A 61,432-nucleotide genomic window follows, 5' to 3' on the forward strand; every position below is an offset into this window, starting at 1 on the left:
CCATCTAACTAGCCTAACTTAACCTAATTAATCAGTATTTGTCTATTAGAATGCTTAGTAAAATTCTAGTTGATTGACTTCTTGCTATCTCAGGAAGGGGTTAGGTTAGAAAAATAAAACTTTCAGGGATTGGTCTACAGGCTTAATTATGTCCCAGGAAGGTATTTTGAAGTACCTATCTCCACTCCTCCTTCTAGAGGGCCCTGACCTTTGATGACTTTCAAAAATATGTGTGTTAGAAAAGTGAAACCTTGCAAAATAGATCTTCTGCTTGAATGAAGTACAACAAAATTATTTTCAGCTTCACTACTTTGCTCAATCCCAATTTATATGGTTTCAATGATATGCAAATACATTTCCGAATTTTGAAAAAAAAAACATTGATATGGCTCAGATTTCTACTCAAATAACAGGAATTGCATTTTCAGAACTAAAGGCAGAGAAAAAGCAACTAATAACTGAAAATTAAGGTAAAATGTTGTTTTGTCAAATTTCAATAGGTATAAACCTGTCATGTAGGTCAATTGCAGGGCTCTCTAGAGGGAGAATGAGTGGAGGTAGGTACTTTAAAATACCTTCCCAGAATATACTTTTGCCTGTAGATCAATCCCTGAAAGTTTCGTTTTCCTAACCTAACCTCTTTCTGAGATAGCAAGAAGTCACTCAATCAGAATTTTACCAAATGTTCTTGTGAAAAATTACTAGATGTCAGTGATAGTATTTAATTACACTTATAGATTATTTGAAAATGGAAAAATGCAGTTGAATCCATGTATATTGTTCAGAATTTGCTAAAAAAAAAAAAAAAAAAAAAAAAAATGCACAGCAGTGAAAATAAAAGTTCTACCCTGCAAAATATGTTGACAATATATTATGTTGCAATAAAAGATCTAAAGCCCAACTGGTCAGCCATGACATAAAGAAATATGACATAAAGAAATATGGCCTTTAAATGAAAGTGAAGTGGAACAACAAAATACAACAACTGTTTGTCCCATATGTAACCAGGCATCTTCAGCTTAAAAATAAAGAAACTAAAAAATATTTATAAAACTAAAATAGATTAAAATAAAATATTTTAGCATGTATACAATTACTTACATTTACAATTTGTATCTACCTTTGTCAGACCATTAAAGTAACTGAATTGGTTTGATCAAGATAACTGCAAATTGTAAATGTAAGTAATTGTATATTATTTATTTTATTTTATTTTTTTTCAGTTTTATATACATTTTTTAGTTATTACCTTAAATTGCAACTTGGAGCACTTGAAGGATTTTCCATCCTGTAGCATTGCTCAGCATTTCTTCAAAAATTGCCATGTGGATTGATTTGCAATTGTTTTGAATATTGAGTTGGTTTTATTGACTAGGGTATATGTTCTGGTCTGGGACTCAAAGGTGTCCCATTCCAGCCTCCATTCCTTATTGCTCTACTCCTTGTCAAGTGAGACTTTGAATTCTTTGATGGTCTAACTGGATACAGTATGATTGCTCAGGGAGTTCCACTGGTCTACTACCAGGTTGGTTAGGAAGTGATGGTGTTCCCTCCTCTGAGCGTTGGCCTTTATGAGCTCCTTAGGATGACCCCTTGTCCTCTGTGCTGAATTGATGAAGAAGAGACCATGAATTGGATTGTTTGTGAATCAATTTGTAAGTGTTATTTTTGTCACCCCTTTTTCTTTGATAAGTCATACTGCATAAGTTCAGAGTTTCCAGTCTCATTGGGTAAGGAAGATGTTGGCACCCATCTAATATCTTTGTTGCTCTCCTCTGTACTTTCTCCATCATGTCCTTGTCCACTTTGTAGAAGGGAGATGCAATGGACATGCCAGTTTCTAGCCTTGGTCTGACAAGACTATTGTATAGCTTGGTGATTTGTTTGTAGAGATTGTGTTGTGAATGTTTGTTTAATTGTCCCTAAAGTGCAGTTCACACTAGCTACAATCTTTTCAGTATGACTTTGAAATTATAACTGGCATTCAACTATGACACCCAAGTCTATTTCCTCTGTAACTGCAACTAGGGGTTCTCTTTGACCAGTTATTTGGTTTTGCATGGTGTAAATATGTTTTTGATTTTTATTGCCAAAATGTAAAACTTTACATTTACTTGAATTAAATTCAAGTAGCCATTGTCTAGCCCAGTCATCCAGCTTGTTAAGATTGGCTTGGATTGAGGCAGCCTCCGCCCAAGATGATGCTGCCCTGATGAGCTTAGAATCATCTGTGTAGAGTGTGAGAAGGTTTTGGAGTATTTCAGGAGCATCATTGATATATATGTTGAAAAGTGATGGCCCAAGCATGGTTCCTTTGGGAACTCCACTAAGAACAGGTATAGGTGATGATAGTACATGTACTCCTTTATCATCAATAACAGCAACTCTTTGTGTTTGTTCTCCCAGGAAGTCTATAATCCATTCAATAATGTCCGAGTGGATGCAACAAGCTTGAAGCTTTCTTTTCAGTCTTAGGTGTGCGACTTTGTCAAATGCTTTTGCTTGATCCAACAAAATCATGTCCATGGGTGTCCCTTTTTCCAGTAGTTTGGTGACTTCATTGTATGACTGTATTAGGTTTGTGTCCATGGAATGGCCATTTTGGAAACCTGATTTGGAGACAAGATGTTGTTGTATGTCAAGTGCTTAGTGACAGCATCATTTATGATTCCCTTGAGAATCTTTGAAGTTACTGATGTTAGACTTATTGGCCTATAATTTCCAGCTTGGTCTTTGGAGCCTTTCTTGTGTAATGGTATAACAGTAGCTTTTTTCCAGTCAGAGGGGACAACTTTTTCCTTCAGTGATTTCGTGAAGGTTTTTGCTAAAGGTGAGGATATTAGTTCAGCAGTCTCTTTGAGTAGTCTTGGGTGTATACTGTCTGGTCCTTTCAACTTTGATGTGTCAAGCTTTTTCAGTTGTTTTTGGACATCTGACTCAAAAATGACAGCCATTGGCTGTCAAATGCTTTGTTAAATGCTTTTGCTTGATCCAACAAAATCGTGTCCATGGGTGTCCCTTTTTCCAGTAGTTTGGTGACTTCATTGTATGACTGTATTAGGTTTGTGTCCATGGAATGGCCATTTTGGAAACCATGCTGATTTGGAGACATGATGTTGTTGTATGTCAAGTGCTTAGTGACAGCATCATTTATGATTCCCTTGAGAATCTTTGAAGTTACTGATGTTAGACTTATTGGCCTATAATTTTCAGCTTTGTCTTTGGAGCCTTTCTTGTGTAATGGTATAACAGTAGCTTTTTTCCAGTCAGAGGGGACAGCTTTTTCCTTCAGTGATTTCTTGAAGGTTTTTGCTAAAGGTGAGGATATTAGTTCAGCAGTCTCTTTGAGTAGCCTTGGGTGTATACTGTCTGGTCCTTTCAACTTTGATGCGTCAAGCTTTTTCAGTTGTTTTTGGACATCTGACTAAAAAATGACAGCCATTGGCATTGTTACATTGACAGGATATTTCTGGGTATCGGGGATGTTTCTAGAGTTTTCCACTGTGTAGACTGAGGAATATTGTTTGTTTACAGTTTCTTCTATCTCTGCATGATTTGTGAGTTTGCCAGATGGCATGGTTAGGTAGGGAATGGAATTTCGTCTTGGCTTTGCTGATGATACATAGTTCCAGAACTTCTATGGATTAGTTTTAGTTACTGTAGCAATGATATCTTCATGTTTTTTATAGAGTATTGTGTAATCTTTCTCAGTCTATTCCTTGCTTTTTTGAATTTATCATATTGTTCTCAAGAATTGGTTCACCTGTATTTTGCCCAGTATCTGTTCTTTCTGTTCATTTCCGTTTTATGGACCTTGTCAAGTAAGGTAGGGTGCATGGCCTCTTGATATATGAGACAGTGGCACATGTCTCCTCATGCTTTAGCATTATTTCCTTCAAGAGATTCCAGCTGTCATTACTTGACTTGTGCTCAAACAGTGCTTCCCAGTTGCCATTTTGCATTCTCCTTAGTTCCTTGCGGATTTTCTCATAATTGATATATCTTTTGCAAATATGGTCAGAAGAGGGTGGTGACAGTTGGAGAGTTGTTAAGAGACATACATGATCACTTGCACCAATCAGTGGTAAATGATCAATAGTTAAAATTTGATATGGGTCATCTGTGATTACTAGGTCAAGTAATGACCTAGTTACTTTGATGCAGGGCCTTACAAAGTGCCAGTTCAGTTTCTATTAGGTTTGGGAAACTTGGGCTCCAGTAAAAAGTGGCTAAAACTAGACTTTCTTGGGGTAGTACAATCTCTATAGCTAAATATTCAACCCAATCCAAAACTTTATTAAGAGAGATTCTGCTTACCGATAAGGTTGCCTTCAAATAGACCGTGATTCCTCTTCTTTGGTCATGTTGTAAGTTTGTAAACAGAAAATATCCAGCAATTCCAATATGGGCATCATCCAAGGGGTTATTTGTATTCTTTGGCTTAATTTCAGCTACACAAATCACATCATAATCATTTTTTTTCTGCTAAGATCTGTAACTCCATTAGTCTACATTTGTGCTCAGCACTTGGAGAAACTTAGAGTGATGAATTTTAATGTTTTGCACTAGATCACTTGGGCTACTATCACTTATTTCACTAGCTGTTTTGGCATCTTCATAACTTGTGGATACCATATCCCTTTACAAATCCGTACATCTATTGTCATTACAGTCTCAATATTTTGAACTCTCGGATCTATTTACACTACTGAGGAAGGGAAAGTTCCCAACCCCGCTCACTGCTGGTTTTTTGGGACAATGCAACTCTTATGGATAACAAGGTCTTTTTCACCTTTTTTTCATCTTTTTTGCAGCCAGTCCTTTAATTCTTTCACAAGCTTTGCTTGCTTCTCTCTGTCCTCCCTGCTTATATCACTTTGGTACTGAATTGTCTCTTTTTTCAGAAAGGAGATTCTAGTGATTTCCTTTTTTATCATCATTTTGGGGATGGTAAATATCACTGGAGCTATTCTTTGTGTCTATTGTCCGGCAATGATCTGGTTATTCTTAGATATCAAGCGCTTTAAATTTGTGAGATGAAATTCTGGAAGTTTATAGCAGGTTTTTAAGTGCTCACTGATGAACATTATATCATCCTGTTCCTTCTCCTGGCTTGTACCCTGCTCTAGCTCATGAATTCCCTGAGCTATGATATTTAGCCTTTGGTGCTGCCTATCATGGTCTCTTCTTATTTCGTCTCTCACTTCTTTGCGGGCTTCCGATTTGTGAGCCTTAGCAATGGCTGCAAGTTCAGCATGGAATTCCTTTGTTAGGGTTTCCTTCAATACTTCTAGTTCTTCTCCAATGAGGTATTTGACTTGTGTTTCCATGCCAGCTTTGTTGCACTTTTTTAACAGTTCTATTTCAATTTCTGAAACTCTTTCAGCAACTGAATCAACCATTATAGTCATTTCTGTGAGCAGTTCAGTTTTTAGGCAATTAATTTGTTCTTTCACAATTGTGTTTACATCCTCAGCCGTAGCACTTTTTCTTGTGGAGTTGGCTAAACAAAGGGGGCAATAGCAGGAGAATGATGATCCAGCACTTAATTTGTCTATAAGGTTGTACCTAGATTCCGTCATTTACAGAATCCATGTTTTTATGTTTTTAGCTTCTAGTTTCTTTTTTTTACACAAAAGATGCTTTGTTATATATAGACTTGCAAAATAATTGTTGGATTTTTGTTGTTTCTCTTCACCTTCATTTACTGGCCATGGACTCATTTGTGGTATTTATATTTATTTCTTTGTTTTCAATAAGTACAATGAATGGTATCAGTATGAAATTATATGGTTTAATCCTACTTTCTGATGCTATAGTAAGAGAAAGGTTGAGATTATGAGGACACACCCTACAGATCAAGTATGAGAGATTTCCAAAGATAATCCTTGTTAGCCGTCTACTTAGGGCCAAGCAAAAGTGGCTTGTCCCAAAATGGAGTGTGAGAATGTCATAATGAGAGATTTTGAGGGAAATTAAACTTCTTGGGAGAGTATATAGAGAGAAGCTCTAAATATATTCTACTAATATATTCTGCAAGATTGAAAGGATGCTTACATCTCACCTGTACATAAAGGGGGCAATAGAGATGAAGCAAACAATTGTCAAATAATTAGTCTTGCATCAATAATTGGGAAACTGCTCAAAGGTATAGTCCAATCAGCCATTACAGTTAATTTAAATACTAACAGTCTAGTATCACCTAACCAACACAGGTTGTGTCCTAATCAATCAGTTGTCATTAACGTTACTGATGCATACAAGTATGTCACAAAGCTTATGGATAAGGGATCTCCTGTTGATTGGGTCTAGTCAAAGCATTGGAAAAAGTATGGCATAGTAGATTCAATTCTAAACATTGTGCAATGGGTATCCACAATACTGTTGTCAACTAATAAACAAAATTTTTTACCAATAGAAAGCAGGTGGTCTGGGTATTCAGAGACAGCAGATTGATTTTCTTCTCAGAATCAGCAGATGTAAAAAGTGGAGTGCCTCCAGGAATGGATTTAGGTCCAGCTGTTTTTGATATATTCATCAGCAGTGCACCTTCAATCATAGAGATTCAAGCTGATCTTGATGCACTCTCAAAGTGGGTAGCTTAAAGTCTCAGTTTTATGAAAAGAATGTTTTGTAGGAGATCTCCAGCTGTGATCATCAAGCTTTTAAAGGACCTGTTCAGACCTAAATAAGGATTTGAGATGTGTATTGCTACTCCAGTCAATGAGGTTGAGATATCAATTCTGGAATCAGTACAGCAACATGCAACTAAATCCATAAAGGGATTTCAACATCTCCCATATCCTACCTGATTACATAAGCTCAAAATACCCTCACATGTAGACATGGGCACGTAGGTGTATTAATGGCTGACCACTTAGTCTGTGACCAGAGTGTTATCCCTAACTGCGTTCCAGATAGTCATTTTGCCAAGTACTAGAAGTAATTCCTTGAAGCTTTACCAAAAGCACACAAACACCAGGCTGCAAAACAAATTATTGTCTAATCATGTAGTCAGTCTATGAAACTCTCTTAGCTAGAATGCTGTTATGTCTCCCAGTGTTGAAGCTTTCAAGTCTTCTGTTGACAAAGACCAGAGCAGGAAGTCTTGGATCACAGTATAGGATGCACATGTCAAGTCATCATCATCGTTGACCAGTGTTTTTAGGACTTGACCTTATTGCTGGCTAGTGTCATTTGAGGTATATATTGGGATGGAAGAGGAGTGTTTGTAGCAGCCTTGGGCTCAGGTGGCTTGGTGCTGCAATGAGCAATTAGTAGTAGTAGTTTACATAATGCATTAGTAAAGTGTATATAGCAATCACTTGGTAATAGACACTGGATCAAATTATTCTTACCATCAAATACAAAGGAAGCAAATACTAGATGTCATGTTTTTAGGGAAACTAATGTAGTCTATGCTATAAATTTTCAAACAAATCATTTTTATGTTTGGAGCAAAGTAATATAGCATGGAATTTTTGGGTTGAATAATAAAGCATAAGCTTGCATCATTTCAAAAGTGACAACATTGATTGGGTTTCAGGTATTGGAGAATAATGCTGGTTTAAGCAGATAATAGCTTTTTTGGAATTTCTTTAGGAATGTGTCTTTTTTTCTTTTTTTTTAATATTTGTTTGCCATAGGTCCTTTTAAAGTTTTGATGACTGCTGGCAAAGAAATAGAACCAAAATGCTGCTTTCACAACATTTATATCAAGACAGCCAACCAAAGATTTTCCTCAATTTTTATTGCTAAAGCAGTAATAAGAAATGAGCAATGAGAAAAGTAAAATGCAGCCTGTATGAAAATAATTTTTATTGCACATTTTTATTTTAGTTATTAATTATGGTTGTTATTATATTAATAGTTACTAACTATAAATATTATATTTTTATTTTTTATTTATAACTTGACTGCTATGCATTTTTATTATAGTTCTTTCTTGGATGGTGGCTAGTCTTAGATGTTGATATTTATATATATTTTTATATATTTATTTTTATATATATTTATTTTTTATATTATTTATATGTATTTTATTTTATATATTTTGGTTTAGAAATGTTTATAGCAAGTAACTGCAACTCTCTTGTACATAAAATAAAAATCCCTTTTGTTTAATTTTCGTCTTTCATATGGACCTATCTCTTTATCTAATAAAGATTCATTGCAGTGACAAATTGTCATAATGCTTTTGCCTTTGAGAACTCTGCATCTTCAAGTGTAATGTCAATATTAAGAGACATTCTGTACAAAAATGAAAAACTAGGCTTTAAAGGATTTTATAAATATCATACATATTCTTTAGTATCTTTGAGTCAGATTTTTTTCAAAATTTCAGGTTCCAGTCCCTCTAGAACAATGTGAATCTGGCACACATGCTAGGAGTGGTATACATTTCCAGTCTGGGATAGTCATATTTCCTTGAACAAATGTTTTTTAGAAGATTTGTAAAATTTGAGTACCACCAATTTAGGCTTTGTACCATATCACTATTATTTATTACCCACTATACAAGATACTAAACTACAGAGTACAAAATTGGAGAGAAAAATCATAGTCTTTGTAGTAGTATGACACTCTAGCCTTTATATTCTTATATATATTTTTATGTATATGTATATATGTATACTCTTGTATATTCTTGTGTGTGCATAATATGTATTAAATAAAAAAAAAACAAGTTTTGTAAATGAAAGTAAGGAGCGACATTAAAAATTAAAACGAACAGAAATATTCTCCGTATATAAAAGGGGCTTTTCCTTCTCAACGCCCCGCTCTCTACGCTAAAGTTTGACTCTTTCTCTCAACTCTACATTTTAAAGCAGTAAAAAAAGCAATAAAAATCAACAATATGCTTATATGGAACTTCTTTAGAACTCAAGAAATATTAACCAGAGGAGTGTTTTATACTAACCTTGATAGCGTTTTCTGGTAACTTTTTTTGATAGCTTATGTTGTATTAATTGCTTTCCAATATAACAGTCGGTCAGAAATAGAAACAGGTGTGAATCCAAATCTTACACCTTGTTTCAAGACACAAAGGAGATTACAATGCATGAAGGATTCATCACTTTAACTTTCTTTGGTCAATAGAATATAGAAACCTTTCCAGTAAATTGGCCTAAACTGAGTTTTTGATTCAGTCTGTTTCAGGCAGGATATAGTGGACGTAAATACCATGAAATTAGCGACATCATACCAGGATTCTTTGAAACACCCTGCGTTTTCATTTTCGTACTCATTTATTTAAATAGCTATCATAACATTCAAAAATGAACGCTAAATTATGCTACTTTTACAATCACGAAGAAAACGAACACAGTAACAAAGAATGTCTACAAAATATGGCACAAAAGAGTTTGTAAATCTGTTCATACAGCACTTAACGGGCTGTAGGATAAGGTAATGTGTAGTCGTTCTGCTGTTCATGGCGGAAAAATAGATCGGTGTCTCTCGTTTTCTTATAGCTTTTTTTCCAAATTTCATCATTAAATCAAGTCTTTGAGTGAATAATGTAGGCAAGTTCAAGAGTAATTTCATAGTTGCTGAAGCAATGTCCAAGTGTTATTTTAGTTGCTCGTTTTTGGACATCTTCTAGTTTTGCCAACATGTAAGCAGTGTTTTGAGTTTGTGGACCCCAAAGGGGACAGTTGATGTAGGTTGTATACGCCAGAAGGAGTATATAGAACACTTACAAAATGTGACACAATGAAGTTTACAAATCTGTTTGTACGCCACTTAACGGGTTGTAGTTTGTTGTGTATCCTAGTAGTTTTGCTGACTGTGTTTTCCAAATTTAATTTTTAAAGCACGTCTTCTTGCGATACTTACTTGGGAAAAGAGGAAGAAAAGAAGAAATCAATTGATGAAAAATTTATATTAATGATTTCATTTATTTTCTGAGTGAAAGGAACTAAAGCTTTTGCTACTCCTTTTGTTTTGAGAAGTATTATTTTGCCTTTTCATATAAATCTATTGCGTGGTTAGAGTTTCTGGAATTTCCCTTTCCTGAACCCAATGTTTCCTAACACTTCTAGCCCCCTCAAGGAAGGGGGCCAAGCATCTAATTGGTTATCAGAAGCTGATATTCCTATTATTGTATCTCCAATATCCAATGATGATAGCCTGAATGAAACCATGATTACTGTCTCTGAGCCACTAATCTCTGAAACTGACAATCTGCTAAATGAGGATTTTCAGACAGTAGGCAGAAAACAGAAACGAAAAAAACCTTCTATGAGTCCTCCTGAAATAATGGGACTCTCAAACCCAAATCCAGCTGTGGAGATAAAGGACAAATCAATTATCCTTTTTACTCCAACAGTAAAAGATCAATCTTTCTCTATCAAAAATATTACTAACATTAGAATGAATCTTTTCAAAACTTTTAGATGCAGCTTCTCTGTGAATGTGAACAGAGATGGTTCACTAATGGTTATGTTTCTAGACAGAAATGAAGCCTACAAAGCCCTTAGCCTAAATAAAATTGGCAATATCCCTGTTACACCTGAATGGTGGAAACCAATCCTGAAAAATTCTCAGAAAATAGTACTGTACAACATACCATTGGAACTGTCAAATGACGACTTGAAAGATGGCCTTATGAACAATAAGGGGGAAATGCTGGAGGTTCTGGATGTTCATCGTATGGGCAAACTAGATTCTAAGGGAACAAGAATCAGTAAGAGTTTCCTCTTTATCTTACCTGCTAGTTCCCAATTTGACTCGGTATTCCTTTTTGGTCAGCAAAAAGCTCATAAAATATACCAAGAAAAACCTCTTCAATGCTAAAAATGTTTTAAGCTTGGTCACTCATCTAAGTATTGTTCTTCTTCTGTGCCAGGGTGCCCTAATTGCCTTGGTAATCACTCCTTGTCTACAGAAAGTAGATGCACTGAAGTGCCTAAATGTACAAACTGTGATGGTAGACATCAATCAACAGATCTCAATTCATGTCCTAAATATGTTCAACGAGCTAAAGTTTTAAAGATTGCTCTTCAAGAAAATGTTCCTTTCCCAATAGCTGCAATGGAGCTGGCCAAGCGGTCCAAAGTACCATCAGGTCCAAGAGTTAATGAGGCCAAAGAAGGGAATTTAGCCCTTCCTCAAAAACCCTGGCTACAGGTACACAAGAACCACCCAAATCAGGCACTCATACCTCCTACTGAGACTTCTTACCCTCCATTGGCTAAGGAGCATCCCAAGGTGGCTGAAGCTAGTCCATCCCTCAACAATCCTAAAACTAATCCTAAATCTTGGTCTGAAAGAGTGGCAGCTTTTCCTAATACTTCTACTCAAGCCATAACTATGCAAGATAGAGTTGGACCTCATATTACTAATTTAATTAAATATGTTGCATCAGTGGACCTAATATTACAATCAAATATGGCTAAAGATAAAAAAGCCAGTATAACAAAAGAAATTGCAGAATACTACTTTTCCAATTCTATTTTCAATGAAATAGGAACAGAATTATCATCCATTCTCTCAAAATACCATGCATGTCACCTATTCAACCCTTCCTATGTTAACTAAGCTGCAGATCCTACAATGGAATTGCGTCTCTTTAAATTCAACTAAACTTGCTGATCTTATCCAATGTGCAAATGATAAGAGAATTGGAATTATTTGTCTACAAGAGACTAATCTTCATCAGTACAAGAAAATCAAAATGCCTGGGTACAAGTGCTACAGGAAGGATAGATCAACTAACAGAAAGGGAGAGGGTGTGGCAATTTTTGTTCATATTTCAATCCAACACTCCCCTCAACCCTTAACTATCTACAGGGATGAAATAGATGTTGTAGGCATATTAATTACCTTAGCTAATGGTAACCATCTTGCCATAAAATCCTTTTATAATCCATGTGGGAGTAAGGACATCCAAAGTATCTTGGAAACAGAATTATCAGGTAATAGTACCTTTATTTTTGGTGATTTTAATGCCCACAGTCCTCTCTGGGAACAATCAGCAGGTAGCAACAAAGTAGGAAGAGGAATTGAGTACATATTGTCCAATTTTCCTGACACCTTGATTTTCACTCCATTTGACTTTCAGACCAGGTATAATATTTCTTCTAACTCTTTCTCAACTATAGATTTGCTTCTAGGTCCTTCTTCATATTATGATTTAGTTCAGATGGTAAAGGTGTCGTCTCTTCAATCTGATCATTGTGCAATCCTTACATCATTTCAAGATTTATGCTACACTCCCAATCCCCACGTCCCTACATTTATCAACTCCAAAGGTAATTGGTCCCTTTTTCGTGAGATATTAAATGAAGTAGATTTTTTCTTTGTTTCTCCTAATTATGATATTAATCCCATTGAGTCTAATTTGAGATCAATCCTGCTGGAGTCAGCAAAATCGGAAATTCCAATGACTAGGGTACGTTTTTACAATGGCTCCAAAAGACCCAAGAATTGGTGGAATGATGAGTGTAGGGTTGCAGTTCTGGCAAAAAGAAATGCTCGTAAAATGTTTCAAAAGCACCCATCTCAGTCAACAGCAATCTTTTATAAGCAGTCATGTGCTAAGGTGAAAGTAATTTATAGGAGAGCTAAACAGAGTACATGGCTGAATTTCAGCTCAAGTATCAGTTTTAGAACCCCAATTTCAAAGGTCCATAATTTCATTAGCCAACTAAATAGTGGAAAGCAGCCTAATGATGACCGTAGATATGATATCATTCAGGATGGATATCCAATTGTATCAGATAAAAAGAAGGCAGATCTGTTTACCAATGTTTTTAAAAACGATTGCTCAGATTTTCATCCCAGCCGACCTCCTTTTTGTAATCTCCCTCTTACCTGTTCTTATAAGGGTACTCTGATGAAACCTTTTTCCCAAGATGAATTTTGTGTAGCACTTAATTCTCTTAACATCAAGTCTTCCCCAGGTTATGATGGTATTTATATGAAGTGGATTCTTGAGTCCCCAAAGGTGTTTCATACAGCCCTCTTAAGTCTTTATAATCTTATTTGGTCAAGTGAAAAGTTCCCAGATGCCTGGAAGATTGCTCAGGTATTCCCAGCTTTAAAACCTTCTTATTCATCTAATGATCTCAAGGCTTACCGTCCTATATCAGTATTACCTTCCTTAAGTAAAGTTCTGGAAAGGCTTGTCTTATCAAGAATTGAGTGGTTTTCTGAAGTGAACAATCTCTTTCCTAGTGAACAAACAGGTTTCAGAAAAGGACACAGCTCTTTAGATAGCATTACCCGGCTAGAAATTGATGTTTGTAACTCTCTCAAAAAAAGACATGTCGCAATGGCTGTTCTGTTTGACTGGTCGAATGCCTATGGAAATGTAGTCCACAATAAATTATTGGAAATCCTAATAAATCTTGACTTCCCGTATCCTTTTATAAGTTTTATAAAGTCTTTTCTAACTGATAGATATTTTTACTTTCAAGTAAATCAGTCTAGAAGTGAGCAATGCCCCATTACGAGAGGACTTCCTCAAGGTGCAATATTGAGTCCTCTTCTATTCAACTTGTATGTTTCTGAATTTCATGTATCTCATGCATCATTTGGCCTTTATGCAGATGATTTGATCATTTGGAAGTCAGGAAGGGATATTAGCCTTCTTCAAAGCCTTATTCAACAGGATATAAGTCTAGTCCAGAGATTCTCTTTAGCATTTGGCTTCCCAATATCAATCAGTAAAACTAAAGCCATTATATTTACTAATGGTCTAGATCCTCCTAATCCACTGACAATTTTCTCAAGGGAGATCCCATATTGCAATTCAGTGAAGTTACTTGGTTTATTAATGGATTCTAAAATGCAGTGGCATGAACATATTAATTCTTTGAAATCTCTGATTATTCAGAGACTTTGTATTCTAAAAAGACTTGCTGGAAGTAAGTGGGGATGTCACCCAAAAATTATTTTGGATTTTTACAAATTGTATATTCGTTCAAATATAGAAAATGGGATTCAAATATTTTCAGCTCGTCCCCCATCCTCATTCAAAATCCTTGAATCTTTACAAAATTCTGCTATTCGAATAGCTTTGGGTGTGCATAAGCATACTCCTCTGTCAAAGTTAAGAACACTGTCGGGATTGGTGTCCCTAAGTGAAAGAGCATCTAGTCTAAGGATAAAGTATTTCTCGCAAATCCAGGCTTATGGAGCCAAGCATGCTGTATATGCACATACCTTTGCTGAGAAGTCAGCCTGTCCCAATGCCCATTCATCATGGAATCAGTTTCAACTGGAGGTCCCAAACTGGAATCAACATTCGCTTTATGCATATCCCTTTACTGAGTCCCCCCCCCCCATGGGAAATGAGTCCTCCAAGCTGTCAAGTAGAACTTATCCATATTAGTAAAGATTTGATTCCTAATTATGAGATCCAGACTATTTTGGCTGAACACGTCTCAAAGGCTTACCCCAACTATAGAAAAATATATACTGATGGATCCGTCCAGAGGGAAAGAGCTGGAGCAGGAGCATGTATCCCATCCCTGAATTTGAATATTTATTCTCCTCTCCCATTGGGATCTTCTATCTTGTCTGCTGAATTATGTGCCATCCGCCTGGCCTTGAATGCTCTTATAAATTATAACATCGAATCTGAAAATATACTCTGTCTCTCCGACTCTAAATCAGCATTACTACTGATCCAAAATATTAATAGAATTGCTAATGACAAAGATTTATATAATATTAGAAGACAGCTTCTTAATCTTAAGATCAAGGAAAATGAAGTTTATTTTCAACATGTTCCTAGTCATAAAGGTATAAAATATAGTGATATGGCTGATTCTCTAGCAGCAAAGGCTTCCATGTTATCTCCTAGTCCTTCCTCTGACCCCAATTCACGAGATATTATCAGGCAAAGATCCAAAGTTAATCACAGTACATTAATGTTATCTCCATTTCATACAAGATTAAATACAGTGCTATATTACCGGCTGAAATCAGGTACCCTACTTCTAAATAGCTTGTTATTTAATTGGAAGCTACATCATTCCCCTTTATGCCGAATCTGCTTTTCAACAGAGGAAACAATCCAGCATATTTTATTTGATTGCCACTCTCAGAGTGAGGAGACTGTTGCTCTTAAGCATTTCTGCTCCTTGGCTAAGATTCCAAATACTTATACAGCTATCCTGGATTCTAACCTGCCATGGGAAATTGATCGTAAGATATTTAAGGCAGCAATTGATACCTTAAAGAAGAGAAATATTGTTTAATAGGGATTAAAGCTTGAAGAAGTCAATTTTTAAAGGGACGCGATTTATCCATAGTTTTTGATAGTGCAGAAGAGAGCGGGAATGAGTAGGAAGAGCCGTATTGGTACCGGCCGGCCTAGTGCCTTAAACTGCTGGGGACAGGTAGCTCAGGTACTCGCACTTCCCACAATCAATAACAGTTTATTATTGTTCATAATCGTATATATCAATTGTTCGCAGAATGGAGGAGAATAGCGCTTCCAGTAGCTAGTTTTTCTGAAGAAGAAGTCAAAGAGGTGAAAGGACTTGTTGTTAGTCCATATACCTCCCTACAATTTTTGGAACTGGAACTTACTTAGTTCTTCAATCAACACTTACATTCCATTTAGACTTGAGTAGAATTAACTTGATTTGATTTACAACTGCTCTTTGGCATAATCTTTCATTGGCAAACTTCTGTAATTATGTGTGATTTTTTCCATGAGATTGAATGTACTTTTAGACTATATTTGATATATAGTTATATAGAGCATAAAAAAATAGAAAATGATACAATAGAAATACAATAGAAACAATAGAAAAATAGAAATTGATACAATAAGTGGTCAAGAAGAATCAGCCCAAGTAGGAAAGAAACTAATTTTATAAATAAAAATAAATCAATTTTCTCATGAGCTAAGATAACGTCGATGACTTCTTAAATTATCGTTTTCAAATTCAAAATTAATGCTACCAATTTAACCATTGTATGAAATCGTGTTCTAGTTTGTTGTGATACTGTTATTAATAGCATTTATTTTTTAATCATTTTAGGATCAATTCGGTGAGTTTTAGTCAAATCAGAGGCGATGCTGTAACGTTTGGCTTTTTACGCCAAATTGGTGCACAGATAATATTTTTGGTCGGCCTCTTGTTGGGCTTTCTTGCTTTCATTGCGTCCCTCTGGATTCTAATGGCACACTTTGTTATTCCAGGTAAACTTTGTGACATTTTCTGTTCTTAAAAACGACGTCCTAACAAAAAATGCTTGCTTACAATTTTTCCAACAATTATGTTTCCTGTCCAAACCAAAACTGTTAACTAACACCGCTAGAGAATTTCTTTAAAAAATAGGATCATTGTTGGAGAATTTGAAGTGCAAAATTCAAGCACCAGATAATTAGGCAAAGCAAGATGACTTGTTTTTATTCTTACAACATTGTTTTTATTCTTTGTTTGTTTCGTTTTTTTTATTATTTTATTTAGTTTATTATTTATTTTATTATTTTTTATTGTTTTATTTTTTTTATTATTTTATTTTTTCCATTATTTTTTTATTTTGTTTTTATATTATAACTTGTTTTTATTCTTACAACATTCATAGAGAATTCAGGACTGCTAATATTTCGTGGCTAAACTTTTCGACAAATTGAAGACAAAAATTTCTCCAATGATTCTATGGCTATTCTGACTTGACCAATGTCGAGTCTGAGTAGTCATCCTTTTTTCTTTGTGGCACTTGGTATTAACCAAGTGACGTATAGCAATCGCCAATTCTGTCAGTCTGTCTGTCTGTCGGTCCCGGTTTTGCTACTTTAGGCTCTTCCAGGTAAGCTAGGACGATGAAATTTGGCAGGCGTATCAGGGACGGGACCAGCTTAAATTAGAAATAGTCGTTTTCCCAATTTGACCATCTGGGGGGAGTGGGGGGGCTGGTTAATTCGGAAAAAATAGGAAAAATTAAGTATTTTTAACTTATGAATGGGTGAAGGAATCTTAATGAAATTTGATGTTTGGAATGATATTGTGTCTCAGAGCTCTTATTTTAAATTCCGACCGGATCTGATGACCTTGGGGGGAGTTGGAGGGGGGAAACCTAAAATCTCGGAAAACACTTAGAGTGGAGGGATCAGGATGAAACTTGATGGGAAAAACAAGCACAAGTCCCAGATTCATGATTGACATAATCAGAACGGATCCGCTCTCTTTGGGGTAGTTGGGGGGGGGGGGGGTAATTCTGAAAAAATAGAAAAAATTAGGTATTTTTAACTTACGAACGGGTGATCGAATCTCAATGAAATTTGATGTTAAGAAGGATATCGTGTCTTAGAACTCTTATTTTAAATTCCGACCGGATCTGGTGACATTGGGGCGGAAGTTGGGAGGGGGAAACCTAAAACTTGGAAAACACTTAGAGTGGAGGGATCAGGATGAAACTTGGTGGGAAAAATAAACACAAGTGCTTGATACATGATTGACATAAATGGAACGGATCCGCTCTCTTTGGAATAGTTGGGGGGGGGGGGTTATTTCTGAAAATCTAGAAAAAATGAGGCATTTTTAACTTACGAACAGGTGATCGGATCTCAATGAAATTTGATATTTAGAAGGATATCGTGCTCAGAGCTCTTATTTTAAACCCGACCAGATCTGGTGACATTGGGGGGGGGGGAGAGTTGGGAGGGGGAAACCTAAAACTTGAAAAACACTTAGACTGGAGGGAACGGGATGAAACTTGGTGGAAAAAATAATCACGAGTCCTAGATACATGATTGACATAACCGGAACGGATCCGCTCTCTTTGAGGTAGTTGGGGGAGGGGTTAATTCTGAAAAATTAGAGAAAATGAGGTATTTTTAACTTACGAACGGGTTATCGGATCTCAATGAAATTTGATGTTTAGAAGGATATTGTGTCTCAAGCTCTTATTTTAAATCCTGACTGGATCTGGTGACGTTGGGGGAAGTCTGGGGTGAGGGGAACCTAAAATCATGGAAAAGGCTTAGATTGGAGGGATCGGGATGAAACTTGGTGGGAAAAATAAGCAGAAGTCTTACATACGTGATTTACATAATTGGAACGAATCCGATCTATTGGGGGGGGGGGGGGGGGTAATTCTGAAAAATAAGAAAAAATGACATATTTTTAACTTACGAAGGAGTGATCGGATCTTCATGAAACTTCATATTTAGAAGGACCTCGTAACTCAGATCTCTTATTTTAAATCTCAACCGGATCAAGCGTAATTGGGGGGGGGGCGGAAATCTTAGAAAATATTTAAAGTGGTGAGATCAGGATGAAACTGGATGGGAAGAATAAAAACCTGTCTAAGATACGTGACTGACATAACCGGACCAGATCTGCTCTCTTCGGTTGAATTGGAGGGGGGGGGGTAATTTTGAAAATTGAGGTATTTGTAACTTACGAAAGGGTGACCAGATCTTAATGAAATTTGATATTTAGAAGGATCTTGTGAATTAAAGTTCTTATGTAAATTTCGACCAGATCCTGTGACGTTGGGGGGAGCTGGAGGTGGAAACCAGAATTCTTGGAAAACGTGAAAATTGGGGTATTTTTATCTTACGAATAGATGATCGGATCTTAATGAAATTTGATTTTTAGAAAGAATTCATGTCTCAGAGCTCTTATTTCAAAACCCGACCAGATCGTTTGACACTGGGGGGAGTTGGAGGGGGAAATCTTGGAAAAACACTTGGAGTGTAGGAATCGGGATGAAGTTTGGTGGATAGAATAAACAAATGCCCTTGATACGTGATTGACAGAATCGTACTGGATTCGCTCTCTTTGGGGGGGTTGGGTGGAGGGGTTCAATGATTTGGCGAGTTTGGTGCTTCTGGATGTGCTAGGACGATGAAAATTGATAGGCGTGTCAGGGAGCTGCACAATTTGACTTGATGAAGTCGTTTTCCCAGATTCGACCATCTGGGGGGCTAAAGGGAGAGGAAAAATTAGAAAAAATCAGGTATTTATAACTTACGAGTGGGTGATCGGATCTTAATGAATTTTGAAATCAATCTATTAATTTCCTTTTTAAATCAATCTATTGATTCACAGAATTTTGTTAGAGCTCATACCATATGATCTGTTTGCTCTTAGCTCTTCTCGCCTCGTCACAAGTGCCATATGAGGTCTTAGCTCTTGTTTTTTTTTTTTTTTTTTTTTTTTTTTTTTTTTTTTTTTTTTTTTTTTTTTTTTTTTTTTTTTTTTTTTTTTTTAATGCCTTGATGTCCTCTTCGATCCACAAAATAATCTTCAAAAGTTCCAACCCTTATTTCCGAAGTTACATTTTCTGGATTTCCCGCCTAAATATTACGTTTCTTTGAAATGTTATCTAGCAAATAGTTGGCAAGAATAGGCTTTAAATGGTGTTGTCAACTGACCATTGCTGGCTTATGACGACGACAATGCTGGCTTGCTTTTTTCAAGTGGATTTTTTGTCATATCAAGCGATATGTTTTAACTCAGGAATGTAAGCCCCCTCTTCTAATTGATACCACTGCGTCAAGAAGAATTCCTTGGGCTATTTTATTTTACCATACACAAAACAAAACTTATTGGAAACGTATCAATCTTAAGCATGTAATGTTGATTAAAATGAACAAAAACACCATATAAATTTTATACATAGACACTGGGAATAATTTTTATATATAAATGTATATTAATAGCAGCTACAAAGGGGCATGTACACTGGTGCTCATTTCTGGGTGTCTGTGCGTGGGGGGGGGGGGGAATTGAAACTAAATTGACAGCAAATTTCATAAAAATTAAATAATAAAAATGATTTACAAACATGATTCTTTGGTCTTTTTTTTATGTATAGGCAAAAAATCGTGCTTTTCTTTGTTTTTCTTTATGTATAAGTTCTTCTTTTCTTGTTATTCTTCTTTCCTCTTTTTCTTTGTTATTCTTTGTTCTTTTCTTTATGCATAGGCAGAAAAATCGTGAAAAAACCAATTTAATTCAATGTTTTGGAAATCTACCATTTCTAAAAGCTGTCTCTCTTTAATACAGAGGGAAGAAAAAATATTAATCTAGGGAGAAAAATACAAAATAAAGATAGACATGACAAATACAGGATTAACAAACAAAAGACAAAACAAGTAAGCAAAAAAAAAACTGAAAAGGTTTGCAATCTTATCCAACAAGAAAAGATCCACCTCATTCAAGGTCAACAGCCTTGTGTTTGAACGGCATTTATTAAAGAAGTATGACAAAAGTCAAATCTTAGGGTAAAGAGCGAGAAAGGGGGAAGCTGCAGCTCCCTTATAAACAAAGTAATATCCGTTACTTTCCGTACTTAGCATTCAGTTGACAAAACTTTTTTTGTCATTTAATTTCTTACTCATTTTCAAATCATGCCAGGAAACCTCCCATCTAAAATTTCTCAAGAAAATTCCCCCAGAAAATTTCTTCTCCAAGTACAATTTTCCATTATTTAATAATAATGCGAAGCAGCGTAGTTTCCATAGTATAGCATAGCATATGTATTGTCACAAATACAGCGTTATTGGATATGCTATACAGCTAGTATATGTAATACAATATATATGTAATTATGTAAATACATACATATGTAAATACAATATATATGTAAATACAGCTAGTATAGCATGTATAGTATTGTCACAAATACAGCGTTGAAAAAACTCCGTTTTAATAAGACAGACACTCACAACAGATTCAACTACTCAACTGAGCACGCTCTATTAAAGAGGAGGATGGACTGCAAAATTAAGTTTGACTAAAGTGACACATGTCCTTTTGTATTACAATATCCAAAAGGGAATAGTATAACATCTGAACACGGGATAAAGAGGCGCAATACCCCCAAGAGCGTAAGGCGTAGCACAATCTGTCTACACTCTTCCTCCTGATCTGTAACTTGAGGAGAATAATTACATTCTAGAAGACAACCTTATAAGCCGCTTGAGGCCGCTATAAGCCGCTAAGCGTTTTCCAAGATTTTCGGTTCTCAGGATTTCTGTTTCACCCCTCCAATCCCTTGGGTGCTCTGAGTTTTCATTGGAAGGGTGGTCGTATACACTTTGTAGGGGGTTCAATCATTTGAATTCAAAAGTTCCTTGTAAAGAGCACTAAAGTAAATATAAAGTATGTATTGTTTACAAAACTCTTCAACATAACATATACCCTTTCCTTACATGGCTTATAGGGGAATTTCAGGGACCCTTGGCTCCGACAAAGGATGGTCTACTCAGCGATTGACCTTCTTTTCTCCTTTTAGAGACTATCAGTTTTCTCTGTCTCTATTCTTTTCTTCTCTGAGAACTAATCAATGAGCTTGACTCTCTACCAGATTAAATAAAAAACAAGTTTTTTTTAACTGAAAGTAAGGAGCGACATTAAAACTTAAAACGAACAGAAATTACCCCGTATATGAAAGGGGCTGCTCCCTCTTCAACGCTTGCTCTTTGTACTAAAGTTTGACTCTTTCTCTAAACTCTACTTTTTAAAACAGTAAAAACTTTAGCGTAAAGAGCAGGGCGTGTTCAACGCCTTGCTCTTTGCACTAAAGTTTGACTCTTTCTCTCAACTCTACTTTTTAAAACAGTAAAACTTTAGCGTAAAGAGCAGGGCGTTGAAGAAGGAGCAGCCCCTTTCATATACGGTGTAATTTCTGTTCGTTTTAAGTTATAATGTCGCTCCTTACTTTCAGTTAAAAAAACTTGTTTTTTTTTATTTAATTTCTGAACGTTTTTAAGTTAATCCATGTTTTGATTTCGGCTCTCCGCAGATGAATAATTAACGCGAAATTTGCATATTTATTTATTTGGCTAAATGGCTTTCCCATAGTTTTGATCGAATGATTTTGCGAAAAAAGGAGGGGAAGGAGGCCCAGTTGCTCTCCAATTTTTTGGGTACTTAAAAAGGCAACTAGAACTTTTAGTTTTTACGAACGTTTTAATTAGTAAAAGATACACGTAACTGACGAATCAGCTTACATAACAAACTTCTATGTTCGTTTGTTTTTATCACGTATATAAGAAGGTTCGTCCACTCGTCAATAACTCTTTGCATTAAAGCTTAAATTTTGTCCCCTGAATCACAAAGGCCGTAGAATAAATAGTTGAAATTATTAAAAATCCTTTTGCGTAAAGAGTTAGGTATTAGGAGGAGGTGAACCCTTCTATGCGTAATATTTTCTGTTTGTTTTAAGTTTTAATGCTATTCCATACTTCCAGTTGAAAAAAAAACTTTTTCATATTTATTTTCTCATTTTTTTTAAATAATGCTAGAAAATGCTGCCCCCCCCCTTTATGGAAATCTTCTTCCCCCCATGACAAATTCCTCCATGGAAAATTTTCCCCTTTTAGCCACCTCTTCTCAACCCCCTCCCCCCTCCCAACCAAAAAATCCCCCTGAAAACGTCTCTACAATTCCCATAAACCATTAATATATGCAAACACTGGTCAAAATTTGCAACTTGCAGCCCCTCCCACGGGGACTGTGGGGGAGTTAGTCGTCCCCAAAGACATAGTTAAAAGGTTTTTCGACTATGCTGAATAAAATGGCTATCTTAGAATTTTGATTTGACTACTTTGGGGAAAAAAATGAGCGTGGGAGGGGGCCTAGGTGCCCTCCCATTTTTTTGGTCACTTAAAAAGGGCACTAGAACTTTTCTTATCCGTTTGAATGAGCCCTCTTGCAAAATTCTAGGACCACTGGGTCGATACGATCACCCCTGAAAAAAAAAAAACAAATAAACACGCATCCGTGATTTGTCTTCTGGTTAAAAATACAAAATTCCACATTTTTGTAGATAGGATCTTGGAACAGGTACATTAGGGTTCTCTGATACGCTGAATCTGATGGTGTGATTTTCATTAAGATTCTATGACTTTTAGGGGGTGTTTCGCCCTATTTTCTAAAATAGGCAGATTTTCTCAGGCTTGTAACTTTTGATGCGTAAGACTAAACTTGATGAAACTGATATATTTAAAATCAGCATTAAAATGCGATTCTTTTGATGTAATTATTGGTATCAAAATTCCGTTTTTTAGAGTTTTGGTTACTATTGAGCCGGGTCGCTCCTTACTACAGTTCGTTACCACGAACTGTTTGATATTTGTAAATATTTATTAAGTAATAATATATAAATCTGATATAGCTTGAACCAGAACACTGTCTGCGTGCATTGCTTCTAAGTACGTTCAAATCTAATATTTAACATGCCCATATATTCCTGTGTGGAAAAGTATTTAATATAGTTTATAAGGAAAGGGACGTCTAGGACTTTCCAGTCTTAAGTTTTTTTTTAGCATAATCATAGGTCAATAGAAAAGATTGCCTAAAGATGACCAGTTATAGATGACCAGGTTGTACTCTTTCTTACACCCGGGTCAGAATCTTGATCTTAACTTGAGGACCCATTCACTTTTTATTTTTAATTAATTCATTCATTAATTTTTAATTAATTTAATTAATTCATTTAACCCATTCATTTTTAATTCTGTAGGATCGGAAAAAAAATTCTAGAACTTAAAATTGTTTTACATGAATGAACTAGTGTAAAAAGAAAAGCTTTTTCGCTGGCTCTGGAAATACCGGTTTTAATAAGTTCTAAGTTATAATAAGAACTGAACACAAGTAGGGAAGAATAATAAAGGCATGTACAAACCATTAGCTGATTTTTACATGTTCAACAACTTCCACAGAATTCGCTCTAATTGTTGGGTCTCATTTATCATCTGTGGTAAATTATTCAAATGAGGAGAGAGAAACAGAAGAAAGGAAGAAGACCAGTGCCACTGCAGACCTAGAAAAGTTTCAGTGCGTTTCGAGGATTATTTAACTGCCTGAAACTTCAAAAGTGAAGAAAATCATCTTGTTGTTTGTCGTAAAATAAGAATCACTAAATTTCTTTGGGGGTTTGAGGTGATAATGGGAAACTTGCAAAAGTAAGTTTTTGCAAGTTTTATCTCGCAATAGTAAAATTTTTCGCAAAATTTTATTTTGCAATAAATAAAATTTATTTATCTGGCATATTTTCAACTTATTTTTCAATCTTCAAAAAACCAATTTTATAAGGAAATTTGGTGGATAGGTAGAGCTGAAGCTTAGATGTGTAAGGATAATGGAAATGTCGAATTACGTTGAAGGGTTAAAACCACAGGACTTCAGAAAAATAGCATGCCAAAAACTTGCATAGGAAAAAAATTGATTCCTTTGTTTGACAACACTCCAAATTCTGTCAAAGAAAAACAACGAATGCAATAGGGTTTGAATCTTGATACTTGATACAATGACAGTTTTATGAGCATAATAATAGGTTAAATGAAAAGAATGCCTAAAAATCACTAGTGGCGGTTGTAGTCTTTCTTACACCCGGGTCAGAATCTTGATCTCAACTTGAGGACCCATTCACATTGCTCCTTTAAGGAGCCGGGTCGCTCCTTACTACAGTTCGTTACCACGAACTGTTTGATATTTGTAAATATTTATTAAGTAATAATATATAAATCTGATATAGCTTGAACCAGAACACTGTCTGCGTGCATTGCTTGTAAGTACGTTCAAATCTAATATTAACATGCCCATACATTCCTGTGTGGAAAGGTATTTAAGATAGTTTATAAGGAAAGGGACCTCTAGGACTTTCCAGTCTTAAGTTTTTTTTTTTAGCATAATCATAGGTCAATAGAAAAGATTCCCTAAAGATGACCAGGTTGTACTCTTTCTTACACCCGGGTCAGAATCTTGATCTTAACTTGAGGACCCATTCACATTGCTCCTTTAAAGTAACGATCTATTCTTTGTTTATTTATTTATTTCATCACTTCTTTACATGTCTTTTATCTCTAATCGATTAACGTCCTTTTTCTTTTCTAGGCCAAGCAGTAGCTGAGCATTAAATTTTGCAGTAAAACTGTGTAAGCCTGTACACTGTTACCGTCTTTTTGTGTGATAGCCTTAATTTTCACAGAGAAAGGCGTTGCAACAGACCAGGCTTCTTGTAATGTTAAAGTTAAAATAAAAATCAAGGGCTTTCAACCTTAAATTCGTTTCATTCTCTGTAAAATTCTTGTTTATGCCTTTTTTCTTCTTCTTTTTCACATTTTAAAAGAAATAGAGCCCTTAACATTTTTGAACTAATTTTATTTTTTGCTCATCCTTTGTTAGACGAATTTACTGCTCATCCCAGCTCTTCTGCTCTTCCTGAAGTCTACTCAACTAAGAAATTGCATCCTGAGTCAAGAAAATAAATTGAAAAATTTAAAATATACTGATTTTGCTGATTTAAAATATATAAGTTTCATCTTTTATGTATTTATTATTGTTTTAAAAAGTAGAGTTGTAACAAAGAGTCAAACTTTAGCGTAAAGAGCAGGGTGTTGAGGAGGGAACCACCCTTTTAATATACGGAATAATTTCTGTTCATTTTAAGTTTTAATGTCGCTCCTTACTTGCTGTTAAAAAAAACTTGTTTTTTTTTATTTGTAATTACTTAAGGAACCCTGATTAAAAGGTTGAAGCTCATGTAGTAATTAACGTGTATATGCCAACAAATTATAAAAAGAACAATCTGATTCACGATTTGCGTCTGTCTGCAAGCTTTTAGTCAGGTTTCTTAAAAAAGTGGCCTAAGAAGGATAACTTCAGATTCTGAGCTAATTTCCTCAACTTTAACTTAAATTATGTTGTTGCTTCGTTTGTCAGTCACAAGATCAAAGTTTTTAAAGAAGGATTCTACTCGGACCTCCTTCCTATCTCTACTTTCTTTTACTCATCCCCACCTATTACTCAAAATGTAGAATCGAGTTGGTTTTCCTACCCAAGTTTTTAATTTGAAGACTGTTCTTTATTACTACAGCTCCAGCAAGCAGTACAGGAAAATCAATCCTCTTATGATTTTTCTAGGTATCCAGGAGTTTCCAGGGGGGAGGGGGAATTTTCTACTTGGGGTTTTTCTATGGGGTTGAAGTTTCCAGGGAGTGAACTTGTCAGGGGAAGTTATAGACTGTGGAAATTTGCCAGAATTCTCGTACAAAATTTTTTTTATATGTATTGCTTTCTTTTTCCCGTCTCAATCCTAAGCGTAGAGTGGTTAAGAGTAATTGTTTGGGGTAAATTTATCCGGGATTGAATTATATAGAAGATATTTCTATGGTAAGGGGGGTTCCGTCCGTTGAGGTTGGTTCAGATTTCCTGGAATAATTTAAAAATAACCAAAACTCAATAAAAAAAAAAAAGTTTTTTTTTCTATTGAAAGTAAGGAACAACATTAAAGCTTAAAACAAGCAGTAATAATTTCTAATATGATGGGGGTCGCCCTCTCCTCAGGAAATCCATCTGTTCGGTAAAGTTTGAATTGTGTCCCAATTCTTTAAGAATGATTCCTGAAACACAAAAACATTGATTAGAACAAAATGGCTTTTTAAAAGTACTGAAAAACTTTAGCGTAAAGACCGAGGTTTTGAGGAGGGGGCAACCCCCTTCATTTACGCAATAATTTCTGTTAGTTTTAATGCCGTTCCTTACTTTCAGTTTTTGTGAAGAAGAAAATTGTATTTATTTAATTTTTACCATAAAATACACTTCATTTTAAACAAATCGTACTTAAAAATAAGTTTATTGGTCCTTAATTTAGGGACCTGGCTATTTCTTAATGGCTAAGGACGGCTAAAAATATTTATTTTTTACCTTAAATATGCTTTACTGTAAATAAATCATACTTACGAATAAGTTTATAGGCCTTTAACTAATGGGCCTGGCTATCTCGTGTTAGCTAAGGACTGCTAAAAAATTGTTATTTCTACCAGAATAAAACACTTCAATTATACAATTGTAGTTACAAATAAGTTTATAGGCCCGTAATTTAGGGGTATTTCTATATAGCAATAGCCAAGGACATCTAAGTTTTTTTTATTTCTTTCATAAAATATACTTTCTTCTGCATGAATCAAATCTACAAATAGGTTTATAAGCCCTTAATTATGGGACCTGGCTATCTCATAAAAGCTAAGAACAGTTAAAAATCATTTTTTCTACCATAAATTACACTTCATCTTAAACAAATAGTATTTACAAATAAGTTAATTTGCCATTAATTTTGGGGTCTGGCTATTTCATAATGGCTAAGTACTGCTTAAAAAAAGCTTCATTTTTAACATAAAATGCAATTCATTCTTAACAAATCGTACTTACGTAAAATTCTTAATAAAATTCAAAACTTAAATAAAATTCTTTTATATTTGGCTTGCTTTCTCTTTTCCGTCTCAATTTTACACGAGGAGTGGTTAAAATAATCCGGGGTATTGAATTATCTAAAGGATACTTTTATAGTAAGGGGGCTCCTCCGTGGAGATGGGGTCATATTTTCTGAAATTATTCAAAAAAAGATCAAAAATATAGTAAAAAGACAAGTTTTTTTTCAACTGAAAGTAAGAAGTGACATTAAAAATTTAAACGAACCAAATTATTCTGTCTGTGAATGGGGTTGCCACCTCCTCAAAACCTCTCTTTACTCTTAAGTTTGAATTTTGTTGCAATTTTTTAAGAATGACTCCTGAAACACTAGGGTCGTTTAATTAAAACAGCAAGACGCTTTTTCCAAGAACTAAAAAACTTTAGCGTATAGAGCGAGGCGTTGAGGAGGGGACAATCCCCTTCATTTAGGTATTAATTTCTGTTCGTTTTAATTTTTAATGTTGCTATTTACTTTCAGTTGAAAAAACTTGTCAGTCTGAATACAAGACGCTTTTAAATGTTGGACCATTACCTTCTGGTTTTTTGTAATTTTATTTTATTTTTTAATTTTCAAATACACAAAAAAAAATGATTTTTCAGAATAGGACTGGCGTCATAAGACTACTATTGCCCCAAGTCTAGCTAAATTAGCAGCAAACAAGTTTCATCTTCCTCAATGAGATGATTTTGCATATTTGAACTGTTTTGTATTACTTTTCTATTCTAAGTTCGACAGCTAGTTTAAAGATTTTGTTAAAAAACAAATAATTATCTAATATTAATAATATATAATAAATAATAATATCTACAAATGTAGATAATTTTGTTACTTTGTTATACTTTATAATAAAAATTGTTTTAGTAATAGCATCGATTTTTCTAATTCTCTGCTTTCTTTAGTTTGATTTACGGAAAAAGTAGATACATTATGTTTTTACTGTTTTCTGTTTATTTGGTATTGAAATTTGAAAGTAAATAATCCGCAGGGGGATCTGAGGTATATTTTTTCATGAAAAGAGGCGGTTGAAGAAGTAAGTTTGGGAAGGACTATGTTAGTTAAAGAACAAACGCGACACAGATGGGCCTATTTTTGGGGGAGAAATACCTCAATCATCTCTGATCAAGGTTAAGGCAAAAGGAAAAGACAACATTTAAAAAAATAAGTATTTTGATGAAACATGTATGATGTTGATTTTTTTAGCTAGATGGCGTTGGCTATTGTTCTCATTTTCTCTTATCATTTCCTCTTTTGGTCACAGAGAGACGTCTGAACTATTTAGACCCGGGAAGGTCTAACTTGATAATTTGAGCCGTTTTTTAGATATTAATTTGTCACCCTTTTGATAATATTCATGATAAATGTTCGTTTTGATTTAGTTCAACGTCCGTCTAAATGCTCCTTGAAAGCTTCAGTGTAATACCCTCTGTTTATTATGTAGCAACAGTTGTAGTATGAGTAGTAAACATTTTTAAAATGAAATAATAAATATCCTTCCGTGATCTTTCTTTCGGGAAAAAATCACATTTTTGTTTATAAGAGTTTGAAACCTTTACAAGAGGGTTCTCTTATGCCCTGGGTCTGATGGTGAGATTTTTATATGGATCGCTTGATGCTTTAGGGTTATTTCCCACCTTTTTCAAAATCAGGCAAATTTTTTGAGGTTCCAAGTAGGCATCCTTTCCATTTTAGTTGTGGTTGAAATTCTATGTGGTTGATTGAAATTGTATCTGTAGTTGCTAATCAATCTGGCTAAGGCTTGTAAGGCGTTTTTTCAGTTAAAACTACATTTTTAGTACAACAAAATAAAACACATAAGCATATAAGCATAAAAGCGAGGACATCTTTGAAGAACTAAAATCGAAGGATGGTGAAAACGAGCTTTTTTTAGGTTGAATTTTAGAGCTGAGAAGTAATTCCTAACGAACTCTGTGGAATCGAGATAATTATTGACCCTGCTTTGCAAAAATTCTTTTCTATTCTTTCACCGTCCAAGCGCATGACTAACGACATTATTTTTTTTTTTTTTTGCAGATCAAATGAACTCATGCTTTTACTTAATGGTTGTTTTTTGTTCTATTTTGAAAATGTGCTAATTAATATTTAGTGTCTCATAGATTAAGTTTTGTTTGTGTTAAATGTCTCGACGATGTAAAATTCTTACCTACTTTTTAACTATGCGGTTGCCGTTCCCTATCTGATGAGTTCTTCTAGCTATTTGTTTGTTCTGTAGCTCCCTTTTTGACATTTTGTATCTTTTCCAAGCTTTTTGACCTGACCGGAATTCCTTAGCCTTATCTGTCTTAAATACAGATTATACTGTACTTTTCTAGGGCTTTTCGGTTTCATCTACCAGTTACTTAACTCAGTAAAGTTCTGTTTGCTGCCCAATGCTTTGTTCTTGCCTAGCAAAAGACAATAAGATCTTTTTGATGATTTTATTGTCCTCCATTCTTGTTTAGTATCAACCAATGATCCTCTTGTGATGACATCTTAGTAGAACTAAAAACGAAGGATGGCTAAAACAAACGCAGATTTTAATTTTGTCCTCTATATATAGGGTCGGTTTTAAGTTTTAGAGCTGTTCTTTTTTTCTTTTTATCACTTTTTTCCTTGTCTTGTATCTCCAATCGATTGACGTCCTTTTCCTTTTCTATTTTGAATTTTAGAGCTGAGCAGTAATTTCATAACGAACTCTGTGGAAGACTGTTTGCTGTTGCCGTCTTTTTGTGTAATGGCGTTTATTTTTACATAAAAAGTCGTTGCAACATAGCAGGCATCAAGTAATTGTAAAATTCAAATAAAAATCAAGGGTTTTCAATCTTAAATTCATTAAATTATCCGTAAAATTCTTGCTTTTGCTCCTTTCTCTCCCCTTCTCAAATTTTAAAAGAAACAGAACTCTTTACATTTTTGGAATAAATTATCTTTTTTGCTCTCCCCTCACTAAAAGAATTTACTGCTCATCCAAGTTCTTTTACTCCTGTATGACCTGTATGCTCCTTTTGATTCTTATTTGGCCTGTATGTTCCTTTTGCTCCTTGTATGGCCTGTATGCTCCTTTTGTTCATTGTATGGCCTTCCTAAGCTAAGAAAACGCTTTTGGATTCAAAAAACAGTAAAAATAAAGAATCCAGGACATTTTATTTTTCCTTTATTTTAATAATAATTGAAAAACTTGTTGAAGTAGAACATTATTATATCGTTTTCTTATAGCTTATCATATACTTACTCCTTCATGTTCTTAGAGTTAGGTTTTATAGAAGAGACCCAGATAAAAAGATTGAATAAATTGGAAAGACAATCTTACTCATAATCCTAATTCTAGAATTCGTCATTGTTTTTTATCTTAGAAAAAGAAGTGCAGTATCTTTGCGCTCTTTAATCTATACTGCTAAATTAATAGATTAATAAATATAAAATAAATAAAATAGTCTCTTATTTCAAATATAATTATAGTGCAGTTAATTGGAAAAGCGATTCTTTCAGTTTGATCACTTACAGGATTGCATTTATTCTCGTAATTTTTAAAATTGTGTCTTCTTTATGCTGAAAAGAAAGCATAATTTTAATTTGATTGATTTTTTTTGAAATAGCATCGTATTTGTGTAAACGATGCTTTTATGTTGGTGATAGAATCGGGTAGACGGAGAAGTGTTCAAAGCTGGAATACTTGTTGTTTTTTGATGGGTATCTCTAAGTTCTGTTTTGAAGGCCAGAGCAAATTTCCAAGATAGAAACGCTAACGAAAATATGATTGTTCTATTCTGAGATAATCTAAATGTAAATCCCTTCCATGTTTCCTCTTTCTTTTCTTTAATGGAAAATAAATTTGTTGCCATCATATATTTCTTACAGTTATCCTACATTTTGTTCACTATTATGACTTTTCTAACCTATATATACTCAAAAAATTCCAATAAATAAAATCAGATGTGGCAACAATAAATCCATTGCCAGGATATTTCAGATTGTAATTTCAATGATTTTTTTCAATTTATTTATGGTACCCATAATTGCAATGATTTTCACTTACAGACAAAAATTTTTTGACTTTCACACCATCTCTTAGTAACAGCCCCAGCGATTGAGCATTAGCAAAACTTTGTTTTACAGCACAAGAGCTCCTGAACCTCACAGTCTCTTTGACTCATGGGCACTCTTTAAAAAGCAAAACATCAAAGTAAGTGTCGAAATAGACAGCAAGCTAAGGTACTTACAAGCGATGACTTTTGCAGTAATATTTTCGAATATGTTTGGTATGGTATTACAGAAATCTTTGGAGACGGTTTTATCCAGCTTAATCACTAATTTTTCCCGATTTGCCTAGACACTAGTCATTGAATCATGACCAGAAAGGCTATCAAGTAATTTTTTACACCTTGCTGGATTTTTCACTTCAGCAGGTAACTTGTTTATTGCAACAGTAACGTCATCAGAGATTATAGAATTCACCATCGCACCTGATGAAAGCTTAGGAAAGTATTCAATGTAACCAGCCAACTGAGTCGAAACATCATAAAGGAGTTGCTCACACGTATTACCTTTAGATGAGGGGTGAGAGTAAATCACTTCTGGAATATAGGGTACATCGGCTGGGCGGTGAACTACGAAATTGGGAACATAGGTAGTATTAGCATGACATTTGCTGAAAGGGTCAAAAATGTTTTCAGATTATTCAGTTTTGCATTAGTTCTAAATCACTTAAAGACCCAGTCATTTGCTAAATTCTTATTTCAAAGATTATGCTTAACTTTGAAAATTTCAGTGCTATCAAAAGAGGCCAAACCATAACGGATAATTTCATCTTTATTAATTCTCGTGTTAAAACTCCTTTGAACAAAATTCTGCATTGGGGAAATTATTAGTTTATCTTGATTGTCCGCTTCTCGCATAGCTGAGCTCATCGGTTATTATTGGCTGCAAGGCATCGTATCTATTTATTCTTTATACAAGTGTTTGGAGAACTAGGTAAGCTAGTCTTCAAGGGTAAAAAAGATTCCACCTCCTGGATATAAGTTTGGTGGGACGTCTTTGAAAACTGTTCTATACTTTTTTTTTAATATAAAGAGGATATAGAAATTATAGCTTCAAGCTTAAAATCAACAGGTCCATCACACGGAAATCTTATGGCTTTAGGAGATCGATTGGAAAGGTTATACTTATCTAGCCACAGATTTCTTAGCATGGGTGCTGAAATTTAGTTCACTGTAAATAAAAAATCTCACTCGTTATTTACAAAGAGGATTGGATGGCTTCAAAGAAAATAGAATTGACAAGGATTCATTTTGCTGATATTAATAAATTGACAATTCTTTATATTTAAGTCAAAAAGCCACGGCTTATTTAATCTACCAATTAAAGGCAAGCCGACACATCAATTAAGACTGGGCTTAAGTATGACATTTACGATACTCAGGGAACATATTCGTAGACAGAAAACGTTGCAACTCTGGTCGGATATTCCCTCCATCACCATCATCAAGCTTTCCGACATTTTGTCTTAGCACTTGGGCTGCCGTTTCAGCCAGCCCTTTGGCTGGCTGAGAACTAATAAAATAAATAAAACTGGTAAGTATAAAGCTCTTTGTACCTTCTATAGATGTATAGTTGACTTGTTGCAAGCTGCAGGACTTTGGTGTGTATGATTAGCCTATATTAACTGAGGTCAGACTCCACCCCATTAATGTGCAAATATATACCCTGCATTGCGTACTGAATCCAAATTCATTGTTCTCGATAAAGTAAAACAGAAGGCTTTTTGGTAAATATGGGATAGTCTATATTTCTTACTTTAAAATAAAGAGTATAGGTTACCACTTCATGCTTTTTTTTGTTATTTACAAATTTGGCTGTTTAGTTTACATTTTGTTTTAAGCACTTTATATATCCTTGAAAATAATAAATTTCTCTTCAGTTTTTTGGTCCCTAAATGGGTTAAATCATTGGCATCAAACTTTCAAACTTATTGTTTTATTATTCATTTTTATGGTGTAATAAGCTTTAAGGTAAAATTCTAGTTTATTGACTTCTTGCTACCTCAAAAAGGGTTTAGGTTAAGAAAATGAAACTTTCAGGGATGAATCTACAGATCAAAGTATATCCTGGAAAGGTATTTTGAGGCAACTACCTCCACTCCTCCCTTTAGAGGGCCCTGACCTTTGAAAATATGTGTGTTATAAAATTAAAACCCTGCAAATTATATCTTCTGCTTAATTGAAGTACAACAAAATAATTTTCAGGTTCATGACTTTGCTCAATTTCTTTTTATAAGGTCTTAAAGATATGCAAATAAATTTCCTAAATTTTGAAAAAAAAAACATTGATATGGCTCCAAATTCTACTCAAATAACAGGAATTGCATTTTCATAACTAAAGGCAGAGAAAAAGCAACTAGTAACTGAAAATTAAGGCAAAATGTTGGTTTGTCAAAATTAAGGCAAAAATTCTTAATTTGTTTTGAAGTTATTTGCCCCCCTTCCCTCCCAAAGAAAAAAGAAACTTGTAGGCATGGTCCTGCCTTAAGGTAACCTAATCCCGCTTTCTTAAAAAAAAGGTAAAAAATACAGCATTAGACTTTACAGTCCATACCAGCGGTGCTGATCTCTGTGCTGGGATATACCAGCAGTGCTGGGATATGAGACAAGGAAAGCAGGACTTATTAACTTGGAAATCGGACAATTGCGTGAAGCCACACAACTTCTGAATGGGTAAGGATCCTTTCAAAGCAATTGATGGGAAAGTCATTTGTCTTCTAACATTTAATGGTAGTGGGTCAACCTGAATGTAATGATATCCACTCTTTTAATGTAATATATCATAATTATCATATGAACTGCCCATTTTCGCTTGTTTGACAAATTTTGAAACTTAACTCAAGATCGCCCATCTTCCCTTCCCCCCAAGAATAAATATATCTGTTTCCAACTCTGTTGTTGAACAAGTAACTAGCTCTTAAATTTGCTCAACTGATCTGTTGCTAGTAAAGCCTATGCCTCAAGTGCTTAATTAGATGTCCCAAGAATTATATAAGTTTGTAAAATAAACATTCATAGACCTAATTACATTAAAGACAATAAGGGAAAATTCTCTTCTCTCAAGCATTTCTTCAGTATTTTTCCAAAGCATTTGTGGGTTAATTAGATTTCCGTTATGTCTTAATTTTTGTTATATTTTTAGATTAAATAAATTTTGCTTCCTCTCTGTTTGGTGCCATAATAAGACATAACATACTCTTAAGGGGTGCCCTATGATCCTTTCGTCATAGGGCACCCTTTCCACCCAGGGTCGATATAAAGTTTTGATGGTCCTAGGCCCAAGCCGTTTTGTTGCTCTATTTTTGCAAAATTTACAGGGAAATACTCGAAAATTCGGGGATAGTGGAGTGGAAGTACTAACAGAACACAACTGATGATCCAAAAATGATGAAAGAGACTAAAGAGAGAGGTGTTAGCAAACTCTCAGCTGCCATTCATGAGGGACACTTGACAGTTTCTAAGTGGCAACAGAATTCCTGTGTTGTTTTAAAATCATTTTTCTGTGAATAGGCAGCTTGGCGGCAGAATGCTTCTGGAACTAACGATCAATCACATCAGTCCATTTTTTGCTAAGAAAAAAATCTCTTAGTGATAATTTATTGCACTCCTATGCCCAGGCCTAGATGGTGCATTCGCTGCACTAACTGGTAGTGAGATGTGCTGGTGCTGCAGTGAGGCAAGCAATGTTTTCCCTAAATGGATAAATATTTAACTTGACTAGTTATGCTAGATCTTGTTGAAGTCAAAATCATACAAGAAAAAAATATAATCTGCATTATCAAAGGGGTCACAGGTTAGTCACATGCCAAACCATGCCTTTAGTTGAATTCATTGATGTATGTTTTCTATAATGTACTTATGTCCTCATTGTTTTTTTTTATTCATTGTACTCACTGTATTTGAGAGGCCAGTTTGATTGACAGGCTTGGCTGCTGTAGGCAATGTTTTAATATTTCACTTATGTGCTTGTGTAGGCTAGCTGACTGAAGGCAACAAGTTTGGCAGTTTATGCCAAAAATACCAAATTATAAATGCTTTTATTCTATAAGTAAATATGTTGTGCAACCAAATCAGGATTGTATTGTTTTGTAGGCAAATGGAGAGAATTCAGATTTGATAACTCGGTATTTAGACACAATGGACTTTTGTTTTACTTTAAGGCCGTGATTAAGTGAACTTGAAAACATCAAGGTTCAAAATTGTAGTTAGGGTAGCCTTCTGTCTCTCAATTCTCTAGAGACCACGATTGTCAAAAACCCTTCAAATAGCACTTATTCATTGGGGGAAATAGCAGGTTAATTATACCAGCTTGTCAATCTGGTCTCTAGGGGTGTTATCGGCGATCTGAAACGATTCTTTCTGGCAAAAAACTTGTAAAATTTCAAGTAGCTGAAAATATTCTATGAGACTGTTCGAAAACAGGAAAATATATCGAAAATGATTGCAATCATCTTACTGGTTATTGTCTTCTGCTCATGATAGTACCAATTTTGTTCTAAAAGCAATATCCTTCATAGGTTAAACTTGTGAAAAAGGGCTAGACATTTTCCAAGATTTCTAAGCAATTAGAGGAAATAGAGCAAAATCCTAGCAAACATTTTGTAGCATCTTCAAGAAGCTACGGTCTGATATTAAAAGTGGTATCTTCCGTCAATGAATACTTGGATATAATCACCCTCGTCTGTTATCCACCCTCATGGATAAGCACCCTCGTCTGTTATGCACCCTCATGGATAAACACCCTCGTCTGTTATGCACCCTCATGGATAAGCACCCTCGTCTGTTATGCTACAGTCCTATCTATTTGATGAAAAGACGAAAGCTCAATATAAGATACTGTTTAATGTTCATGAGCCCATGGAGCACAGATATAAAAACTTTCCTGAATTAACAGGTCCTACTAGTTTTAAGACAATTTAACATCTAATCCAACACGTTTCTTAGTTACTGTAGTTCAATAGAATTTTTAAATTTAGTGTTTACGCCTATTTTTAAAAAACATTCTGAAAGAGGAAAAATTTATAATTCAATTTTATTAATTTGTGTTTTATCAATTTCCAAGTATTCCATTATTTTCCACTCCGTTCATCAAAAACTTAATTGGATGATTGAAAGGATAGAAAAAACTACACCGTTACTTGCAACTATTCATTCAAACTTATTCTAGGCCATTTAGATATTGTTAAGGCTAATTATATTTGTAAAGTAAGTTTCAAATACCAACACCTAACAGCATAGTTTTCTCTCTAGATATAGACATACTTAAAGGTTACTTAAATTGGAGAAGTAAGCTGATGCACAATTGTAAAATGAAAGCATAGGAACTTAAAAATTTTTTAACTTTCAATTAAACAGTTTTGTCATCTAACTTATAATTGGGTAAATGTAATATTTTCAGTGAATTATGTATCAGGTTTCCTGAAACTGCTAAAAGCTTTGCGTTTCACTAAGTAAAGCTTAAATGTTCTCGTATTGGGTAACATAAGATAACATAAGCATTGGCAAGAAGAAGAAGACTAGTGCCATGGTTTTGGTTACTGGTGCATCACTTTATTTTGTGGGGGTGATAGTGAGGAAAAGAAGAACTTGAAAAGAAAATGCAGGTACAAACACAATTTCTTCCAAAACCGAAAAAAAATCCCCAGTCTGTAAGTTGGTCTTTAAAATGCCGATAAAAAGAAAATCTTATCTAAGGCCATTAGATAAAGTCTATCAAAGGTTAACCCCTTCATTTTAATTCTTTTGGTTAACACCCACTCCCCTAAGAAAAATCCCGAATACAGCCAATTTTTTTTTAAGTATTGTGTGGTTTGTGTATCAAATTATAACAAAAGCTATCTATATAAAGACAAAATATTACCAAGTGGGTTGTGTAAACTTTAAAATGATATATTTTGCAACTATAAGGATCTTAATGAAAATTTCTGTCGATTTCTGCGTGCTCTTACTCTAGCTCTACTGAAATTTCATTGTCAGTTGGTGAAATAGTCGTTGAAATAGTAGATCTGGTAAATCAAACCTTGTACTTTTTCCTCCTCTACAACATTTTGTATAATAGTAATAATAATAATAATAATTTATTCCAGAAAAAGCCCGTGGGCCATAGGAAAATTACATAATAAACAAACAACAAATTAACTACATTAAATTAAAACTATTTAAAGAAAATGCTCCCAATGCACCGCTGCAATCCTGACAAACCTTGCTATCCTTTTAATACTCAGGAAATTTGTATCTTTCATTCTATCTACCATCCATATCTCATTCAATTTTTCTTTACCATACATCTCATGCCTCCAATCATTCAATTCGACACATTTACACACAAAATGTATTAAACTTTCATCCTGAGATCCGCACATAGGACAAGCAATAGATTCTACCTTTTCCCCTTTTCTCCCTTGATACTTTCTTTTCTCCCCAATCAAAAATCCATTTCCCCTCCAATCCAAATAAGCCTTCAAATCCTCTCTACTTAACCCAACCTTCCAAAATATGATGATATGATGATTCTATATTTAGTAAAAAAAAGTCAGTTTTCCTTGTAGTTACAGTCTAAAACTTACTTAAAGAGTTGTATATTTACGTTAATATGTTATACATTTAACTTTCTTTGGCTTTGGAATTAATATTTTGTATTTTATAATTTGCCACTAATATTTATAATTTCAAAGATTTTGCTGTGCAATAATACTAATTTTATGTTATTTTATAGACAGTATTGCTTGTAGTATTTTGTAGAATTTAGTAATTTTCATTTTTCAAATTTTCATTCCTTGCAGCGTTTAACAGAAGGGGGCAGTAACGTTTATACGTAATTTTTTTCAAACATTATAAGTATTTGAGGCCGTTTTGTTCAGCTTACTGTACCACTTAAACGATTTGTTTGTCTTTTTGCAGGGGTCTTGCATCGCTAAATCGGCCAGATGCATTAGAAGAAAGCCAGGGTCAAGCATTGCCACCATCATTAAAAGAAAGGGCCACATATGTTAGAACTAGCGGTGGCATAGAATCCATTGATCGTCAACTCAAAGAACAGCAAGACATGTTAGCAAGTAATGACGAAATCCTTACCAAGGTAAATTTTATATCATACTTGGTAATGAGTAAATAATACGGGTATCTGTACAACGTGGATTGTATCACTCCGTTAGCCTAGTTTTTATCCAACCCCCGTTTGGATACTCTCCCTTTTAATTTAGTTACTAAAAAACCAAATTCGTTCTTAACGAAATCAGGTTTCATAATTTCGTCTTAAATGATATAATTATTAAATGTCTGTAACACCCAGCCAATCACTAATCTCAAACATTCAGTGTTATAAAATAGCTAACTGAAGCGGATATGTGCGCCTGAAGGTACGCACATATCCTCGTTATAGACATTGTATATAGTCTCTATGTTGTTCTTTTGTAGACATTGTATACAAAATTCATCGTCGTTCTTCAAACGACGATGAATTTTATACCTGGTTCAGTAAATATGCCTTGTTTTGTTTCGTGGCTGGGGGAACGGGTTGAAAATTCCAGGAAGTAGCTTTTTATGGAGATGTATTGAAGAGACCTAAAGTTTTTTGTTTTGGGGAGGGGGCAAACTTTTTTCGTCGGTATTCACAAAAAGTAGCGATTTTGTTCAATTTTGCTTTCATCCGACATGCCCTTTTTACTAGTAACTTTCAGCCCAAGTGCTCACAATTATTGCACTTGATAATGATAAATCTCGTGAGCTAAGGTTTTCAACATCAGTAATGTCTTAGAAGGTGGTGTTTATTCTTTTCTTTCTTTATATTGATAGTGGTTGTTGGAGTTAGTGAAGTGTTCCATTATAAAAAAAAATGCGCTCTAAAATATGTAATTTGAAACGCAATGCCTAACTAATATAGATAGCACTGTAATACAGACATGTTTTCAGCCAATGAAAACGGAAATTCATTTTTCTGCATGAACAAAGTTTTCATTGAAAAATTAAATTTCTCGTGAAACTTCAGAATGTAGGAATTGTGGAACTTTTTCTTGTGCTGAAAACCAAAATGTGCCTGTTTTTTGGAAAACTTGCTACCGCATGGGTTTGAGTTACTACTCGTGTTACTAAAGTGTCTTCTACCATAGATGATTAATTTTAATTTTGTTTTAATCATTATAATACTAATTCTAATAATTTAATTCTAAGTAATTCTAATCACTCTACTTCTACTCTTGTGTTCATCACCAAATCTCATTAATATATTCAGCAATTTGTATCCATCTCCTGAGATATTTTTTTGCCAAGTTTGGTTTCTTCTTTTTGCCTCTTTGATTATTTTCTCCTTGTTTCTGTTTTTCTTTTCTTTTTAGAAGTTACAGTTCCAATGCAATATTTCGCTGCCTGGTCCATGATCACAAAGAGTAGTCCTTGGGCTAGCCTAGGGTGCTCACTATACGCAGTGAACCTTAGCTTTGTTTTGCAGATTTGCCAGGAAGAAAATGATGCAAAAACACCCTTTTGAGTATGCTCCAAATAAACAAAAGCTTGTACGTGTAATGTATTATTAAATAAAACTAGAAATTATTTACTTCTCAGTTTAAAGATTCTGGCCTGATTTCTGCCTTTGTGATAACTGTTGAAGACTGTCAAGTCAATTAGGATTCAGCAAGAACTGTAGACACAACTTAGATAGATAGATAGATAGATAACCTTTTATTTTCACCAAAAATTTCATGATATTGCCAAATTTCTTGTATAGTCACATTAAGAAGCGACGCGAAAAAAAACAACAACAAAAAACAAAGAAAACAAAATACTAATCAATCTTCATAATTTTCGTTTGACAGTTTTACAAAACTAGGTATACAATTCTTCGCTAACAGCTGGTGGGCACAGCGTACCGGCTGAAGTTTCTCAACAGGCACTGCAACCCTGCGTGGGAGTTGTTTTGTTGTAGATTAAGGGGGGGGAAAGGGTTTTGTGGATTGGGGGGATCAGAGATTTTCTTCCGAAATCCATGTAGAGTTTCTCTCTTCTTTTTTCCAGAGTTTATACTTCAAACTTTGTCAGCAGCTCTTCATACGACATTTCTGCCTGCTTTGAAACTCTCATTAGAGCTCAGCAAGACAATCATGCACTGAATTTCATTTTGAAATATTTATTCGTTTAGGGTCTTACCGAGGATTTTGATTCATCAGAAAAAAGGGGGGGGGCTCAACCATGGACATTTTTTTGTAGTCATTTCTTTAGCCTGCTCTGAAGTTCTTATTTTGTTTATTATTTCCAAACTTTGGATAGAGAGACCAAACTGGTGACCCTCCCCTGGGTATGGGGTTGTATTTGGCTTTGTTTGGCATTATATCAAGTTATACGCACGCTCTTTTGGGCAAGATCGCACTTTTGACCTTATTCCGTATTTTGTTGTTTTCAAAGTCTCAAATTTTTTTTTATTCATCTTGATATTGTCTTTTGAATATCAATTTATGTACACAACCCTCTAATGGATTCATTTTCAGATTGATCAAATGCTACGCGATGAGAAAGCATCTGATGATCAGCTTCGAGCTCAGTTCGGATCGAAGTGGACTCGAGCGACTTCCGACTCTAACGGAAAAGTTCAGAACTGATCTTGCCAAATACAGGTATTCACAACTTCTTTGTTTTCCATGATTATAAAGTGATATAGACGCTTATATAGTGTTGCGACTAATTTTGTCTATAATTGTCAGCATAGAGTTGTTGAAAACAAGAAAAATATTCAATAATTTTCACCCTTGTCCCCAGCAATCTGTTTTTATTAGATCCTGTAAAAAGATCATGCTTAGTCTATCATAATCCTAATGCCAGCTGTGTTAAAACTACAGAATTGTGTCGCCTGGACCCATCATGGATCTAGTCATTTCTGAAAACTAAGCCTTTTCAAGGACTTTCTTTGGTTGTTTCAAAATTATGAGGTTTTTAGGGCAGTAATCATGTAGCCACATTTAACCGTGAAACAAAATTAGCAAAATAAAATGGCTAAATTTGACAACAGTCCTTGTCTGTAAAAATTCTAGTATTAATAATTTGCTGATTCTCGATGACAACCATCAAAGAGAAGCTACTTTTTCTTAACCTGTTTTGTGCTAGGAATTTTTTGCTGATTTATTCATTTTTGTTGTTCATTTTATTGCACTCATTTTAATATTCATTTTTGTTACGCTTGTACGAATCGGACAAAAATTTAGGGCGGGTGGGATTTCAAACCCCCTACCCCCCTGAATACGGCCTTGTTTTTCACCTATCTTGCCTTCTTTTTTCTAATCTGGCAATAGCTACTACCAAAAGCTGTATAACTGCATATGGAGGTTTTTATGGCACTTGGTATTAACCAAGTGACATATAGCGATCGCAAATTCTATCGGTCTGTCTTTCTGTCCCGGTTTTGCTACTTTAGGCACTTTTAGGTAAGCTAGGACGATGAAATTTGGCAGGCGTATCAGGGACCGGAAAAAATTAAATTAGAAATAGTCTTTTTCCCGATTTGACCATCTGAGGGGGAGTAGGGGGCCGGTTAATTCGAAAAAATAGTAAAAATGAAGTATTTTTAACTTACAAATGGGTGATGGGATCTTAATGAATGTTTGGAAGGATATCGTGTCTCAGATCTCTTGTTTTAAATTCCGACTAGATCTGGTGACATTGGAGGGAATTGGTGGGGGGAACCTAAAATCTTGGAAAACACTTAGAGTGAAGGGGTCGGGATGAAACTTGGCAGGAAAAGTAATCAGAAGTCCTAGATACGTGATTAACATAACCGGAACGGATCTTAATCCGGAAAAAATGAGGTATTTTTAACTTACGAAGGAGTGATCGGATCTTAATAGAATTTGAAGTTTAGAAGGATATCGTGTCTCAGAGCTCTTATTTTAAATCTCTACTGGATCCTGTGACATTGGGGTCAATTGGGGGGGGGGGGACCTAAAATCTTGGAAAACGCTTAGAGTGGAGAGATCAGGATGGAACTGGATGGGAAAAATAAGCACAAGTCCTAGATATGTGATTGACATAACTGAAACAGAGCCGATCCCTTTGGAGGAGTTGGGGGAGGGGGGTCAATTCTTAAAAATTAGAAAAATGAGGCATTTTTAACTTACGAAGGAGTGATCGGATCTTAGTGAAATTTGATGTTTAGAAGGATATCGTGTCTCAGAGCTCCTATTTTAAATTCCGACTAGATCTGGTGACATTGGAGGGAGTTGGAGGGGGGAACCTAAAATCTCGGAAAACGCTTAGAGTGGAGGGATTGGGGTGAAACTTGGTGGGGAAAAATAAGCACAAGTCCTAGATACGGTATTGACATAACCGGAACGGATCTGATCTCTTTGGGGGAGTTAGGGGAGGGAGGATCAATTCAAAAAAATTAGAAAAATGAGGTATTTTTAAATTACGAAAGAGTGATCGTATCTTAATGAAATTTCATATTTAGAAGGATCTCAAAACTCATGTCTCTTACTTTAAATCCTTACCGGATCCAGTGTCCTTAGGGGGGGGGGGGACCGGAAATCTTGGAAACGCTTAAAGCGGAGAGATCAGGATAAAACGTGGTGGAAAGAATAAGCACAAGTCCAAGATAGGTGACTGACATAATCGGACCGGATCCACTCTCTTGGCGGAGTCGGGGGAGGGGGGGGGGGGTAATTTTGAAAAATTAGAAAAAATGAGTTATTTGTATCTTACGAACGTTTGATCAGGTGTTAATTAAATTTGATATCTAGAAGGATCTTGTGCTTTAGAACTCTCATTTTAAATTCCGACCAGATCCGGTGACACGCTTAGAGTGGAGACATCGGGATGAAACTTGATGGGAAGAATAAGCTCAAGTTATAGATACGAGATTGTTATAATTGGGACGGAACCGTTCTCTTTGGGGGAGCTGGGGGTTGTTCATTTAAAAAAATTAGGAAAACTGAGGTATTTTTAACTTAAGAACGGGTGACCGGATCTTAATGAAATTTGATTTTTTGAAGGAACTCGTGTCTCAGTGCTCTTATTTCAAATCCCGACCAGATCTGTTGACATTGGGGGAGTTGGAGGGGGAAACCCGAAATCTTGGAAAACGCTTATAAATGTCGTAGATACGTCATTGACGTAACTGGACTGGATCCGCTCTCTTTGGGGGAGATAGCTGGTGGGGTTCAGTGCTTTGGCGAGTTTGATGCCTCTGCACGTGCTAGGACATGAAAATTCATAGGCGTGTCAGGGAGCTGCACAAATTGACTTGAAAAAGTCGTTTTCCCCGATTCGACCATCGGGAGGGGCTGAAGGGAGAGGAAAAATTAGAAAAATTGAGGTATTTTTAACTTACGAGTGGGTGATTGGATCTTAATGAATTTTGATATTTAGAAGGACCTCGTGACTCAGAGCTTTTTTTAAATCCTGGCCGTCATTAAGCCTCTTATTTTCTTTTTAAAGCAATCTATTGATTCTTAGAATTTTGCTAGAGCTCATTCCACATGAGCTCTTGGCTCTTCCCACCTCGTTAGAAGTAAGCTCTTAGCTCTTGTTTTTATTAAAGAATAATTCCCTGATTTTGCTAAAAAAAAGAAATGTCCAAAAATGTTTTTGTACTACGTTCAACTTAACCAGATCAAGGAATCAAATGTCATTTGCAAGGTCCTTTGTACTGTAACCAGATCAAGTGACAAAATAAAAATATAGCTTAACAAAAAATAAAGCTGTCAACGAGAATTTTAAGAAGATTAGACCCCTATAGCAAGTATTGTCACAAATACAGTGTTCCTGATTCCTGATTCCTGATCTTAACCAGATCAAGGAATCAAATGTCATTTGCAAGGTCCTTTGTACTGTAACCAGATCAAGTGACAAAATAAAAATATAGCTTAACAAAAAATAAAGCTGTCAACGAGAATTTTAAGAAGATTAGACCCCTATAGCAAGTATTGTCACAAATACAGTGTTCCTGATTCCTGATCTTAACCAGATCAAGGAATCAAATGTCATTTGCACGGTCCTTGGTACTCTAACCAGATCAAGTGACAAAATAAAAATATAGTTTAACAAAAAATAAAGCTGTCAACGAGAATTTTAAGAAGATTAGACCCCTATAGCACGTATTGTCACAAATACAGTGTTCCTGATTCCTGATCAACCTGATTCCTGATCTTAACCAGATCAAGGAATCAAATGTCATTTGCACTGTCCTTGGTACTGTAATAGCAGGGGAGATGCTTCAGACTCAGGTTTTGCCGAATAGGATAGACTACAAGCTGTATAAGGTTGTCTTCTAGAATGTATTTATCCTCCTCAAGTTACAGATCAGGAGGAAGAGTGTAGGCAGATTTTGCTACACCTTACGCTCTTGGGGGTATTGCGCCTCTTTATCTCGTGTTCATATGTTATACTATACCCTTTTGGATATTGTAATACAAGAGGACATGTGTCACTTTAGTCAAACTTAATTTTACAGTCCATCCTCCTCTTTAATAGAGCGTGCTCAGTTGAGTGGTTGAATCTGTTGTGAGTGTCTGTCTTATTAAAACGGAGTTTTTTCAACGCTGTATTTGTGACAATACTTGCTATTGGGGTTTAATCCTCTTAAAATTTTGGTTGAAAGCTTTTTATTTTTAAGCGTCCACGTCTTACACATTTAAACCATTTTGACAAGACGACGCAGCCTTTTCTAAGAAAAGACAGCTTATCGTTTGGACAAAGATGGCCTTAAAGTGTTATGTCTGCGTAGTCGATTTATTGATTTTTTTTTTTGTATCTTATCTGGTTTCCAAGAGGTATTGGAAATTGTGTTATTTATTTTTTTTTTTTTAATATACTGTTTTCTGTTGCACTACTCGCAATTATAGTAGGAAAATGGAGTTTATATTATCCAATTACGCTTCTTTACGCTATCAATTACGCCTCCGCATCTTGGATGTAGTAGAAGAACTTTACTTGCGAAAACATTTCCTCTTGGTAGTTTTGTGAAACTCGGAATGCACCTTTCGGATTTTTCTTTTCTTACAAATCTGTGTCTTCCGTTATAGCACCGATATTGCAGTCGCATTGACTTCCCTCCTAAGGTCTTTATGGCGAGGATAGCCAGGGACTAAACTGCCCATGGTTAGGTTTTAGAAAAAGACAAATCTGACATAAATAGAATCGTCTAAGGCCACGGCAATGAGGGTTTGGTCAAGAAGTATGAGTAATTTATAAGAATAGAAACTGTCGCTAGTTGATGAAAAAATGGGGAACATCCCTTAGTGTCTAGTGTTTTAAGTTGTTTATCAAACTTCACAATTTTTTTTCGTTTTTTTTTTTTTTTCAGAATCAAACTTCTATGTTTAGTCTAATTCTATCAACTGCATTAATTGTAGTAAATAGGACCACCCAACATACTGAGAAGAGGCTGCTCTAGGGATAGAAAAAGCAGTCGGAAATAATTGCACCATAAGACTATGTAGAGCTGTCAAAGAAATAACGAAATAAGGTCACCTGTCGCTGGTCTCTTAAAAGACTCGTTCTTATATGTTCAAATAGTAGATAGAGACGATTCTAGAAAGAGTACTTTCATGTTTTGATGGTGTCGGAATATAATTGGACATTAAAGTGCCTTAAGTCTGACCCGGACTGCTTGGGTGACATTGACGCTTTTGCTGCTGATTCAGCAACTGCCCAAACAATGCTACACGAAATAGCTTATTTCTCTCAGCTGCTGGATATGACGGTCAACACTGCCAAAATTGAAATTATGGGCCTAAATATCCAACTGAGACTAAATATACTATAAATTTTGTCATAAATATGTGTGGTACCTACTTATTTATTTTATTTCTTTACAGAGAGAAAATCACACATAACCGTTATGTAGACCGTCGCGTTAAATCTAAATATGAGTCAGCTAAAGATGGCATTGAGCTGTTGAGTTTGCCTGAAGAGCAACTTGCCAAACGACTCCCCACAGAATCAAGCAGCCTTAGTCCTGCAGCCTTCCAGGAGCTTATGAGTGTGGTGAGGGAGGTTCAGCGTGAAAGGGAGGTATTGGAAAAAGAATTTGTATCCAAAACCGTGGATGTTAAAGCAGTTTTTACTGCTGATGAAGGAAATATAGACGGTATCTTGGATCTCGTCTATTCTAAGATCTTGGACCAAGCTTATGGCCCGTTGCAAGCCAGGGCATTGGAAAATTTGGCGAAGCAGGTACAGCTATTTCTTTCTTTAATTTTTAAATTCACTCATGTTTCACTTTGTGATACGCTTTTTTTGTTCCCTCCTTTTTTTGATGTTTACCCAAGGAATTTTTTTCGGGAGGGGGGCGTACACGAAAAAAACTCAAAAAAGCAAAAAAAAAAATAAAACTCATCTGAATTAAAGCTGCAATGGCTGAAGCGGTTGATTTCTTAATGGGCTTCTAAACTAAAATTCAATTAAAATTCTACATATTTTAGGTAGTATCATTGTTTTATAGACAAAAGTTTGCGCATCTGTAAATATTTCTAAGATAAAATATAGTTTCAGAATCGAAAAAAAAGCAAATAATCTATGGATTAACGACGCTTTTTGACCGCATAAATGAAAATTTAGTCCTTTTAAAAAAAGCTTCTTATCGTTCTAACTAAACGACCCTTGTGTTTCAGAGTTTTTCTTATAGAACTGGAATAAAAAGTCAAACTTCAGCGTAAAGAGTGAGGTATTGAGGAGAGGGAAAACCCCCTTAATACAGAATAATTTAGTAATGTATATACTTCAAGTTAATTTGAGTATTTGAATGCACTACATTCGGTTTGGAATTTTTTTTAATTTAAATTGTCCCTGAAAACCTTTCTGCTAATTCTTTCAAAGGAAATTCAGCAGAGATAATCCTTTGGAGAAAAACTTGTTAATTGATTGACTAGTATCAGGTCCTAAATTTTTAGTGGCCTTACACCATGAATCTTTTTACTTAATAAAAGTAAATCTACAGTTCTCCCTGTGTAAGTATTTATCAGCTATTAATTACAGGAAAATACCCAAGACATTTTTGTCTTCTGTCCACCCGATAAATGACGTATATTATGTATATTAAATGACGTATTGATATATGGTGCCCGATAAATGACGTATATTATAAGGATATCGCCCATCGTGTTTATGAAATCGGATTGACAAGTCCTGTCATAGATTTGAATCATGATATGTATCGGCTGGAATATGAAATCCCGATTTCAGTTGTTCAAGTTTAGTGCTACAATTTGAGCGGAATCAATATATATAAATATATATATATTTTTTTTCAGCCGTTTTGAATGGAATGATGCTTCAGCAAGATTATCACTAAAAATTATTTCATCAAAAAACAAAAAAATAAAGTTATTTTCGTACAAACTTTTATTCGTTTATGTATGAATTCATGTGAGATTGTGACTGCATGTGAAATTAAAAAAACCTTTTCGATTCCTTTCAACTCTGAAAGTGGTGTTTGCTCTTGGAAGGTGGGGGGGTGCTGTTGTTGAACAAGTCACTCAAGTATTTTTTTCCCTGATGATTCTTATTCGTTTTTTTTAGCTTGTAAATTTAAAGGTTCATTTATTCCAAAAGCCATATTGCCCAATAATATCTTATTCTTTTTTATCCATTTGTGTCGCCTTTTCTTTTTTAGTGTTTTTTTTAAGGAAGGGGACAAATTTGCTCATGGGTTTCTAAAGCTTGAGGTGAATCGACAGCTGGGGTAAATTACTTTAGACTGAGGGGTGTTTTTATTTTCTATCTTCTAAGTATCGTTACGTATTTTAAAGATACTATTGTTTTAACTCTAGTACTGGGTTTAACCAAATTTTGAACCCGGAAATTTTGATGCTACCGGGCTCAAACCCGGTAGCATCATTGTTTTTTATTCCTGCGTCTATGGAACATTGGGGTTCAAATCATTAACTAGAAACACAGTTTGAAAGTAAAAGACTAACGTATAACGTTAACGTGAAAGTAAGAGTTTAATAGTTCAATTTCTTTTTCAGCTGTTTAATTTAAATTGCTTTTGTATTTTTTTTTAAATTGCTGTGTTGGTAAATATTTAGTTTCGTCACAAGCTGTCAAAGGGGAAACTAAGCTGCGAAGTAGCATAGTTTCTATACTATAGCACTTAGAAATGTTAATTCTAGAAATGCATCCATTTCTGGTTGACCCTCCTCCATGAGGCAAACTAAAAATGCGTAAAGTGGGCTCTGTTTTGAAGCCGAGGGAAAAGTTGGGGTTGTACAATATGAATGAAATTATTTTTTAAATACAAATTCCAGTTATTACTGGTAGTTTCTATATAGTAGGAAGTCGAAAGATAATTAAAAAACTCATGCATCCATTAATATTAATATCCGAGATGGTTCACTTTCACTTTCGAGTTTAAACTAGCTAGTTGTTTCAGAATAAAAAAAACGTCCGATTTTGCTCACAGATAACACTACCTATAGAGCGAAGTGTATTAGTTCACTAGCCCCGCTGGAAGCGGGGGGGGAGTATGTATTCTATATTTATTTATAAATATAGAATACAGACCTCGCCCCGCTGCCACCGGGGCTTATGGACCAATGTGCGGGGCTCTATAGGTAATGTTACCTGTAAGCAAGCCGACTTTACGCATTTCTAGTTTGCTAAATGGAGGAGGAGGGTCAACCAGAAATGGATGTGCTTCTAGAATTAGCAGTCCTAAGTGCGCTTAAAAATAAAAAGCTTTCAACCAAAATTTGCTGCAGTGAGCTGTTAGCAGCAGTAGTATTTCATGTCAAAATCAAATCTTCGCTAAGTAGACCTGGATTAGCGTGGAAAAATCTTGGCAGGTCTAAGTAGGCTTTTCAGCTTTGAGCAGGCAATTTCGTTCCTGACATTATGCCGCTTCCTTTGCTCTTTCTAACATTTAATGTATGGAAAATAAGACAAGTGGTCAATCACCGAAGTTCAGATGGCATTGGTGATTTTCAGTTTTCCAAGGGATAGGAACGGTTTTCCCCTTGTGAAAAAAAAAAATCTTTTGTGAATTACAAGTACAATACATAGAAACCTTACACCCTCGACCTTGGATATGGCCTTGCCTGACAATTTTATGATCGTTAGTTGTCATCTTTGAGGATCAAAAAATTTGTAATGTTTGTTTTGATGATCTTTCTAATTTAAAGTGTATCTAATCTTTTAATTTACTCTATGTGGTGCAATCGATCGTCTCAAAGCGATATGTTTTAACTCAGGAATGTAAACCCCCTCTTCTAATTGATACCACTGCGTCAAGAAGAGTTCCTTGGGGTATTTTTTTTTTACCATACACAAAACCAAACTTATTGGAAACGTATCAATCTTAAGCATGTAATGTTGATTAAAATGAACAAAAACACCATACAAATTTTATACATAGACACTGGGAATAATTTTTATATATAAATGTATATCAATAGCAGCTACAAAGGGGCATGTACACTGGTGCTCATTTCTGGGTGTCTGTGTGGGGGGGGGAATTGAAACTAAATTGACAGCAAATTTCATAAAAATTAAATAATAAAAATTATTTACAAACATGATTCTTTGGTCTTTTTTTTATGTATAGGCAAAAAATCGTGCTTTTTTTGTTTTTCTTTATGTATAAGTTCTTCTTTTCTTGTTATTCTTCTTTCCTCTTTTTCTTTGTTATTCTTTGTTCTTTTCTTTATGCATAGGCAGAAAAATCGTGAAAAAACCAATTTAATTCAATGTTTTGGAAATCTACCATTTCTAAAAGATGTCTCTCTTTAATACAGAGGGAACGAAAATGATAATGCAAAATAATCAACAACAAAAAAGACAATAAGGGATGAAAGATATAGAAAAAGGAAAAATATTAATCTAGGGAGAAAAACACAAAATAACACAACAAAAACACAAAATACAGGATTAACAAACAAAAGATAAAACAAGTAAGCAAAAAAAACTGAAAAGGTTTGCAATCTTATCCAACAAGAAAAGATCCACCTCATTCAAGGTCAACAGCCTTGTATTTGAACGGCATTTATTAAAGAAGTATGACAAAAGTCAAATCTTAGGGTAAAGAGCGAGAAAGGGGGAAGCTGCAGCTCCCTTATAAACCAAGTAATATCCGTTACTTTCCGTACTTAACATTCAGTTGACAAAACTTTTTTGTCATTTAATTTCTGACTCATTTTCAAATCATGCCAGGAAACCTCCCATCTAAAATTTCTCAAGAAAATTCCCCCAGAAAATTTCTTCTCCAAGTACAATTTTCCATTATTTAATAATAATGCGAAGCAGCGTAGTTTCCATAGTATAGCATAGCATATGTATTGTCACAAATACAGCGTTATTGCATATGCTATACAGCTAGTATATGTAATACAATATATATGTAATTATGTAAATACAATATATATGTAAATACAGCTAGTATAGCATGTATAGTATTGTCACAAATACAGCGTTGAAAAAACTCCGTTTTAATAAGACAGACACTCACAACAGATTCAACCACTCAACTGAGCACGCTCTATTAAAGAGGAGGATGGACTGCAAAATTAAGTTTGACTAAAGTGACACATGTCCTTTTGTATTACAATATCCAAAAGGGTATAGTATAACATCTGAACACGAGATAAAGAGGCGCAATACCCCCAAGAGCGTAAGGCGTAGCGCAATCTGTCTACACTCTTCCTCCTGATCTGTAACTTGAGAATAATTACATTCTAGAAGACAACCTTATAAGCCGCTTGAGGCCGCTATAAGCCGCTAAGCGGTTTCCAAGATTTTTGGTTTCCAGGATTTCTGTTCCCCCCTCCAATCCCTTGTGTGCTCTGAGTTTTCATTGGAAGGGTGGTCGTATACACTTTGTAGGGGGTTCAATCATCTTGAATTCAAAAGTTCCTTGTAAATAGCACTAAAGTAAATATAAAGTATGTATTGTTTACAAAACTCTTGAACATAACATATACCCTTTCCTTACATGGCTTATAGGGGAATTTCAGGGACCCTTGGCTCCGACAAAGGATGGTCTACTCAGCGATTGACCTTCTTGTCTCCTTTTAGAGACTATCAGTTTTCTCTGTCTCTATTCTTTTCTTCTCTGAGAACTAATCAATGAGCTTGACTCTCTACCAGATTAAATAAAAAACAAGTTTTTTTAACTGAAAGTAAGGAGCGACATTAAAACTTAAAACGAACAGAAATTACGAAAGGGGCTGCTCCCTCTTCAACGCTTGCTCTTTGTACTAAAGTTTGACTCTTTCTCTCAACTCTACTTTTTAAAACAGTAAAAACTTTAGCGTAAAGAGCAGGGCGTGTTCAACGCCTTGCTCTTTGCACTAAAGTTTGACTCTTTCTCTCAACTCTACTTTTTAAAACAGTAAAACTTTAGCGTAAAGAGCAGGGCGTTGAAGAAGGAGCAGCCCCTTTCATATACGGTGTAATTTCTGTTCGTTTTAAGTTATAATGTCGCTCCTTACTTTCAGTTAAAAAAACTTGTTTTTTTATTTAATTTCTGAACGTTTTTAGTTAATCCATGTTCTGATTTCGGCTCTCCGCAGATGAATAATTAACGCGAAATTTGCATATTTATTTATTTGGCTAAATGGCTTTCCCATAGTTTTGATCGAATGATTTTGCGAAAAAAGGAGGGGAAGGAGGCCCAGTTGCTCTCCAATTTTTTGGGTAATTAAAAAGGCAACTAGAACTTTTAGTTTTTACGAACGTTTTAATTAGTAAAAGATACACGTAACTGACGAATTAGCTTACATAACAAACTTCTATGTTCGTTTGTTTTTATCACGTATATAAGAAGGTTCGTCCACTCGTCAATAACTCTTTGCATCAAAGCTTAAATTTTGTCCCCTGAATCACAAAGGCCGTAGAATAAATAGTTGAAATTATTAAAAATCCTTTTGCGTAAAGAGTTAGATATTAGGAGGAGGTGAACCCTTCTATGCGTAATATTTTCTGTTTGTTTTAAGTTTTAATGCTACTCCATACTTCCAGTTGAAAAAAATACTTTTTCATATTTATTTTCTCATTTTTTTTTTAAATAATGCTAGAAAATGCTGCGCCCCCTTTATGGAAATCTTTTTCCCCCCATGACAAATTCCTCCATGGAAAATTTTCCCCACATAGCCACCTCTTCTCAACCCCCCCCCCCGTCCCAACCAAAAAATCCCCCTTAAAACGTCTCTACATTTCCCAATAACCATTAATATATGCAAACACTGGTCAAAATTTGCAACTTGCAGCCCCTCCCACGGGGACTGTGGGGGAGTTAGTCGTCCCCAAAGACATAGTTACAAGGTTTTTCGACTATGCTGAATAAAATGGCTATCTTAGAATTTTGATTTGACTACTTTGGGAAAAAATGAGCGTGGGAGGGGGCCTAGGTGCCCTCCCATTATTTTGGTCACTTAAAAAGGGCACTAGAACTTTTCTTATCCGTTCGAATGAGCCCTCTTGCAAAATTCTAGGACCACTGGGTCGATACGATCACCCCTGGAAAAAAAAACAAATAAACACGCATCCGTGATTTGTCTTCTGGCAAAAAATACAAAATTCCACATTTTTGTAGATAGGATCTTGGAACTTGTACAATAGAGTTCTCTGATACGCTGAATCTGATGGTGTGATTTTCATTAAGATTCTATGACTTTTAGGGGGTTTCGCCCTATTTTCTAAAATAGGCAGATTTTCTCAGGCTTGTAACTTTTGATGGGTAAGACTAAACTTAATGAAACTTATATATTTAAAATCAGCATTAAAATGCGATTCTTTTGATGTAATTATTGGTATCAAAAATTCCGTTTTTTAGAGTTTTGGTTACTATTGAGCCGGGTCGCTCCTTACTACAGTTCGTTACTACGAACTGTTTGATATTTGTAAATATTTATTAAGTAATAATATATAAATCTGATATAGCTTGAACCAGAACACTGTCTGCGTGCATTGCTTGTAAGTACGTTCAAATCTAATATTTAATATGCCCATACATTCCTGTGTGGAAAGGTATTTAAGATAGTTTATAAGGAAAGGGACCTCTAGGACTTTCCAGTTTTAAGTTTTTTTTTTTAGCATAATCATAGGTCAATAGAAAAGATTGCCTAAAGATGACCAGGTTGTACTCTTTCTTACACCCGGGTCAGAATCTTGATCTTAACTTGAGGACCCATTCACATTGCTCCTTTAAAGTAATGATCTATTCTTTGTTTATTTATTTATTTCATCACTTCTTTACATGTCTTTTATCTCTAATCGATTAACGTCCTTTTTCTTTTCTAGGCCAAGCAGTAGCTGAGCAGTAAATTTTGCAGTAAAACTGTGTAAGCCTGTACACTGTTGCCGTCTTTTTGTGTGATAGCCTTAATTTTCACAGAGAAAGGCGTTGCAACAGACCAGGCTTCTTGTAATGTTAAAGTTAAAATAAAAATCAAGGGCTTTCAACCTTAAATTCGTTTCATTCTCTGTAAAATTCTTGTTTATGCCTTTTTTCTTCTTCTTTTTCACATTTTAAAAGAAATAGAGCCCTTAACATTTTTGAACTAATTTTATTTTTTGCTCATCCTTTGTTAAACGAATTTACTGCTCATCCCAGCTCTTCTGCTCTTCCTGAAGTCTACTCAACCAAGAAATTGCATCCTGAGTCAAGAAAATAAATTGAAAAATTTAAAATATACTGATTTTGCTGATTTAAAATATATAAGTTTCATCTTTTATGTATTTATTATTGTTTTAAAAAGTAGAGTTGTAACAAAGAGTCAAACTTTAGCGTAAAGAGCAGGGTGTTGAGGAGGGAACCACCCTTTTAATATACGGAATAATTTCTGTTCATTTTAAGTTTTATTGTCGCTCCTTACTTGCTGTTAAAAAAACTTGTTTTTTTTTTATTTGTAATTACTTAAGGAACCCTGATTAAAAGGTTGAAGCTCATGTAGTAATTAACGTGTATATGCCAACAAATTATAAAAAGAACAATCTGATTCACGATTTGCGTCTGTCTGCAAGCTTTTAGTCAGGTTTCTTAAAAAAGTGGCCTAAGAAGGATAACTTCAGATTCTGAGCTAATTTCCTCAACTTTAACTTAAATCATGTTGTTGCTTCGTTTGTCAGTCACAAGATCAAAGTTTTTAAAGAAGGATTCTACTCGGACCTCCTTCCTATCTCTACTTTCTTTTACTCATCCCCACCTATTACTCAAAATGTAGAATCGAGTTGGTTTTCCTACCCAAGTTTTTAATTTGAAGACTGTTCTTTATTACTACAGCTCCAGCAAGCAGTACAGGAAAATCAATCCTCTTATGATTTTTCTAGGTATCCAGGAGTTTCCAGGGGGGAGGGGGAATTTTCTACTTGGGGTTTTTCTATGGGGTTGAAGTTTCCAGGGAGTGAACTTGTCAGGGGAAGTTATAGACTGTGGAAATTTGCCAGAATTCTCGTACAAAATTTTTTTTTATATGTATTGCTTTCTTTTTCCCGTCTCAATCCTAAGCGTAGATTGGTTAAGAGTAATTGTTTGGGGTAAATTTTAACCGGGATTGAATTATATAGAAGATATTTCTATGGTAAGGGGGGTTCCGTCCGTTGAGGTTGGTTCAGATTTCCTGGAATTATTTAAAAATAACCAAAACTCAATAAATAAAAAACAAGTTTTTTTTCTATTGAAAGTAAGGAACAACATTAAAGCTTAAAACAAGCAGTAATAATTACTAATATGATGGGGTTGCCCTCTCCTCAGGAAATCCATCTGTTCGCTAAAGTTTGAATTGTGTCCCAATTCTTTAAGAATGATTCCTGAAACACAAAAACATTGATTAGAACAAAATGGCTTTTTAAAAGTACTGAAAAACTTTAGCGTAAAGACCGAGGTTTTGAGGAGGGGGCAACCCCCTTCATTTACGCAATAATTTCTGTTAGTTTTAATGCCGTTCCTTACTTTCAGTTTTTGTGAAGAAGAAAATTGTATTTATTTAATTTTTGCCATAAAATACACTTCATTTTAAACAAATCGTACTTAAAAATAAGTTTATTGGTCCTTAATTTAGGGAAATGGCTATTTCTTAATGGCTAAGGACGGCTAAAAATATTTATTTTTTACCTTAAATATGCTTTACTGTAAATAAATCATACTTACAAATAAGTTTATAGGCCTTTAACTAATGGGCCTGGCTATCTCGTGTTAGCTAAGGACTGCTAAAAAATTGTTATTTCTACCAGAAAAAAACACTTCAATTATGCAATTGTACTTACAAATAAGTTTATAGGCCCGTAATTTAGGGGTATTTCTATATAGCAATAGCCAAGGACATCTAAGTTTTTTTATTTCTTTCATAAAATATACTTTCTTCTGCATGAATCAAATCTACAAATAGGTTTATAAGCCCTTAATTATGGGACCTGGCTATCTCATAATAGCTAAGAACAGTTAAAAATCATTATTTCTACCATAAATTACACTTCATCTTAAACAAATAGTATTTACAAATAAGTTAATTTGCCATTAATTTTGGGGTCTGGCTATTTCATAATGGCTAAGTACTGCTTAAAAAAAGCTTCATTTTTAACATAAAATGCAATTCATTCTTAACAAATCGTACTTACGTAAAATTCTTAATAAAATTCAAAACTTAAATAAAATTCTTTTATATTTGGCTTGCTTTCTCTTTTCCGTCTCAATTTTACACGAGGAGTGGTTAAAATAATCCGGGGTATTGAATTATCTAAAGGATACTTTTATAGTAAGGGGGCTCCTCCGTGGAGATGGGGTCATATTTTCTGAAATTATTCAAAAAAAGATCAAAAATATAGTAAAAAGACAAGTTTTTTTTCAACTGAAAGTAAGAAGTGACATTAAAAATTTAAACGAACCAAATTATTCTGTCTGTGAATGGGGTTGCCACCTCCTCAAAACCTCTCTTTACTCTTAAGTTTGAATTTTGTTGCAATTTTTTAAGAATGACTCCTGCACTATTTTTTAAAGAATAGACTAGCGTCTGAAACACTAGGGTCGTTTAATTAAAACAGCAAGACGCTTTTTCCAAGAACTAAAAAACTTTAGCGTATAGAGCGAGGCGTTGAGGAGGGGACAATCCCCTTCATTTAGGTATTAATTTCTGTTCGTTTTAATTTTTAATGTTGCTATTTACTTTCAGTTGAAAAAACTTGTCAGTCTGAATACAAGACGCTTTTAAATGTTGGACCATTACCTTCTGGTTTTTTGTAATTTTATTTTATTTTTTAATTTTCAAATACACAAAAAAAATGATTTTTCAGAATAGGACTGGTGTCATAAGACTACTATTGCCCCAAGTCTAGCTAAATTAGCAGCAAACAAGTTTCATCTTCCTCAATGAGATGATTTTGCATATTTGAACTGTTTTGTATTACTTTTCTATTCTAAGTTCGACAGCTAGTTTAAAGATTTTGTTAAAAAACAAATAATTATCTAATATTAATAATATATAATAAATAATAATATCTACAAATGTAGATAATTTTGTTACTTTGTTATACTTTATAATAAAAATTGTTTTAGTAATAGCATCGATTTTTCTAATTCTCTGCTTTCTTTAGTTTGATTTACGGAAAAAGTAGATACATTATGTTTTTACTGTTTTCTGTTTATTTGGTATTGAAATTTGAAAGTAAATAATCCGCAGGGGGATCTGAGGTATATTTTTTCATGAAAAGAGGCGGTTGAAGAAGTAAGTTTGGGAAGGACTATGTTAGTTAAAGAACAAACGCGACACAGATGGGCCTATTTTTGGGGGAGAAATACCTCAATCATCTCTGATCAAGGTTAAGGCAAAAGGAAAAGACAACATTTAAAAAAATAAGTATTTTGATGAAACATGTATGATGTTGATTTTTTTTAGCTAGATGGCGTTGGCTATTGTTCTCATTTTCTCTTATCATTTCCTCTTTTGGTCACAGAGAGACGTCTGAACTATTTAGACCCGGGAAGGTCTAACTTGATAATTTGAGCCGTTTTTTAGATATTAATTTGTCACCCTTTTGACAATATTCATGATAAATGTTCGTTTTGATTTAGTTCAACGTCCGTCTAAATGCTCCTTGAAAGCTTCAGTGTAATACCCTCTGTTTATTATGTAGCAACAGTTGTAGTATGAGTAGTAAACATTTTTAAAATGAAATAATAAATATCCTTCCGTGATCTTTCTTTCGGGAAAAAATCACATTTTTGTTTATAAGAGTTTGAAACCTTTACAAGAGGGTTCTCTTATGCCCTGGGTCTGATGGTGAGATTTTTATAAGGATCGCTTGATGCTTTAGGGTTATTTCCCACCTTTTTCAAAATCAGGCAAATATTTTGAGGTTCCAAGTAGGCATCCTTTCCATTTTAGTTGTGGTTGAAATTCTATGTGGTTGATTGAAATTTTATCTGTAGTTGCTAATCAATCTGGCTAAGGCTTGTAAGGCGTTTTTTCAGTTAAAACTACATTTTTAGTACAACAAAATAAAACACATAAGCATATAAGCATAAAAGCGAGGACATCTTTGAAGAACTAAAATCGAAGGATGGCGAAAACGAGCTTTTTTTAGGTTGAATTTTAGAGCTGAGAAGTAATTCCTAACGAACTCTGTGGAATCGAGATAATTATTGACCCTGCTTTGCAAAAATTCTTTTCTATTCTTTCACCGTCCAAGCGCATGACTAACGACATTATTTTTTTTTTTGCAGATCAAATGAACTCATGCTTTTACTTAATGGTTGTTTTTTGTTCTATTTTGAAAATGTGCTAATTAATATTTAGTGTCTCATAGATTAAGTTTTGTTTGTGTTAAATGTCTCGACGATGTAAAATTCTTACCTACTTTTTAACTATGCGGTTGCCGTTCCCTATCTGATGAGTTCTTCTAGCTATTTGTTTGTTCTATAGCTCCCTTTTTGACATTTTGTATCTTTTCTAAGCTTTTTGACCTGACCGGAATTCTTAGCCTTTCCCTGTCTTAAATACAGATTATACTGTACTTTTCTAGGGCTTTTCGGTTTCACCTACCAGTTACTTAACTCAGTAAAGTTCTGTTTGCTGCCCAATGCTTTGTTCTTGCCTAGCAAAAGACAATAAGATCTTTTTGATGATTTTATTGTCCTCCATTCTTGTTTAGTATCAACCAATGATCCTCTTGTGATGACATCTTAGTAGAACTAAAAACGAAGGATGGCTAAAACAAACGCAGATTTTAATTTTGTCCTCTATATATAGGGTCGGTTTTAAGTTTTAGAGCTGTTCTTTTTTTCTTTTTATCACTTTTTTCCTTGTCTTGTAGCTCCAATCGATTGACGTCCTTTTCCTTTTCTATTTTGAATTTTAGAGCTGAGCAGTAATTCATAACGAACTCTGTGGAAGACTGTTTGCTGTTGCCGTCTTTTTGTGTAATGGCGTTTATTTTTACATAAAAAGTCGTTGCAACATAGCAGGCATCAAGTAATTGTAAAATTCAAATAAAAATCAAGGGTTTTCAATCTTAAATTCATTAAATTATCCGTAAAATTCTTGCTTTTGCTCCTTTCTCTCCCCTTCTCAAATTTTAAAAGAAACAGAACTCTTTACATTTTTGGAATAAATTATCTTTTTTGCTCTCCCCTCACTAAAAGAATTTACTGCTCATCCAAGTTCTTTTACTCCTGTATGACCTGTATGCTCCTTTTGATTCTTATATGGCCTGTATGTTCCTTTTGCTCCTTGTATGGCCTGTATGCTCCTTTTGTTCATTGTATGGCCTTCCTAAGCTAAGAAAACGCTTTTGGATTCAAAAAACAGTAAAAATAAAGAATCCAGGACATTTTATTTTTCCTTTATTTTAATAATAATTGAAAAACTTGTTGAAGTAGAACTTTATTATATCGTTTTCTTATAGCTTATCATATACTTACTCCTTCATGTTCTTAGAGTTAGGTTTTATAGAAGAGACCCAGATAAAAAGATTGAATAAATTGGAAAGACAATCTTACTCATAATCCTAATCCTAGAATTCGTCATTGTTTTTTATCTTAGAAAAAGAAGTGCAGTATCTTTGCGCTCTTTAATCTATACTGCTAAATTAATAGATTAATAATTATAAAATAAATAAAATAGTCTCTTATTTCAAATATAATTATAGTGCAGTTAATTGGAAAAGCGATTCTTTCAGTTTGATCACTTACAGGATTGCATTTATGCTCGTAATTTTTAAAATTGTGTCTTCTTTATGCTGAAAAGAAAGCATAATTTTAATTTGATTGATTTTTTTTTTGAAATAGCATCGTATTTGTGTAAACGATGCTTTTATGTTGGTGATAGAATCGGGTAGACGGAGAAGTGTTCAAAGCTGGAATACTTGTTGTTTTTTGATGGGTATCTCTAAGTTCTGTTTTGAAGGCCAGAGCAAATTTCCAAGATAGAAACGCTAACGAAAATATGATTGTTCTATTCTGAGATAATCTAAATGTAAATCCCTTCCATGTTTCCTCTTTCTTTTCTTTTATGGAAAATAAATTTGTTGCCATCATATATTTCTTACAGTTATCCTACATTTTGTTCACTATTATGACTTTTCTAACCTATATATACTCAAAAAATTCCAATAAATAAAATCGGATGTGGCAACAATAAATCCATTGCCAGGATATTTCAGATTGTAATTTCAATGATTTTTTCAATTTATTTATGCTACCCATAATTGTAATGATTGTCACTTGCAGACAAAAATTTTTTGACTTTCACACCATCTCTTAGTAACAGCTCCAGCGATTGAGCATTAGCAAAACTTTGTTTTACAGCACAAGAGCTCCTGAACCTCACAGTCTCTTCGACTCCTGGGCACTCTTTAAAAAGCAAAACATCAAAGTAAGTGTCGAAATAGACAGCAAGCTAAGGTACTTACAAGCGATGACTTTTGCAGTAGCATTTTCGCATATGTTTGGTATGGCATTACAGAAATCTTTGGAGACGGTTTTATCCAGCTTAATCACTAATTTTTCCCGATTTGCCTAGACACTAGTCATTGAATAATGACCAGAAAGGCTATCAAGTAATGTTTTACACCTTGCTGGATTTTTCACTTCAGCAGGTAACTTGTTCATTGCAACAGTAACGTCATCAGAGATTATAGAATTCACCATCGCACCTGATGAAAGCTTAGGAAAGTATTCAATGTAACCAGCCAACTGAGTCGAAACGACATAAAGGAGTTGCTCACACGTATTACCTTTAGATGAGGGGTGAGAGTAAATCACTTCTGGAATATAGGGTACATCGGCTGGGCGGTGAACTACGAAATTGGGAACATAGGTAGTATTAGCATGACATTTGCTGAAAGGGTCAAAAATGTTTTCAGATTATTCAGTTTTGCATTAGTTCCAAATCACTTAAAGACCCAGTCATTTGCTAAATTCTTACTTCAAAGATTATGCTTAACTTTGAAAATTTCAGTGCTATCAAAAGAGGCCAAACCATAACGGATAATGTCATCTTTATTAATTATCGTGTTAAAACTCCTTTGAACAAAATTCTGCATTGGGGAAATTATTAGTTTATCTTGATTGTCCGTTTCTCGCATAGCTGAGCTCATCGGCTGTTATTGGCTGCAAGGCATCGTATCTATTTATTCTTTATACAAGTGTTTGAAGAACTAGGTAAGCTAGTCTTCAAGGGTAAAAAAGATTCCACCTCCTGGATATAAGTTTGGTGGGACGTCTTTGAAAACTGTTGTATACTTTTTTTAATATAGAGAGGATATAGAAATTATAGCTTCGAGCTTAAAACCAACAGGTCCATCACACGGAAATCTTATGGCTTTAGGAGATCGATTGGAAAGGTTATACTTATCTAGCCACAGATTTCTTAGCATTGGTGCTGAAATTCTGTTCACTGTAAATAAAAAATCTCACTCGTTATTTACAAAGAGGATTGGATGGCTTCAAAGAAAATATAATTGACAAGGATTCATTTTGCTGATATTAATAAATTGACAATTCTTTATATTTAAGTCAAAAAGCCAGGGCTTATTTAATCTACCAATTAGAGGCTAGCCGACACATCAATTAAGACAGGGCTTAAGTATGACCTTTACGATACTCAGGGAACATATTCGTAGACAGAAAACGTTGCAACTCTGGAAGGATATTCCCTCCATCACCATCATCAAGCTTTCCGACATTTTGGGTGCGTTTGTTTACTTGTCCAATGGGATTTTTACTAATCGAGGTTTAACCCCTAAAAGATAACAACAAATACTTGTCTGGCCACGTGTCACTTAAAACGGCAAGATTAATTGCGAATAATAAC

General features: G+C 34.7%; 1 protein-coding gene and 1 long non-coding RNA gene across 3 annotated transcripts; both read left to right on the forward strand.

The window, feature by feature from the left end:
• Nucleotides 1–16,001: 16,001 nt before the first annotated feature.
• Nucleotides 16,002–25,256, forward strand: LOC136041484 (uncharacterized). The gene is made up of 2 exons (XR_010621045.1): nt 16,002–16,162; nt 24,819–25,256. It is a non-coding gene; the product is annotated as an uncharacterized LOC136041484 (long non-coding RNA).
• A 7,304-nt stretch (nt 25,257–32,560) lies between these two features.
• On the forward strand, nt 32,561–53,860 carry LOC136041451 (uncharacterized). 2 transcript variants are annotated; one of them, XM_065726132.1, is made up of 5 exons: nt 32,561–32,745; nt 38,112–38,289; nt 40,691–40,816; nt 46,010–46,367; nt 53,427–53,860. In XM_065726132.1, exons 2-5 carry the CDS (start codon nt 38,270–38,272, stop codon nt 53,436–53,438), a joined length of 516 nt encoding a protein of 171 aa, XP_065582204.1. In that variant the 5' UTR covers nt 32,561–32,745; nt 38,112–38,269; the 3' UTR covers nt 53,439–53,860. The 2 variants fall into 2 exon arrangements, with proteins under 2 accessions (XP_065582204.1, XP_065582205.1); XM_065726133.1 differs by lacking the exon at nt 32,561–32,745 and adding an exon at nt 33,831–33,884.
• The last annotated feature ends 7,572 nt before the right edge of the window (nt 53,861–61,432 follow it).

Source organism: Artemia franciscana, unplaced genomic scaffold (assembly GCF_032884065.1).
Source record: "Artemia franciscana unplaced genomic scaffold, ASM3288406v1 PGA_scaffold_23, whole genome shotgun sequence".
Taxonomy (NCBI): Eukaryota; Metazoa; Arthropoda; class Branchiopoda; order Anostraca; family Artemiidae; genus Artemia; species Artemia franciscana.

What these genes read in the sequence shown, in the direction of transcription:
- LOC136041451 (XM_065726132.1), top strand. Translation starts at nt 38,270, where the DNA reads ATGACGAAATCCTTACCAAG. An exon ending in ATGACGAAATCCTTACCAAG is followed by an intron (nt 38,290 to 40,690) that starts GTAAATTTTATA and finishes ATTCATTTTCAG; the next exon opens with ATTGATCAAATGCTACGCGA. An exon ending in ACTGATCTTGCCAAATACAG is followed by an intron (nt 40,817 to 46,009) that starts GTATTCACAACT and finishes ATTTCTTTACAG; the next exon opens with AGAGAAAATCACACATAACC.